The following is a 70,651-nucleotide window of genomic DNA, read 5'->3' as shown; positions in this document are numbered from 1 at the left end:
TCAGTTTAACAATTCAGGTAGGGGTGGGCATAATCCGGTCCGGACCGAAATCTAGTGGACCGGAACCGGAATTAAAAATTTCGGACCGGTCTCCGGTCCACCATTTTCCAAGATTCCGGTTTCCTGTCCGGACCGGTTTGGACCCGAATGCCCAAAATTATTGTTATTTGCATTTTTTTTCTTAAAATTGTTTTTTTATTCTGGTCCAACTGTCCGAACCGGTCCAATGGACCTGAATTTTTGGACCGGAATTTTAAAAAGTGGGTAATTATGGTCCAACTGGTCCGGTCCGGTCTTCGACCGGAACTTTTCCGGTCCAGTCCCGGTCCGAATTTTTTGTAATCCGGTCCATGAATTTCGTCGATTCCGGTTCCGGTCCGGTTCGATTTTGGACCAGTGCCCACCTCTAAATTTAGGTTATCTCTTGACAAATTAACTTTTATTTCAGTTCATTTAGCTCCATTAAATTTAATTCAGTTTTTCAGTAGAAAAGAACAAGGCCTTATTATCAAGTTATTCAGGTATTTGATCATTTTTGGGTTTGTGTCAATTTGGGTTCGCAAATTCTCATTTGTGATGGGCATATCCGTCACAAGCTTGCGACGGGTAAAGTACTATCCATGTGGGGTAGATAAGATAAAAGCAAATTGCATAGCGAGTAGCAAACTGTTTTGTCATATCTAACCACGTGGGTAGTAATTGACCCGTCACAAGTTTGTGACGGATATGTCCGTCACAGGGAAGACTTGCTGATTTGGGTTACAGCCTTACAGGTCAAGCTCGAGTCCGTAGTTCAATTATGGATCGGGTACCAGTTGGATTATTTGGGTCGGGTTAACTTGGTTAGGTTTAATTGAGAGTTAGACTATATAAAATGAATTAAATTTATTTGAATTGATAAAAGAGTCTTACTGAGTTGAACTAAATTTTAACTTCCTTATATAATCAAGTGATTAGTAAAAATAATGAAATGAAAAAAAATGAATTGAACTGAATTTATAAGAACATGACTAAGGCTCTGTTCTTTTGGACTGAAACTTATTTGATCTGAACTGAACTGAACTGAACTTATAGGATCTGAACTGAACTTATTGGATCTCGAACAGAATCGAACTTATAGGATCTCGAATCGAACTTATAGGATCTGAATCGAATCGAACTTAACTTATAGGATCTGAAGTTAACTTAAATTAAGTGAGGTATAGGATCTCGAATCGAACTTATAGGATCTGAATCGAATCAACTTATTGGATCTGAACTGAACTGAACTTATTGGATCTGAACTGAACTTATAGGATCTGAACTGAACTGAACTTATAGGATCTGAAGTGAACTTAAATTAAGTGACTTGAAGTCCAAAAGAACAGGGCCTAAAGTGTAACCTCTTAAGCTTTAATAATACAATGATTGTTAAGAGTAAATGATAAAGATTAAAACTCGTAATAGGCGAATCACGATAAATTTATTGTAATTTTTATTATGTTTATCGATAACTTGACAAAGGAGAGCTTAATTTGCACAGTCATATAAGCACTCGTGACTAAGAAAATATAAATGTCATTATTTTTTATTACATAATTCAGACCCAAATATGACATTTTATTATTCTAAAGTTGTTAGTTAGGCATATTTTACGGAGTATAAATTTCTTAATTGAGTGTGTAGTCAAATCTACTAAAGCACATAAAACAAATCAATTGGTTTTGTTGTAGACGGACCATTTTGGTATGAAACAATAAAATGAGATTTTGTCGACCATTATTGAAAAATAAGTTATCCTAAGCTATAATATTGATTGTACCATTGTGGTTATATTTAACTATAAAATGATCACATATATATTCGTCTGAACCTTTAGACGAAAAGTGATCGTCTAAAATAAAAATTTGCGATAACAAATTAACAATATACTATTATTTCTATAGTCTTTGTTGAATACTTGAATGTCAACCATGGACTTGGTCACTTAACCATAGTGAATATTTTAGGTTGAAGTTTTTGACGTGTATTTTGACTCCAATACGTCCTAAATCTATATTTGACCCAAACAAATCTTAAGATGGATACTAATTACTACTTCTACTCTTGAAAAATAAAGTAAAAAATGTAGTTAGAGATGATAGAGTTGTCTCCTTTACGTATTAGAAGTATGGAAAATTAAGTTGAACTTGACCAATTAAAGAAAGTCTAGGAAATTTGGCAAATTACTTTGCTTCCTATATTTTGCAATAACGATTTCATAACTTATACGATTGTTATTCTACTCTATTATTTATCGCCTTGTTTGATAATCAGTGTACTACTTTCAGAAAAAATAGTTTATAAAAGTAGATTGTAAATGATAAACTTTATTAGAAGGTTTAAGTGTTTAACCAACGTATTTAAATCAGGGAAAGCAGCATATTATGCATGTTGTAAAACAACATATTGAGTCTAAATATGTTGTTTAAACACCAAAATTACTAAATTAGTATATTGATTAGTCAAACATACTAAAAGATTTAAATATGAAAAAATCTTTCTAACATATGTTTACCAAAGACCAAAGTGTAATTTTTGTATTTTTTGGTTCGATTTTTATTCTCTTGTATAGGGTTTCAGTTTAGCTAGATTGTTCCATTTAGATTCTATCTGGTCAATTGTTTTCGGTGTTTCTACTTGATTTTAGTTAAGTGTTACCCTTTAATTTAATGCTGCTATCTATTTATAACTTTGTTATACGTTTTATTTTAATTTTAATACCAAAATCTCAAAATTCAGACAATATTAGTATGATTGGCGTCGCTTTAACTTTCGGATCATCTTCAATTTTGGTAATTTTAACTTAAGTATACTTTAATTTGCAATGATTCAACTATTCAAGCATTTACCAGTAAGAATCTTCTGTCCCACTTTTGTGTCACATTCCGTGTCACACTTCATACATATTCTGACATATCACTTGTTCTCACCTCAACCAAAACCTTAAGGTGATGGTTGAAGCCCAACTATTATAAATATTCCTATTACGCTCCCTCACTCAAATGCCCGTCGGGCTTGGAGAGTGGTTAGTAGTGCATCGGCTCCCCCGTACCGTGTGCCGAGTTTCCACTTCGAGTTTTTAAGGGGTTTTGAGGTTGCCAGGATTCGAACCCGTGACCTTCGGTCACACTAGCTCTGATACCATGATAGATGAACCATCTCAACCAAAACCTTAAGGTGATGGTTGAAGCCAACTATTATAAATATTCCTATTATAAGGTGATGGTTGAAGCCCAACTATTATAAATATTCCTATTAATAACTTCTAAAACTAAAAGTAAATAACACTCCTAAATCCTGATACTATCGTCTTAACTTATCGTATCGAAATTATTTTATTACCCTCAAATAAGCTTACCCGCAAAATCTTGTTTCAGACGGCAACTTTTCGTCTGAAACTTCAGACGGACAATATGTGACCATTTTATTGTTAAATGTAACCACAATGGTATTGTCAGTATTCCAACTTGTGGTAACTTGTTTTTCAATACAATTGGTCTCCCTTGTGACGGGTTACCATTTGTGACGGATATTTTGTGAGATAAAATGGTAACAAAATGGGTTAGTGGAGAAAGGGGACCACATGAATAGTGTTGCAGAGAGAGAAAAAGTGGGTACTTTATGAGGTAAAATGGTACCCGTCTCTTGTTTGTGACGGATAGTGGCCGTCACAAACAAGAATTTGTCTTTTCAATAATGATCACATTTGGCTATAAAATGGTTACAAAATACCGTCTTATTAATTTAGACCAAAATGATCCCTCTGAAGCAAGACCGACTGAAGTTTACCAACTTAAAAAGGCTTGGCTATCACTTTTAGTGACTAGTGGCCCTAGATTAATTCCACAGCCAAGAATAATTTTCTCCTTTTGACTAAAAAAAATTCCAAAACCACTAAATATAATATTATAATTTTAATTAACACATTCTTAATGAGACAAATTCTCGATCATATTTTCGTGTTTTATATTAGGTCTCCAAACATACAACACCTTCACCTTCCGAGTTATCATCCACTGAATATAATTCTAACAATATTCCTTTATTACATACAAATACAAAAACACGAAAATAAAACATAGAATCTATATCAGCTCAAAATATATTCTCAAAACCACACCCAAAATCGAAGACATTTATACCTAACCATGTTTTTTTTCAACATAAATACCACCTCTTTCTCTAACAAAAATAAATCAACCCCATTTAATTTTCATCAATCAATTATACTAATAATAAATACTTGTACTATAGATTAATAATAAGGTAGATATACTCCATTAAATAATAATAATAATAATAATGTACCACACCTATCAACAATTATTCAACATAAGATTTTTTTTCTCACTTTCCAAATCTTATTGCACGCTAATGTCCAATTTTTTTCCAAATTTGACAATGAGTATAAATACATACAAACTTCCACTTCCACTTCCACCAATACCACAACTTACAACATAAACAATAAAAAAAAAAAATTTGTAAAACGGTTTTACACAAATTTATCTTAAACCATTTTTACTTCCTACTCCTAATAGGGTTGTGCACTTGTGCTTGTCTGCTTGAATCCGTTTATACTATTGTAAAATCGTCTTACATAAAATATTCTCATATAAAACCTCTAGTTTTTTAAGTTTTAATAAATTAATTAATTTCTCTTTCCTTTTTATTTTCTTCTTCAGTTTCTCTCTCTTCCCTTTTTCTCTATATTAATCTCACATTCATCGGAAAGTTGTCCAATTCCTTGTTGGGTTTTGTTAATTTAAAGTGGGTTTGTCTTATTTTTATCTCATAATTTAAAAAAAATTAAAATTTCCCTTTTTTTTTGTTGATCATCATTCATCAACAATGCCTGATAATCTCCAAAATCACAGCAATTCTGATGTTGATAACATCAAAGGTTTGTTCTTTCTAATCATATATTTAATGTTAACATACGATCTGTGGCGTAATCAGGATTTACAGTTAGGAGACGAACAAGTAATGTACTCCGTAATAAAGTGATCCGATAATTTTAACTAAAAATTTCGAAACTTTTATTGTTTGTTGGGCGAGTGTTCCTGCTAACTCCCTTAATTCCGCTACTGGTTATGAATTATGATCTTTATCGTATCGTATATTATAATAATTAATTGTTTTACTAGTATGATCTATGTTTTGTTGTGTGACAGTTACTTTTATTTTACTCCACTATGGTTTATTTTTTTACTGTACGGTATATTGTAAAACCCGTAAATTTCTTGTGATTTGGATCCGTTCTACACTATCTTTGTGTAAAACCGTCTCTAAAACCGTCTCACACAGGACTAGCAGATTAATAACAACGTGCAGCTTATTAAAGATGATTAATTATAGTTAAGTGGGTTTGTGTTAGTTTAATAAAGTAATGATTTTTTTTAATTGTAACAATGTGGGATTTGTTTAACTGTTTTTAATGGTTAATTTATTAATTATGCATAAATTCTTAAGAGAGACGGTCTGTTAATTATGTTCAATGTTTGAACAGAAGGAATTTCGAAGATGAAAATAACGAAAGAAGAATTTGATGAATCAATAGAATATCCGTATCGTCCTGGTGAACCGGATTGTTTGTTTTATTTAAAGAATGGTGGTTGTGGTTATGGTGCTAGATGCCATTTTAATCACCCTCCCCGTTTTTCTCAGGTATTTTTTATTTTTTATAATTTCTTCAAATATTTTCATTATCATGTTCTTCCCCTTTCCTTTTTGTTGATTTTAATGCAACGAAAAATTATCGTGTAAGACTGTTGTAATAGTAATAGTAATAGTAATAAAATCAGTTGGGCTTGCTTAAGACTGTCTGAAATGAAGACTTGTACAACTAGTTTACAATGGTCTTACAGAGTTACAGGACCGTCTAATAGCAAGTTCAAAGTTCCGAGGCCCTAAACTTTTTAATGACTAGTTTGTTAGTTAAATGTCTACCTTCATGTATACCATCTACTACAAAAAGTAAGTTTTTTTCTATTATACGGGGCTTTAAAACGGTTTTTTGGAACCGCGACTCTCAAATTTATTTGACGGCCTGTAATATATGTATGTGTTTTTGCAGAGTGATCAGCTGCCTCAAAGAGAAGGAAAACCTGATTGTGGGGTATATATTTGTTTTCCTTTATCTTCTTTCTCTCATTCATACTTTTTTATGTGTTTGGATGCATTTTTGTTTATTATAAACATGTCAATTTTGTTGGAGGTGGAGCCCTTTTTCTTTTTACTATGTTGAAACTAGTTTTTGAGTGAAATGGTCTCTGGGACCAGGGCAGAATCGGATAGTTTTGATGTCGACACGTATGAAACTCCGTCATGACTCGTGAGTATCACTGCTAAATGACTTTACGACATTTGCTTGTTTAACCTAATGTGATGTAGATGTAGGAGGGACTTGGAAGTTGGCATCCACTTTCTTCTGTTTTCTGAAGTTCATTGAACTTGTTATATGTTGTCCGTCGATTTTCTTTTGACATTGAAAAGTAACTAAAAAGAGTTCCTTGTGGAGTTTGATTAAGGGTTCGCTTTTGAAAGTAGAAATGCTTACTTGGTAATTTTGGGAATTTCTAATGCCATATTCCAAACACATTGGCTTTTTCTTTATGTTTGTACTATCACAGTATCACTCACTGAGATTTCTGTTTGTCGTAAACTCGTAATTGTCGCTTGTGTATTTGAGATAATTTGGGTTTGATCACGACATATACCATTTACTGCTATTTTGAGTTGGATCGGGTATGGCGTGAATTTCAGTATAAAACCATGCAGTTCACCTCAGAAAAATGCAACCTCTTTGTTTTTCTTGTCAATAATTTACTTCCTTTTTTTCATCTGTCCATCCGTCTGTCCTGTAGTCGATGGATTGAACTTTGAAGAACTACCTCAATCTTACATTACTTGCTCTGCACTTATTAACTCGATATTGTACCCCAAACAAACCCTAGAACTGATTGGTTGAATTTGACAGTTTTTCATGAAGACTGGTTCATGCAATTTTGGCTCATACTGCAAGTATAATCACCCGCCATGGAGGCGTCGCGCTGAAGAGGTTCCACTTAATAGTTTGGGTCTACCTCTCCGCAAGGTTTGTATCTCTTTAATTTCGTAGAATTCCGCTCTCTCCATTCCCATTTACATTTTCATTATTTGATTGATTAGAAGTTACATAAACCATTGCCATCATGTTACTTAACTAGGGATAGTATGAGTTTGCTTCTTTATTTTACTAGGGTACTCCATAGACGGAAACGGGGACTCTATATATGGAATGGAGGGAGTTAACTAGGAATTAATTTTGTAACATTAAATTCAATGAAATTGGTTGAATTACATTTAGGAGGAGCAGGCTTGCGCTTTTTACATGAAAAACCGGAAGTGCAAGTTTGGAGCAGCATGCAAGTTCAATCACCCTGAACCCACTTCAGTCGAGACTGCTTTACCTGCTGTATCAGTACCTGCAGTATCAGGAGCTACTACTGCTGTAGGAACGGGCGCATATTTGGCTTCACCTGTCATGCCTTATGCTGGGTCACTGCCAGCATTGCCATGGACTAGTTCTTCTTACTTTCCTGGTCAACCGTCTTATATGCCATATTTCATCCCTGCTGTACAAGGTGCTGTTGCTACACCTCACTGGAACGGTTATCTGGTAAGTCTAGTTCTTTTTGTTCGCAAATTTTCATATGAGACTGTCTCATACTCTCATGATTAAACTCATGGCAACTTTATTTAGATGGGCTGGCCTCACACACATAATTTTAATGTGAGACCGCCTCTCGGCAGACTAACTCTAATATTTCTAGGTTTCTGATCTTTCTTCAAAGATCCTCTCCAGGGTTTGTTTCTTTGTTATGGCGTTATATTGTGTTTACAAAAGTAAATTATTGATCGGGATACACGGAGTATTGTTTAATGTACCCTACATTTATATTTAAGCAGGGAAATAGCTCTGCCATAGGAATGAATCTTGTTTATACATCGAAGAATCCAGGTGAGATGGTTACTGGTGGACAGGCTGATTGGTCAATCATGGCTAACCTTCCTCAGAGAACTGATCAGCCAGAGGTGTGCCGATTTTTTATGAGCAATGAGGGTTGCAAATATGGTTCAAAATGCAAGTTCTATCATCCAAAAGAAAAGATTGCTTACAGTTTAGGCCCTCATGGCTTCCCACTGAGACCAGTAATTTCTTGCTCTTTCTTTCCTGTTGCCTAAGTTTTAGGTCGTGTATATGCTAGCCTGGCAGTGGCGCGATTTTAGAGGGGAAAAAAATAGAAAGTTACTGCATCCATCTGATTTTATCGTCCCGTTTTACTTATAATATTTTAATGATGTCTTTAAAAACATGAAATTTGGTTCATTCAGCCGGGGACCTAAATTAACAGGTCTTGGACCGGACCGGAGCGAAGACCGAAACTTGAAAAAATGAGGACCGAGGACCAGACCAAAATAATTCGGTCCGAGTTTGGTCCAGGCCAAATGATCCGATCTGATCTGGAACTAAATTTGCTCACCCCTAACTCATACTATGCACCACACACGAGTTTATAACTCTCTAGCTTTTCTGGAACGCGATCTACAGATAAATGATTGGCAACAACAGCCCACTGTAGGGTGGCAAACTCGGGGTTGTTTTGATTTTCCTGCTGAATTTCGGGTTGTTTATTGAACAACTTATTATTGGTTTTGCAGGGGGAAAACATATGTGCTCATTTCAGCTCATATGGTATCTGCAGAAACGGTCCGACTTGCAAATATAACCACCCAGTTGCTGGATATATCTCAGGCTACTACTTGGGGATGCCCTTTGTACAAGGACTAAACCAACCATATTTTGCCAGTCGGAGGAACATGACCATTTGCAACTCAACCGAAACCTCTCGCTCAACATCAGTAAAGATCACTGACTGGATACAGAAACCTGAAACACGTCACGGCTGTGGGCCAAAGCATGTAGAAGATTCCCCTGAAGATGATCAGCCGAATGCTGCAACTGCTGAAATTCCTCAGGACCAGTCTGATTGAAGTAAACCCGACTTTTTCCACCCTCAATTGTCGAGAAAAACACACTGCGGAATTTTCTTTTTTGCCCTTTTGTTTTGATCTGGTTCATTCAGGCGCTGTTCATGTCGAAGAAAATGCATCTTTTTTGTGCATGGCTTCATTGTCATCCCTTTATCTTGATGTCATACCGTCTTTTCACCTGCATTTGGAGTGTATAGCCAGGCAGGAATGAGATGATTTTTTGCAGAGAATAAAATGCAGGTGAAAGAATTGTAAGAACTAAATGTTAGTCGGTACACGAATTTGCTGGAAAACATCTGGGATTATATACTGTGTACTTGTTTAACTTTATACTTGGCCTTTGCCCTTTGTTTGTCGAAAAATGTTGCTTGAATGCAATTTCCTTTATGTCAAAGATCTTATCTGCGCGGTTGGCGTAAGAATGTCCAAGCCCTTACTATGCTATATCCATCGTTTTTATGGTATGACATTCGACCAAGGAGATTTGAAGCGAAATTAAGCAACTATTCATCCATGGAGCTCATGGACAGTAGCAGACTAGTACTCGGCAAATAGATGAATACTATTGTGTGTTACTCCGTATTTTTTTTATTTTATTTTTAAATTATTCGTTTTCAAAGGGACTCGAAAATTCGATATTTACAAAAATAAATTCCAAACCACAATTGTATACTTTACCATTTGAATTAGCTGACATCTGTAGGCTCTCCCCGGTTCACACACTTGCATCCGAATCCGTGATATAAGAAGCATGTTGCCACTTGGGGGATTCTTTAGGGAGAACAAAATAGGTCCACCATCTCAAATTGTTCTCAATGATGGACAAAACTGTCCTATACTCATATGGTTTTATGTATCACATGTTGCATTTTTCTTTGGCTTTTATACCCTCTCGTCCCAGTCAATTCTTTACGTTTTTCTTATTTACATTTTCATTTAGATATATAAAGGTTACTTTTTCTTCTTATGTGCATGTTCATTGCTTAAAGCATACTTTTTTTTTTTTTTTTTTAATCTTTGTGCTAAAAGTAAACGTAAAGAATTGATCGGAACGGAGAGTATATCTTTCTTACTGAACTATTGTTTTCATTTATTAATCAATATGACTAAAAATTTGAGCTTGTTAATACTATTACCATTTTTATTTTGTCAACAAACAGTTAATGTAATTACAGCAGCTTCTAATGATGGGATTTGTAGATTGATGGTGCAGTCAAAGGGCTACTTCTGTGAAGAACATACAGTTATTTAATTCCCATCTATACTTTCTCGTCGCAATTTTCATCCTGGGTCATTCATAAATGGCCTCTTTGTGTTGCTAACACTAAGATAAGGCTGTGTGCATCTGACCCCCTTACCCTGCAATTTGCGGGAACCCTTGAGGGGCTGGGGTAATGTTGTTGTATTATTATAGTGATCATCAAACATTACTGACATAAATAGTTTTTCTGTGAGAATTACAGGTAATCACCAAAGATGGGTACATTCTCAGCTTGCAGAGAATTCCCAGAGGATTATCAGATGATGCAATTAGGGATAGGCCTCCAGTTCTTCTGCAGCATGGTGTTCTAATGGTCAGTTCCTATGTTACTCCGACTCTTCTTATTCCAACACATTTCCCAAAATATGCGGAATTCATAAAAATAACCGAGTCTGACTCTTGGACACTTACCCGTGTCAGATAATTATGAAGTAATCTGAGTAACATAGCTGGTAATGTCTTTGGAGTTGAATCGATGGCTAGGGTTGGAAACCCGTCTGGATAAACACTGCTAGATTCAGAAAATTTTCTTTACGAGATCATTTTATGCATTCTGACAGTTACATAATTTTCATTATGTTAACTGAATGGTGTGTTTTAATCTGTGGGAAACAGGATGGAGTTACGTGGGTTCTAAACCCGCCAAACCAAGCACTGGCATTCGTATTAGCAGATAATGGTTTTGATGTTTGGATTTCAAATTCTCGAGGAACAAATTACAGCAGTGAACATACTACTCTCAGCACAGATGACCCAGTTAACTACTTCTGATCCTATCTGATCCTACTGATATTAGTATGGATACAAGTTTCTTAGGTAACCTTTACGCGACATTTTTGTTATGTAGGCCTATTGGGATTGGTCGTGGGACGAGTTGGTGGCGTATGATCTTCCTGCAGTTGTTGAGTATGTGTTTGATCAGTCTGGGCAGAAACTCCACTATGTTGGCCATTCACAGGTGAGTAGGCGATAGAAGGGCAGTTTTGACAATGACGGGTTTCAAACTCACGTCATGAGTACCATCACTCAAATAATACTCGTCTAAGGTAGCCGACATCTGATGCAGGGAACCCTGATAGCATTGGCTGCCTTTTCCCAGCAAAAGCTCCTGGACAAGGTGAGATCAGCCGGATTGCTCAGTCCAGTAGCGTACCTCAGTCGAATGACTTCTCCACTCGCAAGAAAGGCAGTCGAGAATTTTGTCAGCGAAGTAAGAAACTGCGCTTTTGTCAGCAGGATTGAATGTAATTGTTTTAACAACTTATTTATCTTCTACTCCTCTTCACAGCTGCTGTATTTGTCAGGAATCCATGAGTTTGTACCTCGTGGGTGAGAATACTCTCTTGTGCCGATTAAATGTCTATGACCGTGAGTCTTGTGTGAGACGGTTGTATGCACCAACTGATTATCAAATGAGGCATACAAGATTACATTTCGTACTTGTATGCATACAACTGTCTCATATAAAAAAGTTCAGCGATAAAAAACTACTCCGATTGTTTGTAAACATTCAACACGGCTTCATCCTGTTTTCATTGCAGAGAAGCTGTAATGAAGATGCTGAATGATATTTGTACAAGGCAGGGCATTGACTGCACTAATTTACTGACAGCATTCACAGGTAAATCAACAGTTAGTATATGACTGTCAAATTTAATTTACAGAATTACAGCTAAGTGAGTTTATGATTAATGCAGGTGAAAACTGTTGCCTGAGCACATCAACTGTGCCTTCATTTCTGCAGTATGAACCTCAACCAACCGCCACCAAAAACATGGTACATTTGGCTCAAAGTATGTATTTCATGAAATAAATAGCGGGAGACTGTCTCTCAGGAAACTTTCTGATACCTTTTAGGTACTAAAATCGAGAATGATTGTTGTGCAGTGGCAAGGGACGGAACAATAGGAATGTATGACTATATTGACATAGGCAAGAACATGGAGCAGTACGGGCAAGCTGTCCCTCCGTTGTATGACTTGGTAAACATTCCGAATGATCTCCCGTTGTTCATCTCCCATGGAGGTCGGGATGAGCTGGCGGATGTTGACGATGTCAAGTTTCTCCTCGACAATCTCAAAGATCATGATAGTGAAAAGCTTTTCCTGCAGTTCATTGAGGATTATGCTCATGCTGATTATGTTATGGCCATTAATGCTAAGGAAGTTGTTTATGATTTTCTCATTTCTTTCTTCAAGAATCAAACATGATTTGTAACATGGGAAATTCATTTTACATTAATCACATCTAATTTTGCGAAAATAATATGACGAGAAATTATTAGATTATGTCTCATACAGCAATGTTCCGCTGTATTACCATTTCGATTCATTGCAGATGTAAGCTAGCTTAGTTGGTAAAGACTTAAAAGTCGTGAGGGCTGATGCTCATCATGACCTGGGTTCAAACCCCGTCAGCATCATATTCGTCCTTGTGCCTCACTTTACACCCAAAAAAAAATATGCAATTCATGACATGAGATTGTCGGAACTGTCATTGACTTTTCATCAGAACCCGATCAATTGTCATCTCTACGCATGGCCAAGCGAAAATGTGCAACAAGATGTAAAGAAAAGAGGAAAGCAAAGAGTATGTTTTGAAACTTACAGTGGATAATGGTATTTGGGGAAAGATGGTTGATCTATGGTTTCAGACTTTCAGTAGACATCAGTTGCATTGACAATAATTTTCGGACGAAATGTTACAATTGCATCATGGCTGATTAGATATCAATGATAATTGACAACATTTTGATAATGTACAATTTACATGACTGTACAGATTACAGATTACATATGGTACAGGTATAATCAGAATGCTGGTTTTAGAAACAATATCTGCTCTACTCGGGAAGAAGGGGTAAGCGAGAGGTTTTAGTGCTTGAAGAACCATGGCCAGAGTTGTTGGCCGAAACCTTCTTTTTCGATTTGGGTTTAGATGGAAGAATTTGCAACCTTGGGCTGAGTTCGGTACCAGAGTTCTCAGCAGCCAACTGGTAACTTTCCACCAGCTCGAGCTGCCTGGCAATAATTTCGGAACGTCGAGGAAGAAGTTCCACCGCTTCTCCACCCGGGATCACTATATACTCAATCGCCATTCTGACTTCCTGTCGGGAGGGAAAGAAGTAAAGAACAGCTATTAAACAAGGCTAGAAGAGAGAGTGGTTCAATTAATGAGCTCTAGAACTCAACACTGCCACATCAAAACCCTAATACCTCACAGGGATCTTGCTGTTTCAAATGACGAACAAAACTACAATAACATAACGCCAGTGACACAACCGCTCCCTCCGCTAGGAAGGTGTGAGGGTCAAATGCACACGACCTTAACCCTTAATAACAGAGAGGTTGGACCTGGCCGACTCAAACTGAAAGTTCCATTCAAAATTGCATTGAATGATTAATAGTTCACAATGAACAGTAAACATGAGGAAACAGCAATTCAGTAAAAGGGCAGCCCGGTGCACGATGGCGTCCCCCGCCAGGTGAGGGTCCGGGGAAGGGTCCCACCACAAGGGTGTAATTGGGGCAAGCCTTCTCTTGCCATTTTGGCAAGAGGCCGCTCCAAGGACTTGAACCCGTGACCTCACGGTCACAAAGCAACACCTTAACCAGTGCGCCAAGGCTCCCCTTCAAAACAGCAATTCAGTACTCCACTTAAATTGTTGCTGTATTTAAACATCAACCATCATCATTCATCAGCACAAGATTTAGAATTGAATTTGAAAGGAAGGGATTACCTCCAAAGCATCGAGCTCTTCCAACGAGGGTTTCCTTTTCAGAGCATCATCTTCAATTTCAATGTCAAGTACATCTTTTACAGGAAGCTTTACCAATGGGCCAAAAGATTCTATTCCAAGAATCACACGGATTGCTTTAACCATTTGCGCCATAGTATTTGACTACAATACCCGATATGCAAATAATGTGAGTCTTTATAAGAGAACGAGTCCACATCTGGTCATTTTCCTTTAGATAAAAGTAAATTAAGTACCTTGATAACAAAAATCGGAACTTGGTGAAATTTAGCCACCCCACGAATCCAAGGGTTCAGCTTCATCTCAGAACTAGGTGCCAGGATAGCATCTGCTGTTCCAATGTCATCCGTCACATCTATTACCTCTTCAAGCCCCATCACCTCTGCTACTTGTAGTAAATCCGCTTCCATTATCTGAATCACAAAATTCTGGTGTAAATAGGGTATACTTGTATATAACACCTCAGGATGTAGAAGGGCGATTCTGGGTAGCTCCGTTTACAATAAAAACAGTGAGTGAATCCATCAAAAGTCCCATCAACAAATGATACGATATGTCACTATATTTTACTTCACAACAGCAACGGTTCTCATACAACTATACGAATTTAATATAATACTAATAGTCTTTGTAAGCATCACCAGCAACATCATCACCTTGGTGTCTCAAAGGCTCACGCCGGTGATCGTTTAGGTGGTTGGATGTACAAATCTTATTCCTATTTTGAGAACGCAAAGAGACGGTTTCTATACATCATAATAGTCACCAGCAAGCAATGCAGAAAAATTCTGAATTTCCAAATGACCTCACCTTATATGTATAAACATACACAGGTAAGCTCCTCTTGCTTGGTGCTCTGATGGTCTTCGTCAAGTTATGATGAGGAACCGCTTCTTCATCATGAGACTCTGTTTCAGTGCCTTTGTTTGTATCCTCAATGAACTCCGGTTCTTCTGGTTGCGTCTTCTCAGCTGTCTCAATTAAATTATTTGAACTCTTGGCATCAGGATCCATCTGACGGATCTCAAATAAAGGTGTTTTTCCTGTTTGCCCACCAAAATTATATGTGAACGGCTGCAGAAGCATCTAATTTCATATAATGCAGCTCTACAGAAATTTTGGGCACCTGTGAGTATCGCATCAACAGTAGCATCTAATCTGTGATGGACGCGACATTCTGTCCTAGATATCATTTCAACAGCGCATGTAAATGTCGGAGGGCCTTTCCTCTCAAGAACGGTCTTTTGCACTTTTCTTCGCCTTGCTTCTTCATCGCCCAAGGTAACGCTCTTCATACCATTACAGAATTTAGAGACATCAGGATATCAGGTCTTAACAATTCAGTAATAATGATGACCATGAAGAGAAAAATGAAAGGCAAAAAAATCGGCATCAGACCTCTATGCCACCAACAAGCAGCTGCAAAGAAGGATTCTTTATGATGTTCTCTATTGTAATACCATGCGCGGTGCCAACAAGTTGAACACCCCTTTGTGCAATAGTACTGGCAGCTAAAGCTTCCAACTCTGTTCCAATCTCATCAATGATGATTGTCTGAGGCATATGGTTCTCGACAGCTTCGATCATCACCTACAGAATTCAAGGGCCAATGAAAATTCAGAGAATAACTTAGACATACAAACTATGTTACATGGATGGGTGTCGGACACACCATACACATCAAAGTGGTGGACTTGCCATTACTCAGTTTCAGACACGGAACCCTATGCGCATATGAGGATACAGGCACTTGGACACGTCTTGAAAACATAAATTCAGTTACATTTTTGAAATATTGGAACTCACATTATGCTGCATGTTGACATTGGGAACTTGCATCCTCCTTGCACGTCCTATACCAGAATGCGGAACATCACCATCACCCCCAATCTCATTGGATGTGTCCACAATGACCACGCGCTTATTGCGTTCATCTGCCAGCATTCTGGCGATCTCTCTGTAACAACCAAAAAATCATATTTTCAGATCAGCAAAGTGAATGCCATCAGACAGCAAGATAACCTCAACAAATAATTTTTGAAAACATAGTGAACATAAGGCGGCCAATTTATGATAAAAATCACAGTCACATTTGAGTTTTGACATATTACGGTGAACATTTGAAAAGGACTACCTGATCAAGGTTGTCTTGCCAACACCAGGAGGTCCAATAACCAAAATTGATCCTCCGCTTTCGATCAAATCACGAATGATCTCTGCACTACCAGAAACCGCTCTACCCACCCGACAAGTAAGTCCAATTATTTGCATCTTACGATTCCGAATGGCACTTATACGATGCAGTGAACGATCAATACCTGATCGGTTGTCATCTGAAAAGTCCCCAACCTGAACAATGCAGCTACTCTTATAACTTTCATAACAATTTGCACTTATTCCATACCAACATTCAGACAAATTTACGCTCTTACAAAGCGACACCAGTTCATCTGATTTTGCTTTATCTTTTTGACATTTATATGTTTCTATAACTTCCATCATTCAATGTAGTTTCATAAGACTGTCTTATACGAGAATTTGTGCATTTCTATCAGTCTCTTGGGTCAGTCTCAAGATAATATTTGCATTTAATTTTTAACCAATTACTTCAAGTTAAGCTTAATGATCATCTAGCATAAGCAAGTTCATTTGATTCCTAACAAATCATACTAAAAATCAACATTAACAGCTTAAACAAAACCCGAAATCAGAAATGCAATTTCTAACAACAACATCAACTGACTAAACTACCTTAGAAATAGCATGCTGCAAATCATCCCTCTTAACAGGCTCCTGTGAAATAACCCAATCACCAGACGGAAACCGCGCAAGCGGCTTCCGTCCAAAATCCAACACAACCTCAATCAAATCCCCAATTTCCTCATGACAAGCTAAAGCATTCCTCATCCTCACAGGAACCAACTCAAGAAACACCTCAAGCCCGGACCCCGACCCAGACCCATCAAAACCCGTAATCATCGAAACAGAAGTCTCCGGGTTCAAAAGAAACGAACTTGAACCCGACCCATTTCCAAAAACAACCCTATCAGCTGGTCGCCGGATCTCCGGCGACCAAGTTGATCTAGGAACACATATTCCCTTACGCACACCAAGTGTTCGACGAAATGCCGCAGAGACGGGTGAAATTAAATGGGTCCCACTAAAATAAGCAAAGGTTGAAACTTTTGTATGGTAGATTGATTGCCATGAATTTTGAACATCAAGGAGCTCAAACCCACAATTTAAAGCTCTCATTTTGTTGGTTTTTTTAATGGGTTGTTAAAAAAAGTGTTGTTTTTTTAGTGTTATTTTTAATGGTAATATATACAAGATGATGATGATGAACAAGAATTGAAGAAAGGTATAGAAAATTGGGAAGAAAGAAGATGCTTGGAGAATAGAGAATCTCCATTGGGATTGGAGGGAAATGGGGTCCACTATTGTACATGTGAACAAATTAGTTATCAGTTCGTTGGACACGTGGTGGCTTCCCTCCACACACATTTCTATACCCAGCTGAAAACGGGAGAACCGTCCTCTTTATACCTAAAGGCAATCCACCAAATGGAAGACACAAGAATTTTTCATACTCAGCTATGAGTCGTTAATTACATCAGGGAATTAACCGAGTTGAGCTGATATCGAGCTTGGTTAAGCTCGGAATCAGCTCATATTTTGTCAAACTTGATTCGGACTCAGTTAAATGGAGCACAAGTTAAGATTTTACCAAATTAATTATGGGTGTGTTCAAGGTTAGTTTTAACGGGATTAATTTCAAGAGCTTGTTAAGCGGATATAGTCACTCGGCTTATTTACGCTCCTTGGTAGTAGGTACGCTCCTAATTCCTTTCCGATAACCTTGCACTTCAAAGAACGTCTCTAGATTTTGTGTCCACAATCTCTCCATATTCTACTTCTCCCAGAGAGTAAAATTTAATTTCGGCACAAAAATGGAACCTCAATAGTAGTAGAATAGGCAGATTCTTAAAAGTAGGGAAAACAGGAAAATCTGACAAAATTAAGGGATATCATGGGAAATTTCCGAAATGGCTGCTTTTCCTTTTTTTGTGCTACGAGTATTTTTCTATCGTACGTCGAAAATGGAAATATAGTAGTAACTAACCACCACTTTTCTAGACTTGTTCGATGTTTCAAACCACAAATAAGTTCAACCTTGGGAGTACCTACTATTCTACTAACCAAATACTTGTTCTTCAACAGTCAATGACAGAAGAGTATACGCAAGTACTAATATGTAGTGCCACTTATCACGCAACTCCCTGATCCATCTTGTTTACCGACCCAGACATGATCCGAACTAACCGGAAAATGGCACGAATTCAGACGATATTCATTCAATACAAATTATCGACTTATGACTGCATTTCCGATAATAAGTTTGATGATCAACTTTAAAATAACAAAATTCCTGCTTTTGTTACACAATAATCTGAAATAAAGTACGCTATGATGATTACACGGGAATGGAATGATCGAGTAGGTTCTATTGTCACTCACGCGGTTGAGAATAGCCATACAAAATCGCGGGGATAAAACAGTAAATAAGGAGCTCATCACTCTCTCCACATATCAGTAAACTCGTCACGCTCCATTGGGTTTGAAAGCTCGTGCATTTTCCTCCTTGTCTTGGCTTTAACTTTCTTCACGTACTTCCCAGCCTTCTTTTTCTTCTGCAGTGCTCGTATCTGGAAACCAAAATAGTTAGTCTCGCTACGTAAGGCTGTCTCACAGAGTTAGTGGGTGAGCGGAATGGTCTCATTAACTATATAATGTGTCTGACCATCTCGTTTGAGAATTTTGTGATACCAATATTAGAGAGGGTGACGAGAATCTACGAAGACAATCATTTTCAGTGAAACTGAACTTTAGACGAAGTACACGATAATGAGACCGACCAAACCATTTCAGTTTCTTTGTGTTGGTGGAATAAATGGGCGGGTTTTTTTAGTTAAATGAGTCGGTCTCACCCTAAAATAGCATTAGACCATCCTCCAGAGACTACAGATTGGCTGTTTATTCATTTAATTGCTGCAACGCTAACTCCAACTATTCTAGTAGCGCACACCATCAGATATAACAACATCAGAGCCTTAATCCCAAAATGATTTGGGGTCGGCTGACATGAATCATCCTTTAGAACCGTCCATGGGTGAACACACATCTCAAAATGCGAAAAAAAAGAGCGAATCATAATACAAAGTTAAGGTAAACTTATAGGTTTTAAAATCGAATTCCGGATTTCTTTTATAAAAACTTAAAATTTAAATCGAGAATAAAGATTAAAATGATTTTGTAAACCGAAGTAGAATTTAAGGATCCGGAATACCTTAAAAGTAAACCGTAAATATATAAAAAAGTGGTTGGTAAAAAAGGTGTGAGAAAGGAGAGAAGAACAAATAATTTTTTAAAAAAAATAAATAAATAATAACACTAAATCTGTCAAATAACATCAAATACTAAAAATCCACATGTATCATCACATATACGAGTATTAAATAGCATACGTATTCCCACTAATGCAAAAGTCGGAGAGGGAATGTGACGTTCTAAAACTAAAAAGGTACTGTAAAAAAAAAACCACGAACTAAAAGAAAAACATAGCATCCAAATAGTCTCACGGACTCACCTGATTTGGTGAAACATAATAGGGGTTCTCGTACAAAGTTGGGCCGCCAAAACTTCCACCAAATATTTTGATTGGGTTTAAACAGAACCTGGGACCAACCTATCAATTAAAAGAACCAAATTAATACACATAACTTTTCACAAGAAAACCACATTATATAACACAGAATAATTCAACCATTCAAACCTCAGTGAGAGTCATTTTGTCCAAGCCACCTCTGTCCATTTTAGTTGATTCATTGTGCGGAACAGTAATCTGTCAAGAAAGAGATGAATTAGACGGTTTACTTTCTTCGAAATAGTTGGACTGCTAGATCAGCAACATCAAAATCACAAGTATTGCTCAGGAAGGTAGCTAATTGGCCATATAGGGATTCAAGACTAAATTGTAGCCGAGCCTCTTTTCCATTTCCAATGAAGCCAAAAAATCAATATTCTTTAGCTATGAAATATGATGGCCTACATACGAACCCCTTGCTATGCCAAACACAGGACCGCAGAGCCTTCGAGACACGGAGTCAACAGTGGTGTTTTTGACACACATTTAACTTGTGACCATAATGTACCACAAACAATCCTAGCTAACATTCGAGAAAGATATACATATGCAGTACCAACCTGATAGTTGCGAAACCAGATATGGTCATCTAGGATAGAGAAAGCAAAGACATGATCGAAAAAAGGCTTTGATTTTCTGTGATCCTTCGGAGTTTGGAATATCTGGAAATAAGAAAGAAATCAAAGAAATTAAAGATAAGAGAAGCCATTATAAAGAGAAAGCTGAAGACTGCTCCAAAGTGCAATAATTAAAATAAGTAATCCTGAAGGCTGACAATTGTATAAACAACTAGCAACAACGTCAGATATGTTGATGCAAATTACGACAGAAAGCAGAAATAAAAACAACCGAGAGACCAGGGCAGTAGATGAGAGAAATCAAATGGCTCAGTACGCAAATGAACACAAATAAGCTGAATTTTTTTATTATGCATACGGAGAAGAAGCTTCAGTTACTAAGGAAATCAATTTTAAAGAACTCCATTTGTAGGTCGACTATCGACTCTCTAAAGCACCACACCTCTAAGTGTTAACATCTAGAAGCGGTCTAGAACTATTATCAGATCATATAGACAAGGAGCATAGTGAATTAATAATACTAATAAGATATTACATCAGCGACAGAAACTGAATCAATCAACTTCTTAAAAGTGGAAAATAAAAAAAATACCTGCGTGATCAATTCCTTTAAAAGCTTCCAGTGGGCGTCTTTTTCGAAATTGGCAGTGAATGTCAAAAGAGGTCGTGAACCTTTCAAGTGGTTACCAGTAAGCTTCAACTCTTCCATCGTGTGGACTGAAAAATAAAAAAAAAAGTTGTTTAGTTGTATTGTACACTGTCTACACAGACTACGAGAAGTGCAGCCAATAATGTATCGTCTTGTACAGGATTATATAGAATATATGAATACCTGCATTAACCAAGAATTTGACAGATGGACCATTAGGGGACTTGGCCATCCATAAGTAAAGATCTTTATGCTTCCTGCACTGCAATAGACAGGAGAAACCAAAAGGCACAAAGATTAATTACGAAAAAACATTAAGCTGAGACGGTCTTAGTAGGACATGCACACTGTAGATAAGGTCATGCCAAATCAACTAATTTGGCATCAACTTAAAAACAAGTTTTAAGAGTATCAGGCATCTAAATGTTACTCATATGGAGAAAGTCTGCCACTAGAATTGATGGACTACTGGCTAGGAATGCTAAGTTGCAGTTTGCTTCAATTTAAAGATGTAATCAGTTAGACAAAGCCATTACACAATATACAGTGCGGGAAGTACAATGTCATCCCGACTTCTAAGATGCGCTCGATAAAGTAATCACGTGTTGACAACGTGTGAACAAAGAACCAAATAGAGTATAGAATTATCTATAATAGACAAATTTATGAACCTTGACAGCAAACTTGGATGGAAGGACATGAAGGGAATGGGAGGAAGAGAAGCAAAACCATTCACCTGAACACCTACTCAAGTAGAGAGGGAAGAGAGATGGAGGGATTGATTTTCTTTCCCCTTTCCATCATTCTTAAATCAAATTATTCGAATTTTAGAGGGATTTGTAAGGAAATCTACCACTCCCTTCTCCATCTCAATTTTTCCCTCTTCTTCTCTTACTTTCTCTTCCCTCCCCTCTTTACCGGTTGCCCTTGTCGTCTTGTGAAGTTGTTCTCGTCTTTTCTAGTTTCCACCTTTTCTCTTCCTTTCCCTCCTCCTATCATCTATCTAAAGTATTACCCTACCTTCCCCCTTCCAGCCTTCCGACATAATATTTTTTTACAAACACACCACAAATCAAATTGAACCCAAATCATTCTATCCGTGTCCCACTCCCTCGTCCTCAAGGAGTTTTCATTTAACCACCACTTGAACTTCCCGACTATTTCAGCACAAAATATGAAAATAATGAATTCAATTTAATGCCTCACTGACAAATATCTTGTTATGCACTTCAACATTACATTAGAACAATTACCCCTAAGGCTAAACCGCTTTAACAACTACAGCCCAATTTTGCAGTGTTAATATATAGATGAATAAATGAAGGGAATAGTACCTCAAAGAACAAGCAGGAGGAGCAATTCTTCAGCTCAACAAGCTCATTCAAAGTAGCACCCTTACTCTCCTTTGATTCAACCTTGTTGTCTCTTTTTGAATGCGGCAACAATGACTCCATATTCAACATCAAATGACGGTACCTAATAACAAAAGTATCAACACAAATCAATACCACAAACCACAGCAAGAAGTCACTCAAAACAACATCAAAAAATTTACCTGAGCGTAATCAAAATTAACAACAGTTAGTCTTAAGGCGGTTTTACACAATATTACATACAGTAGCTCTTTTAGTGGATAAAGGAATTATTACAAGAACCTGTTTTAAAATAAATTGAACCTGTTTTAAAATAAATTTGTGTAAACACAAAATCTCATTATAGACGGCACATATCCGTCTATAACTAAAGACGAGCCAAATACAATACCACATTCCTAATTCCTAATAGGACAAGCAACAAGTGGGGGTGGTGGGGGGCAAAAATGTCAACACTTTCAAGCTATTTGACCTGTCTTTAGCTATAGACGGATAACTAGCTGGTGTGTAAAACCGTCTTACTGAGTATTCGTAAATCAACAATATGTTAACAAGGTTGAATCTAATACCATAAATTATAAGCAAGAACACAAATATAATAATCCCATCTATCAAAAATCAGAAACTTCAACAAAAATTCTACAAAGTTTGAAACTTAATCAACTACCAATTCAAAAAAACAAAAACCCAAACAATAAAACAAGACAACAAGCAATAATACCAAAAATAATTAATCAAAAACCAAAATTTCATAAAAGTTGAAAGTAATTTAAGAATAACCTGAAGTTAATTCGACGAGAGCAGGTGATAAGAACTTTCTCCTTGTTACGGAAAACTTGAGGACGAGAAGCATCAACAGTGCCGCCATTGTTAATTTCTTCAACCTCTTGATTAGGGTTCTTGTCCTTCCAACCAAATAAGGTTCTTTGTGGTCTTTCGGGTGCAACGTCTTCGTTTTGAGTTGGAATTTCAGCTTTCTGGGTTTCACTGTGCTTTCTCTTCTTCCCCATTTCTGCGATTGATGGCTGAATTGATTTGGGGATTTTGAGTTTTGTTGTTTCTGCTAAAACCCTAATTTCTGGTTTTAATAACAAGGGTTTTGAGTATATGATAGTGGTGTGCTTGGTGGGTGGGTGGGTTATGGCCATATGGGTTTGGTTAGGCAAGGCTAGAATAATTTGACCCATTATTGACGAGACGGTTTATTGAACGCGGTTTATTTATTCAGTAACTCTCCTATATGACCGTCCTATAGCATATGACTTGTTCAAAAGAAGAGAACCCCAAAGATAATATTTAATACAATATTTATTTTAATTTTATTTTAACAACACGGCATTTTATGATGATAAAAATTAACCTATTAATATACAAGTTATTAATACTGTATAAGATTTTAGTTTATCAAAATAAAATGTTTTTTTACAAGTATAATAACTAATTTTTTGCGATTTTTGGTTATTTTATTGAAAAAGGGACTTATAAGTTAATTGTTTGGACTTTTGGGCTATGGGTTATTCTTATACTATAAGACAGCCTTATAGAACAATTTGCGGTAGAACGGGCAGATAATGACACGACACGAAAACACGATATGAACCCGACACCACTACAAAAATTCAGCTCTCGGGCGACTAGTGTAAGCGACTGATTTGCGCAGTCGCCAAGTTAGCGACAAATAAAAAATTCGGGCGACAGATATCAGTCGCCAACCTAGCGACCGAAACCCAAAAACAATTGCGACGGAATTGACCAAAATAGCGACGAAAATCGGTCGCTAAAATAGCGACTGCACTGTTTTCGGTCGCCAATTTCGGTCGCCCGCCTCTTTTACTCTATTTCCAGCGTCTTCTTCTTCTTCTCTCTTTCATACTTTACCAAAACACAAAAAAAAAAAAAAAAAAAAAAAAAAAAAAGGAGAGACGGACGACACGACCGACAACCACCACCGACGACACCTCCACCGCCATTGTCACCGCCGGCTTCTTTGTTCATCACCATTCTTTTGATTTCATTCTCTTCCGGGTATATATGTTTTAAAATAATTTTCGTAAATGTATTCTAATTAATTAGTGATTTGTGTTTTCTAACGATTTTTTTTATCTAGCAAAACTATCATTGGCCTAAGGAACAAGAGCGTGCCGTTTGGGAGAGATACAATTACATTGGCGCTAAGAGGTTAAGAGATAACATGTATAAGGTTTCTAAAAGAAAGAAACCCCCTCAGTTTATGGAAGGTATTTAGTTACTTTTGATGGTTCTATTTAATTAGTTAAATTATCGTCATTTGTTATCTATTTAATTAAATACTAATATTTGGCAAAAATTTTTTATAGGAACCGCATATAAAGAACTGATGGAGAAAAGAGATACCCCCGAATTTAAGTCGAAGTCGGCTCAAGCAGCGATCAATAAAAGGGGAGGGAAGAAGGATGCCCACATCGATGCTACGCATTACGGAGGTTCTCAATCATTCTATGACCGAGCAATGTCAAGTGTACGTCGTATATTTAATTTTATATATAACTTAGCTTGTGTTTGAGATTATATTATATTAGGAGTTAAAATATTAATAAGTCTTTACAATTTAACCTTTGTTTTTCATTTCCGGAAGGCGGCCAAGAATAAGGGTAAGATGCCTACGGTTCCGGAGCTTTTCTATGACACGCATACCAAAGAAGGAGCTAGGGGAAAAGGGTGTGGAATTCGAAGAAGAACGCCAACTTATATGTAAGTATAATACAATTCCGACAAAAATGTTTTGATTACATCTATATTATTATACATGTATTACCTCTAATCATTAACGTTATAATTTTTTAGGCTAAATTTAGAATTCGAAAGGAGAAGAACCCCGACGTGTCCGATAATGAGCTTTGGCTTGATTTAGTGGAAGGCTTCAATAGGGGGGTGTATGGAACCGGACAGCAAGAGAACTCTTATACGACCGACCTACTTTCCCTGAACCCCGACCTCTCAAAAGCAAACATATGTGCCGAGTATCGTGTCTCAACTTCAAAGTACACTTGAGGCCGAAAGAGAAGAAAGGAAGGCGGAAAGGGAAGCAAGGGAAGCCGCAAGGGATGAAGAATTGAAGAGAATGAAGGAGCAAATGGAGTTGATGACCACTTATTTCTCGTCTTGCAACCCGGGATGGCGTCCACAAAATCAAGACCCTAGAGATCCTTCCGGAAGAGGTGGTAGTGGAGCGGGATCTTCTTTGCCGTGTCATTGACTCAGTTGTTGGTTGTTTATCCTTTTACTTGTCGGATGTTTTAGTTAGATGCCACAAGACTTGTTTATCCTTTTGTTTAGTTAGACTTGGACACGAACCATCTTGTTGCGTTGGTTGTAAACTTCAATTCGGATTTCATTTGTATGAAATGTGACGTTGTTGGCCATCGTGTGCGTTGTGTATGCTGCTGGGTTGTAATTTAAATTGCAGGTTGAAATTGTAGCAATTTGGCTCGAGCTAAACTGAAATTTCAGGTCCAACCTATATGAAAATGGCGACAACGCCCGTCGCTAACCTCCTGATCCCATTTTTTAAATGGCTACGAAATGGCAACAGAAATAGAGCCGTCGCCAAAATGGCGACCAAAAAGCGACCAAAATCAGTCGCCAATCTGGCGACCGACACTGTTCATAGTCGCCATTTTTGCGACTGATTTTGGTCGCTAAATGGCGACTAATCCTTCCGTCGCCATTTTAGCGACTGAAATCCGTTGCCCGAGTGAATTTAGGCGACTAAGAGTTGCGACGGCCCCCTGGCGACGGATTGTAGTCGCCCGAGGACGTTTAGCGTCTGTTTTCGGTAGCGTAAATCAGTCGCCCGAGAGCAGATTTCTTGTAGTGCACAAAACTAACGGGATTGGGTTAAAATTTAGTGACCCATTTATGTAAGTGTGTCGACACGAACAAGACATGATATTTAATTGGGCTGGGTTTGGGTTGAGCTTTCTAAACATGAACCCGACACGAATGATCTATTTACTAAATTAGTTTAAACTAGTTTAGCTCCCGTGCAATGTATGCACGGTATATATAGAGTTTTTACTTTTTTCTAGTGTATACTATTTATGAAAAATCAAAGTCAAGTTCGTATTTCAATAAAAGTTTTTCATATTACTGAGAGATTAATGGTGTTATTTTATAAAATTTTACTGATAATATATTTTTAGCCGCAACTTTTTATCATGAAAGATTAATTAATTTTTTCCGTATGATTCTTTAAACAAAAAAAAAAAGAATTCCTTTTTATATGGTAAAAAGATTGGAGATAATTTTGTGTAGAATGTAAAATAGTAAATGACATAAATATATAAATGTGAAAGATTATGGCCTTGTTTGGTAAACAACATATTAGGTGAAATTAGTAGATTCCGGTTTAAATAGTTGTTTGACCAATCAATCTACTAATTTTACGTGTTTGGTTAATAGCATATTCAGACAGCATATTGGCTGGAATCTACTTTTTTTGAATATGCTGCTGATAGCAGCATATTATAATAGCATATTAAATTTATACATGGAAATGGTAAATTTGTCATATAATCTGCTAGTTACCAAACACGTTTCTAAATTCTGTTAATTTCATATGTTGGTCAAACCTGGTACTAAAACTTATTAACCGTATTCTGCTAACATTAATCTGCTTCTGCCGTTTACCAAACAGGGCCTATGTGTATTACAGCCCACCATACATATAAAATATGCTAAAAATAACTAAACTTTATTTTAGGAAATATGTTTAGGCGGGAAATTTTGGAGTTTCGCCTATTCATTTACTAAAGGGAATTTTTCTTGATCCTCCATCACATAAATATATATAAACTTTTCAAATATGGACACGACACGAAAACACGACATGAACCCGACACGAAATTAACGGGTTAGGATTGAAGCTTGATGAGTCATTTATGTAAGTTGGTCGACAGGAACACGACGCGAGATTTAATTGGGTCGGGTTTGGGTTGGAGAGTTTATGACCTGTTTACATGTGACACGAACCCGATACGACCCGATCTGTTTGTCAGGTCTATATGGAAGATCAGACCATGTTTTAAAATACACTTTTTTTCTATGTATTTTGATAAAATGAATTTAGAGTCGAAATACTAATTTGGAATATTTAACTTGGGATCCCATTGAAGACCATAAAATGAGAAATTGAAATCATGCGAAAAAATAGATTAAACTTAATTTAAAGTAGAATCCAGTATTCTTCATAAACACTCCTTTATTAGTTTTGTAAAGTGTTTTTTAGCCAAAATACACAAATTGGCCAAATACATAACTATTTAAAAATTGAAAAGAGTTTCTTAAAAGCTCAAAAATCATTTTTTTGCCCTTAAAATTAGAAGGTGGTGCTTCTAGTTTTGAAAAACACTTCTTGAAAATTAAGCTTAAGAAACAAAAAAACTCATTTTTAACAATATAGGTCAAACATGCTCTTTAACCAATAATTTTGACTTTTAATAATAGTAAAATAGTTAATTGAGTAAATTTCATTTAGTTGATTACGTATTAGGAGAAACTTACAGGATTAATTTGCTACATTTAAGTTAAATGACTTAATTGCACATAGTATCAAACTTTTGGCGATAATTTGATATATTTCCCTAGAAACAACGAGTAAGCTAAGCATGAAGCATCTCAGCAATAAAATCGAGTGACAAAAAGATGGACTTGAATGAATACTCTAAACTGACCCATCAAATGTACGATGGTTCCAGATTCGCAACATCATCATCATCATCATCATCATCATCAGTTCGTGGTTGATAGATAAGACATCTTAACCAAAACATTAAGATAATGATTGAGGTCCAACAATTATATTCTATTACGCCCCTCGCTCGAAAGTGCCCATTGGGCTCGAAGATCAGTGGTTAATGCACAGACTCCTCCGTACCATCTGTTAAAAGTCCACTTTTATTGGAGGCTACCAGGATTTGAACCCGTGACCTTTAGTCACAAAGGCTTTGATACCATGATAGATGAACCATCCCAACCAAAATCTTAAAGTAATGGTTTAGGTCCAACAATTTATATTTATTTCCTATTAGTGATTGTCGGAGCCGGTTCTGTGCATAGACGAGTGGAGCATGCCGAGCATAACGGCGGTCGAAGATGGATGACCACCACGTCTGGCCCTAGACGTGGACGTGGAACCATCACGTCGACGCCTAAGCCTGGGTAATCCACATCTGACCCAAAACGTGGTGGTCCCACCTCATCATAAACTAAATGTCTAATTCCTTTCTTTCTAGGTTTAGACTTGTCTTCAAGTCGTTTTTGAGTTGTATGCTACTTCGTTACATCTGTTATTACATTCTCATTCGTTCTTGAGCCGTGTGAAAAATAAAGCGTACAACTTGTATGAACCATTCTAATTTGTAAGTCGTTTCGAAGAATTCTTAAAACACTATTAATTTAATATGATAGTATTTGAATTAGTTTTGATGGTAAAATGAAATGTTGACTTAAATAAGTTTGATGATTGACGAATTTATCAATAACTCCATATTACCGATGACACTCTAACATATTTCTGCTTGCATTTATCAATAATCAACAATCTCTAAATTGAGACATCATTCCATGATAAAAGATTAGCCTTTCTGAATTATTTTATTAATAAGAGAAAATAAAGCATGGATATAATTTCTTCTAATCATGACGGCAACAACATTTTGGGTCGCCGTAAGGATCAGTTATATACTGAACACAATCACCGGCAATGAAACCTCTTTTATGGCAATATTTATTACAGTCTGGTACTTCCCTACACGTCTCGTCGCAATCCATTGTATGTGCCGCCACGCCTAAAAAGAAACACACATAATCAGTGACGGATTCGGGATTTAATGTTAGATGGGGCATGAAAACTTCATATTAACTTCATAATTTGTGTTATCAAACAAGGAATTTGTGTTTAATTTAATATTGGGAAATATATTTGTTCATTACAAGTAACTTTCTATTTCTTCAACAGTTTTTCTCGTGCATTTACTAGTTTTATACCCGTACAAAAAATGTACGGGTTTGTTTTTAAAAACTTTGTTATTCGTAAATATGTTCGATTAATTAATGCAAATATAACTCAACATGAAATTAAATGAGAAATATATAATTTATAAATCCGATGAAAATGATTTTGACTCAAAATTGGTTTACTGGTATTGAATTAATTAATTTATTTTTTTCAAAGATTATTATAAACTGAAATTAATTTTAATGTTATTTACCGTAAATGAACAAACTTTATGAAATGATTTTTATTATCAAACCATATAAAACAGAGAAAAGAAATTCAACTGTATAACTTACTCTCTACATGAAAATAAAAACAGCAAGTCTCATTATAGACGGGGAATATCCGTCTATAATGAGAGACGGGTCGGATGCCTCTCACAAAGAGGCAAGTGGGAGGCCAAATGGTAACCCATTTGGTTTTCCACTTGCCTCCCACTTGTCTCTTTGTGAGAGGGATCCGACCCGTCTCTTATTATAGACGGATATGCCCGTCTATAATTAGAATTTGTGAAATAAAAAAGATTGGAAGTTTTTTAGTGGTGGGGTAGGAATAAGAAAAGTCTTTAAATTTAAGGAGCCAATCACATGCTCTTAAAAGCTTTAGCTTTTATAGAAAGATGATTATTTTATTAAGGACTTAAAAATGAGTTTATACTTGAATATCTCATAAGAGTATTTTGCAAATCTTTACACATTGAGTTTATTAATGTGTGCCTTTATAACATACGTTAGAAATACCGTTATTATTGTGGAGCAACAACCCAAAAACATAGGAGAAAATTACCTGAACTGAGTAAGAAAGCTAGTACAAACATTAGTGATAGTATTTGCTTATAAATTGGGGTCATGGTTGGTTGTATTATGAAAATTATACTCCCTCCTATTCCGAATAAGTGTCCCATTTGCCATTTCCGTCTATTCACATAACTGTCCCATTTGCCATATTTGGACATGTTTTTTGACTTTCCTACCCTTAGCTTTTTTCTTTATTTACCACCCCAACCACCCCTAAACCATCATATTCAATACTTTTCATTATTTAACTCCTATATTCTTACCCCTATACAATACTTTTCATTATTTTAACTCCAATCCTTAATTTTCGTGCCATTGTCCAAATGGGACAGTTATTCGGAATAGGAGGGAGTATGTTATTGCTAAAGAGATGTATTGTCTCTACAATGGATGAACACAATAATGAAAGTGTGTCTATTTATAGGCTTTTAGGTGACTTTGTTCATTTAATGACTAATGTTTCACATGAATGGTGTGATTAACAACTTGTTTTTGGGTAGATTTAATAAGCAACATGTTTTAGAAAGCAATAATGTTTTTGGGTAGATTAGAAAGGATTTTTTTTTGGATGAATAAGTAAATTTAAACAATATTTGCATATATTTTGAAACACTATTTTTTTTTCTAAGACCATGTTAATTTAAGATGACTCTCACACCCGACTCTATTTTTGAGGTGTACACGATTTTCGTCTAAGACTAGTTTATCGCTTACTAAGGCCCTGTTCTTTCTGGCTTTTTAGATTTGAATCAATCAATCGAATCGAATGGAGTTGAATCAATCGAATCGAGCCGAATCGAATCGAATGGAGTGAATCAATCAATCGAATCAATGGAGAGCCGAGCTGGATCAATCGAATAATAGAGTGAAATCGAATCGAATGAATCAATAAAGTCAATTGAGTGAATCGAATCGAAATGATCATTAATATTAATATTAATAATAATATTTAATATTATTGTTATTATCAACTATAATAATAATAATAATATTCATAGTATAATACTATTTATACTAAAATTAATATTTTTAAGAAAAAGTTTATAATATTATACTCCCTCTGTCCCGGTAATTTGTTGTCCTATTCCATTTTGGGGTGTCTCATTCAATTATTGTCCTTTGTATTTTAAGAATGAACTTGATGAACAATTTGATCATTCACACTCAATTTGGTCCGCTTGTCATTTTATAATTGGTCACTCCTCTTTCCTTGGTCTTTGTGCCAAAACCAAAGGACAACAATTGACCGGGATAGAGGGAGGAGTATATGAATAATCATAAATTATAATAATGAAAAAATAGTAATTTTTTACTAATAATATTCTTAATAACAATAATAAATAATAATGTCAATATTAATAATGATATTAGTAAAAATAATTGTTTCGAATAAAAACACTCAAGTAAGCGTTGCTTGAATCCGGGTCGGGTCAACGCGCTCCTCTCAGACGATGGCACCTCGAACCTATGCTTGCTCTCTCCGGATGGATCTTTCACGCGTAACAAATAGGGCCTCGGAGGGTTCGCACAGGTCCTTCTCCGATGCCTTACAGATCTTGTTGGATAGTTGGGACCTTGCTTGAAGTTAAGGTTTCCGTGCCCTCTCATAGTAGCTCGAGTAGTCTTACTTCTAGAGAGAGGAAGTTGTTGGTGAGAAGTATTTTACCATTGATGGGTGAATAATGAGGTATTTATAGATTTCTATGTGTACCTCAAATGATGGCTGGCAAGCATAGTTACCATATTCGCTATGAATACGCCTTATTGATTCGCGATTCGCTTATAGAAAATGTGTTATATGTATTTTCAGTAATCAATTGATAGAATTCGCTTTTAACAATTCGTGATTCGTAGAGTATCAAGCGAATCCGTAACCATGTTGGCAAGCGTGTTGACTTGTATGACCCCGTATTGGCTACTGGGTCAAGTCGGTTGGGTGTGCCCCATCAATAATATTACTAATAAATGTTATTAATTTTCATAATAATAATACCAATAATTATAACAACAACAACAACAATACTACTACTAATAATAATAATAATAACAATAATAATAATAAATAATATTATTATTAACATTAATAACATTATTATTCATTTTAACAACAACAACAACAATATTATTCATTTTAATAATAATATTCATAATAATAATAATAATAAATAAATTATTAATAACATTATTATTAACACTATTATTAAATATAATAATAATAATAATAATAAAGAATAATATTAAAAAAAAATAGTATTATTGATAACAAAATTAATAATAACTATTAAATTTAAGATGAGTAAGGCTGAAATGAGCTGAACTTAATGGATTGAATCGAATCGAATCAATGAATGGAGTGAAATGAGCTGAATCGAATCGAATGGAGTCGAATCGAATCAATCAATCTGAATGGAGTGAATCGAATCGAATCGAAATGAATCGAATCAATCGAAATGAATCAATCAAGTAGGTGAAAATAAGCCAGAAAGAACAGGGCCTAACACACTCAAATGTCCTCTGTTTATTCTCAAAATTTGTATGGTTGTTTTATCTCAGCCGAGGAACCATCCGTATGATTTACGGACGTTTTTGTCCCGGGACCCTGAAATCCCGAAAACCGTGTATTATACACTTAAATTTGAGCCGTTTGGGAGGTCGTACCGGGTCATGTTTCTTTTACTCCCAATTTTTGCACCACGTGTCTGGGGTCCCTTATTCAGTTACCGTATTCGATTTCATCCCTACATAACAAGTTATCATCTATTTTTAAGGAGTACCCGATTTTCGTTAAAGACTAGTTTATCGCATACCTGCACACTCAAATCTCTTCTGTTTCTTTCAAAATTTGTGTGGCTACTTTAACTGACCCGAAAAACCGTCTTTATGATTTACGGACGCTTTTGTCCCGGGACTCCGAAATCCCTTTAAACACCGTGTATTATAAACTTAATTTTGAACCGTTTGGGAGCTCGTACCTAGACTTGGCTAATGCGTCAATCGAGTCGGGTCAGTTAAGGTCTCTCATTGATTTTGTGTTAATTCGGGCTGGGTCTGGTCGCTTTGGAGGCCGGGTCTATTTCCGGTTTGTTGGTCGGGTCTTTTTCGGGTTTAGCGGGTTGAGTTGTTTCAGGTCTGGTAATTTTTGGGTCAATGAATAAGAGATAAAAAGCCATTTCATGCCTTTCCGGTTGAATTAGAGTTATATTTTGTCGGGTCATTTTCGGGTTTGGTTTTCAGATCATGTCATTTTTGGGTCGGGTTAATTACGGTCAAGAAATTAGCCCGCATTATGTTCGGGTTGGATCGGGTCAATTTCGGATTTCGGGTCACATTCAGGTGATGTAGTTCGGGTTAATTTCAGGTCTCAGGTCAGCCTTTTCAGGTCTGATCAATTCGGACTGGGTTGTTTTTGGCAGGTCTTAGACATAGTTGAAGTGAAAAGGAATGATCTTTTGTAGTTTCATGCATTTTTATTGTGTTTTGATTTATAACGGGTAGCTCTTGTTTGATCAAATTTTATGGTATTTTATGTTTAATTTGATCATTGTGTTCAATTTTGTTGATTTAATCATTTCGTTAAACATAACTGGAGTGAAAATGAATAATTTTTGTAGATTTATGCATTGATTTTGTGGTGAAGCTATTGTTTTGCATAAATTCTTATTTAATACGAATATATTCTTCTTAAATAATAAAATGTGTTAAGTATACGGATGAGACAAAAAACAAAATGTCTAAGGAATGATAAAGTGTTATCTCTCTACCTATATAGTTTAGTGATTACCCCGAATATGATTGTCTTAAGGAAAACCGAATGGTTGTTTTGTGGAAAGTGATGGTATTGTGTATGATCAATAAACTCATTAACTAATTTATCAATAACTCGGTGTCACCGATGGCACTCCAACATAATTTTGCTTGTATTTATCAATAATTACTAAACTGACATCATTCCATGATATAATATTAGCCTTTGTGAATTATTCTATAGACATAATAAGAGAAAAGAAAAAATCATAAATATAATGTATAAAATACTATTAAAAGGCTAGCCTAAAAATGTCACATAGATAATGCCACATAGGATGAAAAAAAGCCACATACACAATAACAATATGATTTGGCAAACTAATATGACATGCATTATCAATTTATTATTATATTGAATTAATTTAATTCACTTATTTTCTTTAAAAATCCATCCATATTCCATTAGTTTTAAATTTAATTAACTAAAAAAAACTATAATAAAAAAATACGCATTAACTATAAGTTAATAATTTCAAGATATTTCATATGGAGTAGTATTATATGTATTCGAAATAAAAAAACTGAATATATAAGAAATTAAGAACGAAAAGGAATAAATGAAGTTAAAAAAAAATTGTATTGTCACTAATTCACTATTGTTTTTTTTTTTTGAAAGGCATTAATTCACTATTGTTATTACTAGAAAAAAACAATAATATACCATTACTTTGTTGTATATAGAAGATGTTTTACAGAACTAATTAATCAACAAATGAGTATTAAAGATCATATAAAATATTTTCTTAGAAAAATATAAAATATTTGGAAAATAAATATTTATTTAATTTAAGTAATTTACATACAAATTTTGTAAATACTTAACTGAAATTATAGACTAATAATAGAATTTTAAAAGGGTAGTAATACCATGTATTTAGTTCATGAAATTATTTCACGTAAAGTATAAGGTTTTATAAAAAAAAACACAAATTGCATTGTTTAGCAATATATTTAGTAAGTAAACTAAAATAATTATATTTATAATTTTGTGTTCATGGTGAATTTAAACGAGACCTTCTCCATTCCAAATTAATTATTTTTTCGAAATCTATACAATAATATAAAAAGCCTGGATTGAGTAGCTAATAGAAAGACACGTTACGTAATACAAGTTATACAATAACATAAAAATGCTAGATTGAGTAGTTACAATTATATGCTAGATAAAAAATTAATGAAAAAATAAATTAAAAGCAAAATACAAAAAGACAAAGTAGTAATCAATATATTATAATCATTTATCCTAGGTAAACTTTCATCTTCCAAACATTACTCTATTTTATAATTACAATTTATTCCTCTTTAATACCAAACTTTTCATATTCCATAATTATGAAACCATCAACAAATTTTACCTATAAAATAAGATTAGTAGATGAGAATCTAGCTTACCTATTTGTTTTCATTTGATTGAACTTTAAAAAAAAAAACTATATGTCTTTTGTAGTGAAATGAACAAGAAATGAAGAGATAAGAGAAAAATAGAAGAAAAGAGAATGTATAATTAACAAGCATTTATATCGTATTGTTCGTTTTTGGTGTTGTCGAATGTTGATGATGACACTTGAGATTATTGATGATCGATGATCGAATATATATCACCATCCATTGTGGCGAAAGAATGTCCAACTTTGGTGAATGAAACTCTAGCTTGACCAAATTGTACCCTTAACTTTTTTGTCTCACACATTCTTAAGAACAATGTAATGTTTTGGAATTTTTTTTAATGTATTCATTAATTAATAATGTGTAGTTAATTTGTTGGGATTAACAACATATTACATATGTATTGAATAAAATTTATATTTTGCTCGTACTTTGACTATCAAATAGTAACATATTTTTTTATTTTTGAATTTTTGAAGTGAGAATATTGCAGTAATATCGATGTTTTTTTATCTCGATCTATTATATCCATCTCATTTAATTTTTTTTATTTGATTAAATGTTACAACGGTTAAGTGAAAATGAGTGAAGAATAGTTTAATTTTTCAATATAATTATTATTTTCAAACATAAAATATAACTATGGTTGATGTTACTTACTATTTTTATGATATCATCATTTTAATAAAGTTATAAACTAGAAAAAATATCATTTAAATGTCGAGTAAATACAATATCATTTGGCTATAGATAACAAATAAGAATAATATAAACATGATGTAATAACAAATAAACAATAAAGAATGATGTAAGTATCAAGACACTATAAGAAAATAAAAAAAAAATTACGTGAGCAAATAATTATTAATGACGAGCTAGAAAAGTCACGTGATTTTCACGAAAAATCTATACAATATTTTAAAAAGATAAAACTAAGCATTTCACTAAGTAATGTCTCCTATCAAAAGTCATCTTGAATTGTGATGTGTCACATGCATATAATTAGTGAAAATAAAAATAAAATTTATGTTGTACAAAAGAATGTAAATGTCAATAAACTTTTTAGTTTCCTCTCATCTTTATAGCTATTAATAATTAATAATTAATTTACTCTATTAATTTGACATCTAAATCTTTTCTTAGTTGATTTTTTGGCTCCCCCCTCCTTATTTATACTACCTATACACATTGTCATATTTTTGTCTACAATTATCATCACTTGCATTACCACAATGTTTCGACTTCTCTACCTTAAACACTTTTGAGATTTTATTTTGAAGATTTTTAATCTTTAAGCTTCCACACTCAATTCAAAATTATTTGATTCACATAAAATTCTAATTGAATTAATCATTTCAATTTGACTTTATAACAACTTTACGTAGCTACAATATATTTTATATTCTTATTTAATTGTAGCTCATTCTACAGAATTAAATTAATTGTTTCAGTTTACATTTCATTATTATAGTTTGATTGACTTTTTATTTTTTGACAGGTACTCCTTTTATACTATGTAGTATGTATAATTACATATAGTAGTATAAATCTCAATGAAGCCACATAAGACATTACATCGGCCAATTCTTGGAAGATTTTTTTGTCAAAAGTTTGTGAATTCTACCCAGTTTATCTTTGTTGCACTAATGTTGCACGTAACACCTTTTTTTCCTTCATTTTTTTTGTTAAGACTTAAATTAGTCACAAATCAAATAACTCAAAGTGTGTAAAAGATTATACGAGTAAGTCAATAAGCTTAGACATTTTTGCCAATATAGTTTAAGGAGATATTTTTAAGTTGTTGCTAATTATTTTTACAATGTATAAGAATGTTTATTTATTTATATTTTTGGTTGAACAAAGTGGAAGCGCCTATGTGACATATTGTATAGACTAAATATTTGTTATGTGTGTCATTCATAAGATGCATAACTAATTTTGCTCATTTTTACCAATAATTGTTCGAAATTCTAAAGTTATACTCTTTTACTTCACTCTCTTACTATTTTCCATAAATCTATTGTACGCGAAAATAATTTGTGACACAATTTTTTTACTTATTTGGTGTTACAGGGCATTCTACATATTTTTAAAATATGACAGAAATTTTTTAAAAGTATAAAATCCATTGAAATTGAGGGAATATAAAATTGTTGTAATATACAAGTATATCCATTATTAGGTACTGAAAATTTAGTTCGTACTTGCAACACATACACAATAATTTTAAAATGTTACCTTAAGCAACTTTTTTTTATCAAATATGCAATTATTTTCACTATCCATCTATAATTACAGGTGTAAAAACTCTAATTCATTTAATCAATAAAGTGAAATTAAACTAACGCTTAAATATTTGTTGGTTAAGAAAAACATTTATATTGCATAATCTTTAAGCCGATTAAAACAATAAATTATTAACGATCCCGTGATTTTCACGGGCTCCAAAACTAGTTTCTTCTTCTAAAAATTACGGCAGCAACATAACGGTTTGTAAACAGGATCGGTTGAATACCAACGACAACCACCACCAAGAGCATAACCTTTGTCAAGGCAAAGTTTATTACAGTCCGGTACTTCACTGCACGGCTTGCCGCAATCATATGGAACTACCGCCTCGCCTGAATGGAAAAACACATAATCAGCAAGGGCGTCTTAAAACAAATGAAGGCCCGGTGCAGGACAAAAAAGTGAGGCCCGAAATATGAATACACAAGTGTAATATATTTTGAGGTTTGTATTGAATTTTATTAATAAAACTTGTAAATCCGGTGACCAATCTGAACAGTACCACGCCCGGTTCCCGCGCCCGTGGTTGTCCGGGGTCTTAGGCCCTGTTCTTTTGGACTTAAAGTCACTTAATTTAAGATCACTTCAGATCCTATAAGTTGATTCGATTCGAGATCGATCCTATAAGTTGATTCGAGATCCTATAAGTTCAGTTCAGTTCGGATCCTATAAGTTTAGTTCAGATCCTATAAGTTCAGTTCAGTTCAGATCCTATAAGTTCAGATCCTATAAATTCAGTTTAGAAAAGTAATATACAAAGTATTTTTTTTTAAAAAACCGACGCAAAAATATTTGACACTATTAATTATTCGATACATATATACATTATTATTTTCAAAATAAAATTATCATTCTTCTCATTATTTTTTATCGTAATGTAACCGTAGTACAATGTATGAACAAACCAATGTATATAAAGCGGAAAAATGTTATTATTTTACCTTGTGTTTTAGATTATATTTTCTTATCAGTGTTCTCTCTTGGCTACCCACTAATTTCATGTAAAATTTTTGTTTAATCTCACTAAAAGTTTGCGTTTTTTTATAATAATAATAATAATAATAATAAAAGTTATGGTTTAAAAAAAAAACAAAAAATAATAATAAAAATAAAAATAACAACAAGAACAACAACAACAAGAACAACAACAACAACAACAACAACAACAACAATAATAACAATAATAATAATAATTAAGTTAAATTAATTTAAGTTAATTTAAATTCGGATCGTGTAAGTTCAGTTGATATCCTATAAGTTCAGTTCAGATTCAATAAGTTCAGTTCAGTTCAGATCCTATAAGTTCGATTCGATTCGAGATCCTATAAGTTCGATTCGAGATCCAATAAGTTGATTCGATTCGAGATCCTATAAGTTGATTCGATTCAGATCGTATAAGTTGATTCGAGATCCTATAAGTTGATTCGATTCAGTTCATATCCTATAAGTTCGATTCGATTCAGATCGATCCGTTTCAAATTCAAAAAAAAGTGGTCTTAAATGCCCCTATAATCACTGAGAGGGTCAAGATTTCATGTTAGGGGCCTGAAACTCTAACAAGGGTGAACTAATAATATAATAGAGTACAACAACAAGAACATTACCCCAGTGCTTCAATGGCTCCCGCAAATTGCGGAGTAAGGGGAGGTCGGATGTAAACTTGAAAAAAAAATCGGATAATTTCACCTAGTAACGTGACACAATTGCATTGTCCATATTAACTTCATGATTTGTGAAAGGAATTTTTAAGTTAATATATTAAATACATTTTTTTATGGTCTTTCTATCTTTTCAACGTTTTCCTAACGTGTGGGGCATATTCCAAGTCTCAAAGGACCCATATTAATAAGATTGATAAGATGTTATCATTAATTACCTTAAAAATGAGTTTATACTTAAATATCTCATGAGAATATTTTGTGAATTGTTATACATTTAGGTTATTAACTTGTGTCCTTAGGGTTAGAAAAACAGTACAGTTACTTCCTCTTTCCCGATCATTACATTTTCCTTTTTTGGGTATATTTTACTCTTTACTTTATCTTTTAATAATATTGAAAATAATTCTTCTCTATATACCTTGATCTTTTTGTATAAAGCATATGTAAACATTTTATTGTAGGAGTGAGAAAGTGTTATTATTGTGGAGCAACAACCAAAAACAGTGAAGAAAATTACTTGGACTGAATAAGAAAGCGAGTAGAAACATTAGTGATAATAATATTTGCTTATAAATTGGGGCCATAATTGATTGTGTTATGAAAAGTATATGTTGCTTGTTAAAGAGATGTATTGTCTCTATAATGGACGAACACGATAATGAAGGTGATTCTATTTATAGGCTCTTAGGTGACTTTGTTCATCATATTATTTCACATGAATGGTACGATTAACAACTTATTTTTTTGTTAGATTTAGTAAGCATTAATGTTTTTTGTTTTGATAGATTTAGTAAGAAGTAATGTTTTTGAGTGGATATGTAAAGATTTTGCTTGGGTAATTGGGTAAATATGGGATTTAGCAAGTCCCAAAAATTATTAAAATGGGGTTGTGATGAAACTACTTATCAAAAATGGGTTCAACTTCTAAGTCATTTATGAAACTAGGTTTGTATAGAAGTCGCCCCCCGCCCCCCTCAACGACTAGTGACCTTTCGAAATTTCTAGTTTTAGAAAAAGGTAACATAAGAAAAACATATAAGTTGCTCAGCCTCTCCGAGACCTAATCTAAAATGTGAAAAAAATGAAAAAGAAAAAAAAAACATTTGGTATTGTAGCAAAGCGATACCCAATATTTTTTTTTTCCTTAGTTTACTATGTATAATTAACCAAAGTAGCTGAGGGCTGAGCGATTTTGCTCTAAACTATTTTTTTTTACTTTTCTATTTAATTACAAGATACTAAGGTCGCTGCGGTATCCAGCGACTTAACCCCAAGTTGCTTTGTCGCTAGGTGGCTTTAATCCAGGCCATAGGATCACAAAAACCAAGCGTATGTAGACTTATTTTGGGTAATTTGTTTTAAAGTGACCATATTTTGTTAAATTGTTTGTTATTCAACACCATTATAGAAAAAAATTCTAAATATGGTAACTAATTTGTGTGCCTGTTTGGTTGCTAAGAGCATCTACAATGATAAGCAACAACCCAACTAGTTTAACTTTCCACACCACCTTTTTGAGCTATAACAATTTTAAGCTAATAACTCATCCAATGGTTAATCTATAAGAGTTGTTGTTTAAATGAATTTACGTATATTTATTTAATTGGCATATATCACTTTGTTGGTCCATTTGAGCTACTAGCTCCATGGAACTAGTTGCTCAAACTAAGCTAGTTCATGTGATGTTCTTCAATGGTTCAGCAACTAGCTTGAAACTTTAAGAATTTGCAAGCAAGCCATTTTACTCAACCATTGGAGATGCACTAACATATTTCATAGGAGTTCTAAAATTTCTTGCTTTTTGAAGGGTGCTCCTAAACCACCACGTCTGGCCCTAGACATGAAAGTTGGAACCACCACCTCGACACCTAGGGCAATACGTGGGTGATTCACGTTTGGCCCTATACGTGGTGGTTCCACCTCATCATAAACTAAATATGATATTCCTTCCTTTCTTCCGTGTCTTCAAGTCGTTTTTGAGTTGTATTTTTTTTTTTAGGTATAAATGTGGGACAAAGCCCCGAAAAGAAAGTTAATTACAAGCTATTAGATGGGGAATAGCCACCCCAAAAATATCATCTCTAAGGATAGATCGCAACACGCTCGTCGGACTATCCAGCTAGGTAAGAATGGTGCTCGCATACACGCCTTGATTATCAGCCGCCCTATTTGCCTCCCTATAATTAAGTAAACTCTACTTTAACTTGCCAATGATCTTCCCGTATCAAATCTCGGCACCTCTTAGTATGTAATAAACTTTAAGCTATTACTCACGAGCTTATCTTCGTTGACAAGATTAACGCATGGAGAATTATCCATATGGATAGTGAGACGCCTAATACCCATCAATTTTGTCTTTTTGAGTCTCGCAAGAAGAGCAAGAAGCTCAACCTTCATCGAGGTGCAATTCCCACAAGATAAATAATACGCTGTAATAAATTTACCTGTCTCATCCCGAAAGATACCTCCTCCACCAGCTGGACATGGGTTATCCTTAGAGGCACCATCAGTGTTCAATAAAGTTGTTGAGCTCTTACACAAAGCTGTTGAGCTATTTTACGAAATTATTGAGTTTAATAATTATTTTGTTAAGCTCAATAACTTTGTACCATAACTCGATAATTTTGTTTACAAAGCTTGATAACTTTGTAACAAAGTTCAATTACATTGAATAAGTTGTATATACAACCAGTTATATAATACATTAACTGCATCTCATCCCACCGACGAGGGCATTGCATGTATGGCTTACTTTACATCATTCGTGGGCATTGCATGTATGGCTTACTTTTGGTACATTATCAACACGATTTTTTGTTTAAGACGGAATATCCAATTTAATTTTGTCCCTATTACCTTATGTGGTGGTATTTAGATCCGTTTTGATTGTAAAATGAAATGTTTGTCTTAAATAAAGTTAATTAACTAATTTATCAATAACTCGATACACCAATGGTACTCTTAACATAATTCTGATTGCATTTATCAATAATCACTAAATTGACATCATTCCTTGTGACAAAATAAGAGAAAAGAAAGCATGCATATAATTTCTTCTACCAATTACGGCAACAACATCGTGGTTTGCTCCCAGGATCAGTTGAATACCAACGACAATCACCACCAAGAGCGTAACCTTTGTCACGGCAAAGTTTATCACAGTTTGGTACTTCACTACACGGCTTGCCGCAATCAAATGGGAGTACCGCCTCACCTAAAAGGAAATACACATAATCAGTGACAGAGTCAGGATTTCATCGTGACAGAGTCAGGATTTCATCATGTTAGGAGGGGCACAAAACTCTAACAAGAGATTTTTTTTTGATAATTTCAACTATACTAATGTGACATAATTGCATTCTCCATATTAACTTCACAATTTGTGTAAGTAAAAAGGAATTTGTGTTTAATTTAATATTTTAAATATATTTCTTTACATTTTTCTATTTTTTTAATTTAAAATGTGCTCAAATGGCACATATTAATAGACTAAATATGGATTATTTACAAGGTTTGCTAATTAATTACATTAAACATGAGTTTATATTTGAATATCGCATGAGAATATTTTGTAAATCTTTGCATATTCTCGTTAATAGTTATTAACTTGTGACCTCAGGGTACATGTTAGAATTTTATTTTTTTCCATATTTTTAAAAAGTACAGATAAAACTTGAAGAAATAAAGGTGTAGCTAATAAAAAGAATTTAAGATAATTATTTTATCTTGCGTTTGGTTAAAATACGCGAAAGTGGTAATTAGGCCCCTTAACTCTGTTCAATTGTGAAATTAGGCCCCATAAGTTTTATTTGGAGCAATCAAACCCCTTAAGTTTCACCAAAAGTGAAATTCAACCCCATTTTCATAATTTTCACCAAATTCTTATATTAATATCACTTTTAATACAATTTATCAAATATAAAATATATTTTTTATAATTTTAGAACTTTTATATTTATATTAAATATTGAGAATTATTTTATTTTGAATTTTATAATATATAGACAATTTATTATATATGTATGAATGTTATATAAATTATAAATAATTTACTAAATATGTATGTAAAAGTGTTCTTCAATGATTAATAAATGATGTAAAAATTCGTAAAGTTGCAATTAGTAATTTTTAGTTATTTAATAAATTATTTAATACCAATACAAATTGTTTTTAATTAAAATTCTTGTGTAAATTTAAAAAATGGGGTTGAATTTCACTTTTGATGAAACTTAAGGGGCTTGATTGCTCCAAATAAAAGTTATGGGGCCTAATTTCACAATTGATCAGAGTTAAGGGGCCTAATTACCACTTTAATATGAACCCGAAATAAATAAATAAATAATACAAATTTCTTATAAAAAATTGTTTTTTTTCAATAAAAGTTTGGGTAATAATAAAATAAAAAGAATAATAATAAGAAGAAGAATAAAAATAATAGTTTGTTGAAAACATTGGAGAGAATTACCTGAACCGATTAAGAAAGCGAGTACAAACATTAATGATAATATTTGCTTATAAATTGGAGCCATGGTTGGTTATATTATGAAAATAATATGTTGTTTGCTAAAGAGATGTATTGTCTCTATAAGACTATAATGGATGAATACAACAATCAAAGTGACTCTATTTATAGGCTATTAGGTGACTTTGTTCATCGTATTATTTCACATGAATTGTATGATTAACAACTTGTTTTTGAGTATATTTAGTAAGCAATAATGTTTTTGGATATAATTAGTAAGAAATAATGTTTTTGGGTAGATATGCAAGGATTTGTTTTGGGGTAAATATGGTAAGTAATCTTTGTACACATTTGGGAAAATTAGTTTATAGAGCATACATCAAAAGTAGTGCATCTGATTGTGTACTTTCTGAGTTTTATTCTAAAAAATTTCAGTTTTGCCTTGCTTTAAATATTATATGAGTTTTAGTATAAAGTTTTTAAGTACGTTCACTTTAAACATTAAACTAAAAATATACAATATTGCTCAAAAACCCTACATATAAATATGCTCAGAAAAAATACATGTATGCTCAATAACTAAAAGGGCCTGAGGTAATACATCAGATGTGTAATCCTTATTTAGTAATGAAAAAAATTGCATCGAGGTGAGAAATAAATGAAGGGTGTGAGAGGCTTTAAACTTCATATGATCATAAACAAGACTAACCCAAGAATTTTTTTTATTAATAATTTAACAAAATTTCCTATTACCACTAATGTTGGGAGAACGGAAGAATTTCATATTACCATCGGGGTGCATCAAGGTTCCGCACTTAGTCCTTTTCTCTTTGCTATAGTTATGGATGAGTTGACAAGGGATATTCAGGACGACATCCCTTGGTGTATGATGTTTGCTGATGATATTGCGTTGATTGATGAGACAAAAGAGGAGGTGGAGAGAAAGTTGGAATTGTGGAAGCAGACTTTAGAGACTCGTGGGTTCGGGCTGAGCAGGAGTAAGACTGAGTATTTGAGGTGTCAGTTCACTAAGGTGGCGGGGTTGAGATCGACAGAGGCGGGGAGTATTATTTTCGATGGCAATGTTGTTGAGGGTTCGGATTTCTTCAGATATCTAGGATCTATTATTAAAAAAGATGGGGAGTTAGACGGAGATGTGGCTCACATAATTAAAGCAGGATGGTTGAAATGGAAGAGTGTTTCAGGGTTTCTATGCGATAAAGATATGCCCCAAAGATTAAAGGGAAAATTTTATCGCACGACAATTAGGCCTGACCTGCCCTACTTTACGGCTCCGAGTGTTGGGCCGTGAAACATTGTCACATTCAAAAGATGAGTGTGGCGGAGATGCGCATGTTGAGATGGATGTGCGGACATACAAGGAAAGATCGATTAAGGAATGAGGTGATCAGGGAAAAGGTAAAAGTGGCGCCAATAGAGGACAAGATGATGGAAAACCGACTAAGATGGTTTGGCCATGTGAGAAGGAGACCTATGGACGCACCAGTTAGGAGGCTGGAGACTTGGAGAACAAAAAAGGTCCCTAGAGGCAGAGGAAGACCGAGACAGACATGGTTGAGAGTGATAGAGCACGATATGAGAGTTCTGGGGCTTGAGGAGAGTATGGTGACGGAGAGGGCACAATGGAGGGAAAGGATACATGTGGATTTTTAGTATTTGATGTTTTTTTGACAGATTTAGTGTTTCTTTTATTTATTTAATTTAAAGAAATTAATTAATTTATTTTTCTCTCCTTTATTACACACTTTTTCAACAACCACTTTCTTATAGATTTTACCTGGTTCATTCCGGATCCTTAACTCTATTTCGGTTTTTAAAAATCGTTTTAATCTTTTCTCTCGATTTAAATTTTAAGTTTTTATAAAAGAAAGACGGAATTCGATTTTAAAACCCCTAAGTTCACCTTGACTTTCCATTACATTTTCGTTCTCCCTTTTTGTTTTTCATCTTCCCTTTTTTTATTCGCATTTTGAGGCGTGCGTTCACCCATGGACGGTTCGAAAGGATGATTCATGTCAGCCGACCCCAAATCATTTTGGGATTAAGGCTCTGATGTTGTTGTTGTAATAATTTAACAAAATTAATTTGGATTTGTAACGAAACTGTTTTCATTAGACTAAATTTCATATTATTAAGTAATGAAAATATTGTATCGGGGTGAGAAATAAAAAAGGGTGTGAAAGGCTTTAAGCTTCAGACGATCGTAAACATAAGACCACCAACCCAAGAAAAATATATTTTGAAATAATTTAGAGATTTATTCTAAGGGTACTCTTGGAGTGTTTGTAGGAGTATAACTTGTTTTCTCTTGCAATAATTTAGAGATTTACTTTAGAGTACTATTGAAAAAATTTACAAATTCTCATTTAAGGAGGGTCGCCCCATTAAATAGCTAAAATAATACAAAAAAAAAAAGCAGGCCCTTAATATTAACAAAATAATTGTCTTATTTAGGCAAGTGTTATAGTATTTGATCTGTTTTACTTTTAAGACGGATATACCTTGTAATACCCGGATATTGTGGGACCCGGAAAGAAACCTTGGGATGCGTGATATAACCTTAGACTAGACTATAGGTCACTCGGGAGTGAAATATGACTATAAGTGGGCTGAGTATAACCTATACTAGACTTAGTGGAGTTGTTATAATGTCGCCTATAGAAGGGTCGTCTTAAAACTGGCATAACATGAGATCTAGACATGCTATTGATATGATTCCAATTGAAGGTGATAGCTTGTTCTCTTACGATTCCAACGGTAGGTCACACGCCCAAAATGACCAAGAAACGAGTGAGATATGACTGTTTATGAAAACTGGTCATTATTGAGAATTGCGTCGCACTCGACCGAGTGGACTCGCCACTCGACCGAGTGACATTGAATCAGAATACGGGATAAGGAAATCTTATCCCTCTATCGTCAATCATTCTATCTTCTTCCTTCTCACTCCAAATGCTTTCCCTTTTCTCTAAAACCTCCATAAACACTCTTACATGGGGATTTAAGCTTGCTTTCATGGATTGTTCATCCTTTTCCTTCCTTCATGGCCTCAACATTTGTAAGTTAAGATCCACCCTTCTTTAATTAGTTTAAACCCTAACTTTTGGAGGTTTTGTGTTGGGTAATTAATTAGTAATTAGTATATGGAATATGGGTAATTAGTGGGGTAATAATAAAAGGTTTTGTATTATATAATAGTGTAGGACCATGCAATTGCATGAGATCTAAACTAGTACCACATTACTTGGGGATCGACGAACCAAAATTAGAAAACCCAAAACCTCCTCCAGGTTTAACGTAATTTTTTTCAAATAGTATATTCTTGTATGGAGACCTGACAAAACCTCCTAAAGACTAAAGTCCTAATCAAATACCCCAGTCGAAATAACCCCACTTGCACGGCTGCACCCGAACAAAGGACTATTCAAAGCTCGAATTGACCCAATTCAATAGAGTAGGTCTCCTGAGAGACGGTCTCTTAATAAGCTTTATTTAGAGACCATTGTACAATTTTAAGAAAAAATGGTACTAAAAATAATCAAATAGGTATTAATGATAAAATGGGTACATTTATTATGTAAATAGGTACGAAATTACTATGTTACGATCAACAACAAAAGGGGTACGAAATACAAATAAAAGGGCACGAAAGAGAGACTGTCTCTCCCAAGTTTTAGTGAACGCAAAATAACTCCCGACTCGAACCGATCCGACCTAAATACTTACAAACTCGAAATAATCCAACCTAAACTATCAATCAACTCGTACTCAACATAAGTCACATAACTAACCCGCTTATCCGGTCTACTTATGAATGGGACTTGACAAAATTGGGCTTAATTTCACCAATAATAACAAAGTTTTGTATAGAAACATGTAATCAATCCAACGTGGAAAAATATGATTGGTAGATCACACGTATAACTTGTATCCACTTAAACCAAACCAAAGGGTATTTCTATTTCTATTTCTTCTCTCGAGTCTTCGTTTCCAGATCACACAGACCCTCTTCATTCTCTAACACTCTCACTACATTCACCATAGAAATGCAGAGATCAAAGATTTGTATTTTCATTGCATTATTGACAATTTGTGGATTATGGGCACACTGTAATGCTTTATATGGAGCTTCATCTCCTGTTCTTCAGCTCACTCCTACTAATTTCAAATCAAAGGTCTTTTCTTTGTCCAATTTTGTTGATTTTGATGTTGTATTACGTAGAATTATTGTGAAAAGGAATGATCTTTTGTTGATTTATGTGTTTATTTTGTGTTGATTTGTAATGGGTAGTTCTTGTTTGATCAAATTTGATGGTATTTTGTGATTAATTTGATCATTGTGTTCAATTTTGTTGGTTTTTTCATTGCATTAGACATAATTGAAATGAAAAGGAATAACCTTGTGGATTTGTGCATTGATTTTGTGGTGATTTCTACTGGGTAGCTATTGTTTTGCACAAATTCTTGTTTAAGATGAACATATCCGTCTTAAACAATAAAACGGATTAAATATATGGATGAGACAAAAAGAAAAATACCTAGGGAATGACAAAGTTTTGTTCCCTCTACCTGTACCTATATGGTGTAGTATTTGACCCGTTTTGCACTTAAGACGGATATGGCAGATTTAAGGAGACCAACTGGTTGTTTTGTGGAAAGTGATGATGTTTTGTGATTAATTAGCTCATTTTATATCAGTGTTTTTCTGGGTTTGTTATTGGTTTAAGAAGGGTATTGATTGATGGGATTTTATCAGTTTTCTTGATTTAGTTGTTACAGTACACATAAACGAAGCGAAAAGGAATGATCTTTTTGTAGAATTATGCATTGCTTATAAGATGATTTATAATGAGTAGCTCTTTTGTCAAATGTGATGGTATTTTGTGATCAATTAGCTCAGTTTACCTTATTGGTTTGTGGGTTGTTACTATTTTAAGAGGTGTGTTGTTTGGTGGGTATTTACCAAGTTTTGATTTTGGTTCTCTTTGAATATTTTGTTGGTTAATTTATTGCATTTTTCTATTTCGGATTGGATTGGTATGATCTATGATGAGATTTCGATATGTGAAATTTGAACGAGGAAGATTTATGATGTGGTGAGGGTTGATTTGAATTGTAGGTGTTGAATGCAAATGGGGTTGTTTTGGTTGAGTTTTTTGCACCATGGTGTGGTCACTGTCAAGCTCTAACACCCATATGGGAGAAGGCAGCCACCGTCTTGAAAGGCGTGGCAACTGTCGCAGCACTTGATGCTGATGCCCATAAATCTCTCGCTCAGGTTTGTTTTTAGCTCTTTGCATTTTATAATTACGTTCCTGACCTGGTTTTGTACATCATTTGTTTCTGTATTCTGCTCCTACATAGTGAAGGAAATTCATAAACATTGGTGGTTCATTAGTAAATAGTAATTATACTTATATATAGCGTCGTGTGAGGTTTTGAAATCCAAGATAATTTAGCTAGGCATTCTTTATCATCTCTAGGATTTTTCGCTTACACGATACAAATGCACGAAAAGAGCCTTCTTACACGCAAGAATCGAGAGGAGAAGTGTCCTTCATGGGTTACTGATCCTAGTATATGGACACTAGGCATAAAAGACTATTGAGACCGGAAAATCAGACGTTTCCCCACACAATGTGTACAAAATCTTCATAACATAATTTTTTGATTTGCCAGCAATTCGCTTGTGAAGAGTAGAGAAGTATGGATATGGACCATATGGTATCACTTTTATTGTTTAACTAAGTTTTTGAAGTGCCATATTGTTCTTATGCTATCTTGTTTTGCATTGAAGGAATATGGCATTCGTGGTTTCCCAACGATAAAGGTCTTTGTGCCTGGAAAGGCTCCTGTAGATTACATGGGAGCAAGAGAAGCAAAACCCATTGCAGAATTCGCTCTTCAGCAGGTTAGTTGTTTTTCCCACACATGCTTCCTTTGTATATCATGTTAGTGTATATCAAAAGCTAGGATCAATTTCATGCAACAATTAGTATACATTGAATCATGCAAAATTGAGTATAGTAATGAAGTAATGATGTGTATGACACAAAACTATATTGGTCGAGTTTCATACATGCATCATTGCGTGAGATGAATGAACAATTAATTTTGTTAACAAGCCAGTTTGAATGAATGGTAGAATAAGACTTTTACTAAAGTCCGTTGCTTTGTAACATACCTCAAGTAACTTTCATTGACGGTACGAGTAAACACCACATGCACTGATCACTTGATCAGAATTGTGTTCAATGTAGATGTGTTTCTTTTTCAGAGCTGACTTCTTTTTTGAAGATTTAACGATGCCTTTATATACTGCTGTGTATGGTAGTAGCTGTAAGCCTGTAAGGAATCAAGGAATTTTAATGAACTTGAAAGTCTATTAAAAGTTAAAACGGTCATGAAGTAAGGCCTTTTGTGGGGGATGGTGGTGTCATGTAGCAGTTGTTTCTCTTTAATCATTGCCAGAGTTGTCTGATTGCATTCCATATTTCCATAGTAAGGCAACCTAAGTGGCTACAGTGAGCATCAACGCTATGTACCCTGTCTAAAGTGTCCGGCATGTTTGGAAACTAGGAAATGCTAAATGCAAGAGTTGTCTGCAGGTGAAAGCACTTTTGAAGGATCGATTGAACGGAAAGACTGGAGGAGGATCAAGTGAGAAGAAGTCTGAACCCAGTGCATCAGTTGAGCTGAACTCTCGTAACTTCGATGAACAAGTGCTCAAAAGCAAAGATCTCTGGATCGTCGAATTCTTCGCACCTTGGTATGTTTCTGTCGTGACTTTTACTATGCAATTGGTAGTTTGTGTACCTTGAATAGTTCTAGATTTCATCGTTTGACTTTTGATCAAACAAGTGTAGATTGACTGCATTCACTTTTATATTTTAGGTGTGGACACTGTAAAAAACTTGCCCCAGAGTGGAAGAAAGCTGCAAATAACTTGAAGGGGAAAGTAAAGCTAGGTCATGTCAACGCTGATGAAGAAAAGGTACATCCGTCATCTATTATGACGTCTTATACAGTATGTAGATATTTTATAATTTCATTTATTATGTTCGTCGTTCTCTTGTTTCTTAATCTTCAAGCATGCAGATTTTAGAGTCGTCTAAGTCATCTTTCTGACCTGAGTCAAGGTGGAGAAACCTTCGTCGTGGAGAAAAAGAGGGGTTCTGGTGGTCATAAAACCCTCTGGTCTCACTTAGCCCTAATGTATTATCGAAATACCAACTAATGGGCATTGTTTTATGTGATTCTGCAGTACTTGTCAGCATTATTATTTTTTTTCCTTGCGGAATTTGTTAAGTAGTCACATTATTACAGCTGTTTAATGTTAATGTTAAGTTCATTTCCAACTCCAGTAGAGTCGAAAACTCATTATTCGTTGGAGAATGCAAGTTAATTTATTTTTGTCTAAAGGGAGGCAGAAAGGAAGTTTTGATGCTAGCGTAAGATAGTTGACATGTGCTTAAGAACACACAATATTAAGGAACACTAGTAGGATCCACAACAGAGTGGCTCGGACATTTTGGCTTTGATATACTAGCATGTAATGTTACTTATTTCGGCCAAGTCACCCGATATATTGCTATATATAGAGTACTAATGTTGGTCATTATCCAGTCTTTCATGAGCAGGTTCAATGTGCAAGGATTCCCGACCATCTTAGTATTTGGTGCTGACAAAGATACTCCAACCCCATACGAAGGTGCCAGAACGGCTTCTGCAATCGAGTCATTTGCTCTGGAACAGTTGGAAACAAACACAGCTCCTCCTGAGGTTACTGAAGTGACTAGTCCGGTAAGATATAGAGTACCTATCTTAAGACAATATCATTTTCCCTTTTTTTTGTTATCCAAAATGCAAGTCGTCTATAAATCAGTTTCCGCTGAACTAGGCTATTAAAATAATTGTATTTTTATTTTTCCTTTGAGTAGGATGTGATGGAAGAGAAGTGTGGCTCCGCTGCCATCTGCTTTGTTTCATTCTTGCCAGACATCTTGGACACAAAGGCAGAGGGAAGGAACAAATACTTGGAAATGTTGTTGTCAGTCGCAAACAAATTCAAAAGAAGTCCTTACAGGTTAGTACGTGTCTATTGTAACTATTCCGTCTGGCCTTCAGTTCTAATTGCACCAAATGACAGCTATTAAAGGATTACCCTTCGTAATCCCCAAACTAGAAAAAATAGGCAGTTTTTAGCTCCATTGACAAACGAAAATACCTTTGGTTATAGATCTTGTAAATAAGTTTCTATATTTCCTAAGTTTCTGAAATAATTTTTGCTATTTGTGGCATTTTAGAGCTTAGATCTTCAGGGTTTTATAATATTACGCCCATCTATGAAATATTGAAATGATTACGTTTTTGTTGCAGCTTTATCTGGGCCGCTGCTGGTAAGCAGCCGGATCTCGAGAGGCAGGTAGGCGTTGGCGGTTATGGTTATCCAGCTATGGTGGCTCTGAACTCGAAGAAAGGCGCATATGCTCCTCTTAAGAGTGCATTCGAACTAGAACACATTGTGTAAGTTTTCCATGCTTCATACTCATTACTCAGTTCTTTGGGTCTTTATGGAGATGAACCGGTTATTTGAGAGGAACATGAAAGGGAAAATGTCTAAACTCGCAAAAAAATATGCAGGGCATTTGTAAAGGAAGCGGGATTGGGCGGAAAAGGTAATCTTCCAATGAGTGCCTCTCCAAAGATTGAAAATATTGAACCTTGGGACGGTAAAGATGGAGAAGTGATAGAAGAGGAAGAGTTCTCTCTCGATGAACTCATGAAAGACGATACTGAAGCCGAGGATAACAGCAGCAAAGATGAATTGTAATTTATCACGATTCGTATTTAGAGAATAGAGCCAAGTACCTGAGGTTGAGAGAGTTCCTTACATTAGCAGTAGCGACAGTTGTTGGTTGACTTATTGTCGCAATGGATTTGCCAAAATGATCCTTTTTTGAATCTCAATTGTATCTCCAACTCGGTATTATCAGCTTTGCAGTTACGAAAACATATTAAGAAACCGGTTTTTGAGTTTTTCTTTATAATCTAACTTGAGCAAATGCCAAAAATGCATCTGAAATAAAATTCAAGAACCAAGTTGCATTTTGATAATTTGCATCAATGGATGAGCAACCAAAGAGAACACGAAACAAAATAAGAGGTGAAATTTAGGCAAGCAGTATACTGATATATATCAAGTCCAGGCGATTTACGTCCATCATCGACGATTTTACCTCTTTACATCACTCGCTTATCTCGTGTGCAATTGGATGTAAGCAAGCTTACCGTTTAGATAAAATATCGAACTGAACACGATCATTGAAGATAAATATTGCACCAAAAACTGCTTGTGCAATTCATTGTTTCTTAATGATTTGTTCTTAATGATGTAAACCGGTAAACAGAACAAACAGACTTGCGAATCATTTTGGTTCATTTCTTCATATTTCGGTGACAATAAATTGGCTTGAACACCACTTGAAATGGAGATAATTTCCGGAACCAAGTCCTCATTGTATAACATTTTACCATAAATATTTTCAGAAGATCGACTATTTTACAGGAACAGAATCAACAGGCACACTAAGTGAGCATTACAAGTTACATGACCTAGAAAAGGGTGAACAAAAAAACCTAATGTCAAGGGAAAAAAACTGAAATCCCGGACATTTTGCTAACGAAATGAAAAAGAAAATAAGATAGGCACTGTGCACTGTATTCTTCAGTTCTCTGATGAACAAACTCTCAGGAATCTGAAACGAAATTGTTCCCTACTTGTATTCTTCGGGTGCTGTTCAGGAGTAACTCAAACCGACAATTAGAGTGGTCACCTTTGCCATCACCGACGTATATAGAAGCACATATATCCGATAAAATTAAAAGTTAATCCTGTATATTCTTGCCAAGCAATCTTTGCGCAATGGCGAGTCAGTAAATATTGCTTTGATAAAATCTACAACCTGCAAAGCAAGTATGGATTATATTGTAATGCCTCTATACATCTAACACTAAATATTAACCATCCACAAACATAAATAGAGACATAGTGTCACTATCCATGTATAGTATCGAAGCAAATCTATTCAAAATGGTGAACTAGATGTTACCTCTATTAGAATAAATCCACAACCATACAAGTCTCCATATTCCCAAGCTTCGGTGATCGACTTTAGCGGCATATCAAGGAGATCTAGTAAAATTAGATGGAATAATGAGTAGCAGCCCAGAAAAAAGGAGCCAGTTAGTGGGATGTGCTAATATGGGATGGGATTAATGGTGTCAAATGCTATACCTGCCAATTTCCGTATTTTCCCCAAGGATGGTATGTCTGCTTCAAGTGGACGTGAGAAGCATTGATCCGATTTCTTATCCACTTTTAGGGAATTCAGGGAGTTCAGAAGTGGTGCCAAACTCTCTAGCAAGAATTGAATAAGCCTTTGAAGCTGAAGAGTTAAAAACAGATGTTAAAAAACTATTCATATATGACAAAAACACCAAGTAACAAATTTCAAGTTTTACCCACCTGCAGTGTCTCATCTGCAGCTATGTCATCTAGGAGAAGTATGTCTTGTGTAATTCTAGAAAAAACTGATTCTAGAACCAGACAAAAGCTTCTTTTGTAAGTCGCAGGTAGTAAGACAGGCTCCCATAAAAGACGGATTTTTTCAAGAATGAATACGACCTAATGGAAGATAAACCAGTTTGAGATCACCGCCAGAAAGGAGAAATAGTGAATGATAATCAGAACATTAATTGCTTACTTACCTGCTCTAAGCTAAATTTCGAAGACTCGTATTGCGGCATTTCATGAGTGTTTTGAAACCCATCAGCACTATCTACAACCTAGAAAACCAGTAATAAATTGTAAAAGGATGAAGCCAAAAGAAAATAACATACTACGGTGCTGCCTCATCCCAAATTCTAGAGACCATTTGACTTCGGTGGTTCGAAGATGATAATTTTGACCATTAATTTTTCCAAGTATACATCAAAATAAAATGTAGAGTAAATTTTTGTCATGTTTGATATATCAACAACTCTTTTCTTCTTATTATTTTTAAATAGTCGTAACTAATTAATGTATGTTGTGAGAAAATATTGTCAAAGTTGGCATCCTTTGACCACCAAAGTCATATGTGGGAATTATAAATGGGAGGAAGGAGTATCTATATGAGTTCAGCAACCATATAGCAGTACATACCTGCTTCAAGTTAAAATCGGTAGTTTGAATGTGCCGCTGCAGTATTTCTTCTGCTAAAAGTTGTAACCTAGGCCCCAAATCAACAAACATGGCATGTTCTTTCATGAAGCTAGGGAAGTCGGGGCGATACTGAAAAGAAGATGATAGATAATATGCATAAGCCAAAAGAAGCAAGGGAAAAACGACGTCAATGATTTTTAACCAGTATATTCTACTCCCAGTTCTCCACTGATTGCGCAAGGCCCTTGTGGATTCAATATATTGCTAAGATAGGAAGAGCAATAACTCTCATCGATGAAGTATTTTTTTTTATCTTGTTTGCTGCTGCTCTAACTTTCTCCATATTTCCAACGGAGCCAAAGACTCATTACTCTTTGGTTCTGGATTATGATGGAGTAAAGCAAAATGGCTAACTAAAGTGGTTGCGCTTCTTTCTCTTGTGAAGTAGCAGTCCTTCGTTGCAGTTCTCGACGCAATTTTCATCTTGGGTCATTCGGAAACAGCCTCTTTGTGTTTCTAACACAAGGGTAAGGCTGCGTACATCCGACCCCCCCTACCCCGCAATTTGCGGGAGCCATTGAGGCGCTGGGGTAATGTTGTTGTTGTTGTTTGCTGCTCTAACTGTGTTGCGTGGTTTGGTGTTCGATTAGGTCTAGGGAGAGGATTTATAAAGCACTCCTGCTGCAAGACCTACTTTTGTGAACGAACTCAGTTCAAGTACGGATGATTCCGTTTGGAGATCTGCTGACCAAACCCTAACCACACAATGTGGTTGAGCAATTTAAAGTTCTTGCTCACGGAAATGACCCAGAAAGCACATTATAATAATCTCATTTTAGAAAGGGGAAGACAACCCCTCCACACGAGGAGCACTGTTTTTGCAAACAATTTTCAAAATAAAATCTGCACAACTTTACTCATTTTTGGATTCCAAAGAGGGCTAACTTGTAAAAGCGCGGTAGTGGCAAATAAAAGGGAATAATAAAAGAACCAGAAGAAATTAAACTTGGAAAAGTAATAGCGGTGCACCTCACTAGCTAAGCCTTGTAAACGTCACCGAAGCGTTTTGGTTAATATCTCGCAGAGCTTTGGGCTAGCTTTTATAAACTAAGTTGATAACACCAATTTTCTATTATGATGCATCAATTGATGATGTTGGACGAAGATGGTAAGGAAGGTGCTTTAGCATGCTAACACAGATAACAGTCACATGGAAGAAGTTTCCTTTAGCCACTATGAGTATGTAACGATTAGTTGTTGATTGTAAAGTAATACATGATGGCAAACAATTAAAATCAAGAACATTAATGCAAGGAAATCTTCATACCTCAAACGCTAGCCCCAAAACTTCTTGGGAGAGATATAGACAATCATTATGCATAAGAACGGCAGTTTGATTGATGCTGTCAAGTTGTCTCTCTAACTTCACATGAGACACATTATATTAGTGAAGGCAAATAACAGAATGAAATATTCAACAACAGATACATCAGCCAGCACAAACTTGCAGCACTGACATGTAAGCACAGATAAATTGAAAAGCTATTAACAGCCAACGTCTTTGTCAGAGTGACACTTTGTATGAGTGACTCCACTGCTTACAGGCAATACAAAACATACATAAAGTATAATTTCCCCCACCCCCTATTACTGTCTAAAGTTTAATGGCACTACTTTGAAGAATTGAAGATTATATTTTAGTTGTGCGGTTTCCATCTCCAACGAAGTAAAACACTCGATATTTTTTGTTTCTAAATTATGAGGGAATAAAGCAAAAATGCTCAATCAATAACTGTGCTTCTTTTTATTGTCAATAACCAATCATTTGATGCTATATGAATACAATTTTCATGGGAGAAGAGAGAAAATATATGAAGGTAACAGAGGACGAAATGAAATGGGCCCTTCTCGTGTTGATTGCTGTGGTGGGGACAGTGCTTACGGAATGGTCTGGAGATAGATCAGGACGTATTGATGGAAGTTCTGGTGGTGGGTCGGTATTGATGACAGTGGATCTGGTGGCTGTGCTCGGTTGGGTGGATCTGGAGGTGTTAAAACAGGTTTGGAGGGTGGTTTGCCTGGGTATAAATGTATAATTAACTTTGACAACATGACTACTTTAACTAAAACCTCACCCTAAAGTCAATCTGTGGTTCCCTACATCAACCTTATAATAATGTGGATGAAATTTACTCAAGCTTTCTGTAATTCAAGAAATGCATACCTTGATTGGAATTATAGCTTCATATAGTTGTAGAGCATCCCTGGCAGCATAATAAAACTCCAGTGCCACTCGCGGGGATGATACACAAACATCCTATAGAAATTAAATCAAGACTTAGGGAACGTCCAGCTACTCAAAGAACGGTCTAAAACTGTTTCGAGGAGTCATATGGTTCAGTGCTTTGTCAAAGCACTTAGCGGGGTCATTTAGCAATGTAGTTCACATATTTCTTTTGTGTCTTATCGCCAACACAGGAAAATCTAAAATCACAATCATCGAAACGAATATATAATTCCTTCAAACACCAATAAACACTGCCTGAGAAATGCAACTGCATCAACTTTCGTCAAAATATGGGCATAGTGCGCCAAAAATCATGATCAACGAGCAAACGAGCGAAGTCAGCGAGAACATGTATCTCACCTTAAGAGTCTGGTGCACCACTTTCATTAATTTAGAGGCAGCTTCAGAGACTATACACTTCTCCGACGAAAAAAGCAGATCAACAACACGATCACTGTCTTTGCCATTCCTAAAGTTACCACCTCCATATCCTATCCCCTGACAGCAATGTGTTAATACATAGGGCACGCTAATGAGCACAAACATGCAAAGGCTTGTTCAAAACAGCTTACTTGAGGGATGGAAAAATCACAGCGTAGAACAGACTGCCTAGCACTTGCCAAGATTTCCGTCTTTTTTCTAACAGCGAAGTGGACCTCTACATTGTCGGCAAAGTTAGTTAATCTTTCATCATTCTTATCAGAATTGGAAATGAAAGAAAGTTTCTTCAGTACAGACTCGAATTCTGAGCAAGTGTTCATAATTTTCTGAAAATCAGCTAATCTGGAAGCATCATCTGGGACAACCTGGACAAAATGATCAGAGAGTTGCAACTACCGGAAAGAAAAATTTGGAACACAAGAAACCAAACAGCACGGGAGAGGATAGATAAACCAAACAGCAAGAATTCAGTCTTGAGCTACTGAGCAATCAAGCAAAATTACGGGGCCAAAATTTCGCTGACAAAAATGGTATAGCATAATACATCCAACCTCCTTTGTCAAGCTCATACATAATAAGCACTCCTAGTTACTTTGTGTGCGTCATATCTAGAAAAGCTTTGCTCTGAATAATAAAAACTCTCACAGAAAGGCAAGTGTCTTCAAACATACTTTTGAGAGGAAGTTGGAAATAATTAGCTCGGACATCCGTGGCCATGTCAATTTGCCAAAGCATCGCATCCAACGGTCATTTTGAAGGCATATACGCTGGTGGATGAATTCAACTACAAGTGTCATCCTAGAGAACAGCGCCTCGCCGTTCATGGACTCAGCCTGAGAACCAAAAAAGTAAATCATTAGTCACAGTGTATTGTATGAAGCATCATTTCACATAAAGCATATAGGAGTACTACGTTCTATTGTTAACTTCATATCAAACATTCATATATGCTCAATCTTTTAACTCATGTTGCATAATATTGCAGACTGAACAGTTTTTCAGCTAAATAAAGTGCTAGTGACAGCAGAAGTTACTGTTGTTTCAGCTCCTAATATCGCTAAACATATCCACCATTATTACAACATATATGGGAGCAAATAACTAAAGCCTAATGCCTAATGGTCATAAGCATAATCTTACTTTCAAATCTGAAATTATCTTCAAGGAGGCCTCTCTAGACTCTTCAAAATTCCCATTAGATTCTTCTGATAATGAAACAGAAGCCTTTGAATTCACAGCAGGAGCAATGGCGTGCTTTACAAATAAGTCAGCAGTTTTAGCAAGGCCATAATCAAGAATTCCTAGTACCTGAATGATAAATCACTTATTATTCTGACATAGAAATACATATACCAGAAGCGACGTAAAAAATAAATAGAAATTCCCCACTTTCTTCTTCTTGATACTCACTTTTGCGTAAACTATCAGACCTAATTTAAGTGCCCATGGATAGGTAATGACAGTGGAACCCATTTCACTCTCAAGTCACCACAATCTCAAGACAATACGACTAATACCTATTTGTAGAAAACAACGGTACATAGTGATGCGTACACAACGCCTTCCATAAAAGACACAAAGACTACATTTTAGCACCCTAACGGTTGCACACATGGGTTCCAGCACCTTTGAGCATCCATGCTATCAGTCTAACTAAGCAAAAACAGAAAACAATACCAAAACCATCATCAATGCCAAAGAAATGAAGGCTATGAGGTTTGATGTATTGTATTTTGAATTTCTCATCTCAACAAGTTCTCATGAATTATCACATTCTTGTTTGACAAAATTTGCGAGCGTGGAAAGCATTATAAAAAAGCCGAGTTAGCCAATATAAAAACTTACATCCATGGCTTCCAGAACAGTCTGAAGCTCGACTCCATCTGCCTCACCAACACTTGAGCGATCAACAACGCATATACTACTTGTTCCATGCTTGAATTGCACAGCACAGTCCATAAATTTGGCGAGAAGATCTTGCATCTACAAACCCAAACGCAATGCAATTCATCTAAACAATCAACCATCACAACAGCCAGTAAAAAAACCCATCCATCTAAATACAAACCGAACACGAAACCATATAATGTGATAAGTTCCATATTTTACGTTATTTCAACCGTTTCTATTCTAGCTGCCGTGCTTTATTTATGGCATTATCAAACACTATCATAATCCTGCTATGAATAATATATTAAATGCACTAATGATATTGGAAAAACCAATGCTTTTTCATTTCCGTGAAAGTTCATTTTTACTTGGTGAGTCATATCCTCTCTCCTTACCCAAAAGACGCAGGTACGCACACATCCCTAAACAAACAACCTTTTTTTTGCTCAAAATACCTACATTAAAGTATATTCTAGGAGTTCATCCATTTCACTGCTCACATTCTAACAAAACACAAACGTAAGCTGTAAATGTATTACATCACCATCTATACTACACCAGTAACTACCTCCTAAAGAAGCCAATTCACACTGCACAAAATACGCCACTGCCTACACTACAAACTTCTAAGTATACATATTCCAGGTACTTCAGTCAAAGTAATCATATATGACAATGCTAACAATCAAACAAGGGTCAAATGATCCATGAAGTCATGCACTCACTACAGGAGCAATTACCTCATTGCAAAGAGCTTAATACATTAAGATAAACCAAGTGGCAGAGCGAGGTGGACTATCAGGGCTGTCACCCTACGAGCCACAGGATTATCGATTATATATTTTAGCTCCTAACTTCAAATCCTGACTCCACCATTGCGTAAACCTCCTCACCTAGATTTGCCCATGGTCTCTAACAACTCTAAGGCCTTGTTTGGATACCAAATAGGAGAGAAGGGAGGAGAGGGGGAAGGAGGGGAGTGAAAGGGAGGGAGAATGGAGGAGGTGATTTTCCAAAACCAAACGCACCCAAGTAAACAAAACTCCTAGTCATACAATCTTCCATTACATTTACAAATACACATCTAAAATTCCAATCCCAAAACGCTAGTTATTCGCATAAATTAAATGCACCAGCAAAACATACAGCTACACCCTAAGACCTAACTCACCTGAGTATACAAAATTCTCATTTGAGATTGTCTTAAGCTTAAGACAGACTCTTTTCAAGCTATATAGTTCAGTTAACGATAACTGTAATAACTACGTTGTTAGCTTAAGACGGTTTTAAGCAAGACTAGCTCAACTAGGCTACAAACAATCAACACAACAAAACCCCATTGGATCACAATTGGACCAAACCGTCCTATTATGCAAACTGGGTTGATCAATCTACACATTAAACTCATTCTTAAACTCGAAAGGTAAACAAAGACACACCTCAAAATGAACTACATTTGCCCAAAATCACCAAACACCCCTCCTCCTAGTGCTACATTCTTCCATTACAATTACACCACTATAAACTTCAATCTCCAAAAGCCAATTATTCACATTAATTCAATACATCCAAAACACATACTACTAAACGAGGCTACAAACAATCAAACTAGAACATAAAAACACAAAGAACAACATTGTAAACTTAAGACGATTTAACGATAACTATAATAATAATCGCATTACAAACTTAAGACGATTTTAAACAAGACGAGCTCAATTAGTTACACACACAAAAGAACAAAGAACTACCTCCTCGAAACAAAGCCCCCATTGTTTCCTAAGCAAACCATAAACAACAACCTCCTCATTCTCCTTCTCCACCAACTCACCATCCCCAATCCTCAACTCCTCCTTCAGCTCCCTAACCCGCTTCGCCGCCTCGTAAACTTCTCCCCTCCCAATCAACTCCCTGACGCGCCCAATCCCCTCACTCAGCCCCACCACCACACGCATAACCTCCACCTGCCCTCTCTTCTCTCTCAATTCCGCAACCGTAACCCTAATTTCCCTCAACACCTCCGCAATTCTCTCATAACCACCGCTCCCACCGTCAATCAACTCAACCAGCGCCGCCACGTCGGACGACAGCGCCTGGGCACCAGCATATGACGTGGAGGAGAGAGAAAGTAACTCCGTGAAGTGAGATCGGTGCGATTGAATGTAGGATTGTACGCGCGATTTGATGTGGTTTGAGTGTGTGTCGAGGCGTGAGATTAGGAGTCGGAGCTCTGGTGCTGATAATGGCGATGATTTGTCGTCGATTTCGCCGGCGTTTAGGAGGTCTCGGAGGTTGACTGTGTCGATTAGGGTTTCCATGTCGCCGGAGGTTTATAATCGCCGGCCGTGTGCGGTGGTTGTTACGGTGGTGATTTGGGGGTTTTGCAGTTTTGTTTTGTTTGTAAGATTTGATGGGTTTTGAAAGTAAGAGTGTGTCGGGACTCGGGATATTGTTTTTGCGGTGGACCGTGTTGACGTGTCACATGTAAATGGTTCGGTCGAGTCGGATTGGATCGTATTGGGTTTTTATGAGTCGGAGATTTAAAAAACTCTGTAATTTGATTTTGGGTTTATTTGAATTGAGTTATTTCAGTTTTCGAATCAATTTTCGTTGCATGAGAATTTAATTAGTTTTATCTTAGTTATTTGATTTTAACTGTGTTTCTCGATTATTCTTTCATTAATAATTGAGATTTAAGAAATTTGAACCCTCTTAAAGTTCGGGTTAAATCGATTATAATACTTCGTAAGTTATTCTAACAAGTCACTTTCATTTTTAGCATATTTTTGGTTTGAGTTTGGTTAGTCGGAGCAAGATGATTGGAATATATCTCAAGCCTGGAAAAGCATAGTAATTCAAGCGTTTTAAATAGGTTCGTCTCGTTCATTGTGTTGGGGTTATTTTTCGGTTTGATAGGTTTGGTTTGCGTTATGAGTTGAGCTAAATCGCATACCTTGAGTACAGTATATAATAAAATATCATTTTAAAAGTTTTCAATTTGGTTTACGTGATGATTCTCCCTTATCAAGTCGACCTTCAAGATCAAACTTTTTTTTGGCGAATACCTTTAGGATCAAACATAAAACCGCGAAAGTGGTAAACAACCCCCTTAAGTTTACTTCTACGTGAGATTAAGCCCCTTAAGTTTGATTTGGAGTAAATAACCCCCTTAACTTTGCTATAAAGTGAAATCAAACCCTTTCTATTTTTCAGGTCAAAATCTCACCGGATTTTTCAAATTCTCACCAATTTCTCATATCGGTGTACATATTAGGTATAAATTTCTCTCGGATACGTTTACTTTTTCATTTGTGTGCTCCTGTCATCGAGTAAGGGCGGTGATGATGATCCTCAAAAATTGTCGAGTTGTTTACCAGGTAGTCTAAGATCAAATCCATGGTTTGCCAAATTGGTCTTCCCCTCCAAAATTACAAATTAAATTGTTCAAGATGCAGCTATTATTCTTAGCATCGTCATTCAATAAGGGTGTTGGTAGGAAAAAATATGTTGTACGACTATTGAGTGTGCGGAATTACTGGAATCCATAATTATTCTTCATCACGCATTTTAGTCGGCATTTTGATTGTTAATATCAAGAGTATGATCATGTGTTTTTTAAGACGCTATAAATATTGCGGTACATCTACATGTATAAAGTATTAAGGAGTGAAATTTATACCTAATATGTACACCGATATGAGAAATTGGTGAGAAATTGAAAAATCCGGTGAGATTTTGGCCGGAAAAATAAAAGTGGCTTGATAGTTAAGGGGTTGTTTACTCCAAAGCAAACTTAAGGGGCTTAATCTCACGTAGAAGTAAACTTAAGGGGTTGTTTACCACTTTCGCGAACATCAAACTATTAAACCCATTTACCCAATTCAAATTATACTTTTGGAAAGTAAGAAGGCCGTCTTTTATTTCATCCCCTATAAATAATTCTTGATATAAAAACACATACACAAAGGAAATAGATATCAACTATTACGCTCTGACTTTATATATTAGATTGAGTATGAGTCGAGTTATGCATCGGTCTAACTTGAAAATGCTAGTGAAAACAAATTAAACTTTTAAGAGCTGTAATTTCTACTTTCTAGTTAACTAACGCTTTTTAATTCGCATTAAGTCACGCACACTATGTAATTCAATTGATGCAATAGCAAAACTATATGGATAGTAAGACTTAGAGAAATGAAAATTTCGAAAATTCCGTTAAACTTTTGTTGTTTTTCTTCATTTCAATATACCTTATTACATTAAGTTTACTCCTTATCTAATTTATAAATTTTGGTTCAGTCACTTAACAAATTATTATATCCCAATAAACATAGTTTTACAAATTCTCATTTACAAATGAGAACAAGTTACAACACGAGTGTAATAGCATCCATCCAAACAAACACTGCTTATTAAGTATGATTTATGAGGGTGATGATGCATTACTTATTCGTGGTAAGTTGTAAAACGGTTGTAAGCAAGATTTACTGAAGAGAAAACTGAAATAATATGGAATAGCGAGGAATTTATAAATAGATTAATGAAGTGAGTGTATAATTACATATGATATCTACCAATAATGCATCAAAAGTGTACATCAATGGACGAATTTGTACAACAAAGTTTTAAATAAATGTTCAGAAATAATTTGGTTAGCCTTCTCAGTAGGATGAAAAGAATCCCAAAACATATATTTATCAGCATCAGGGCAACTTAACGAGCTATCTATTCCGCATAGATAGCTCATCTCGAATAATCCGGTTCCACAACACGCCTCATCTGTTACTTCGATTCCTGTCGAATTAATAAAATGTTAATGTTTCAATATCCAAATCGACAAATAATCGAAATTTTTGATTTATTGTCTTTCGTATGGTTGTGCAATTGAAGTCAAGGTTTACGAGTATATGATACAATATGTCACATGCAAACTTACTAAAATTCATCTTTTTCAAAACTATGCCGGATTTATAAACCCTAATGCAAAAAAAATAATACCCAAAATTTAAGAAAACATTTATATCTTTCACTTGATAGAAAATTTGCATCTAAATGTATGATTAAGATTCTAATATTTTATACACCGTTTTCAAATTCGCATATTCTTGTATAATATGGGCAAAGCCGCTTTAAAGTTAAAAAGGATCAAGTAGGATAGATGACACAAAATCAGAATGTTTTAGCTCAAAGCAGCTTGCTTGTCCCATCTATCCAAATGGTATACAAAGTACTCCCTCCGTCCCGGTCATTTGTTATTCTTTGGTTTTGGCACAAAAACCAAAGAAAGAGGAGAGAGCCAATTACTAAATGACAAGTGGAACAAATTGAGTGTGAATGATCAAATTACTCATCAAGTTCATTCTTAAAATAGAAAAGACAACAAATGACTGAGACACCCCAAAATGGAAAAGGACAACAAATGACCGGGACAGAGGGAGTACTATTTATCCCGTTTTAATTTTGAAACGGAAATACCCGTCTTAAGAGATATACTAGCTAGTCAAAAATCAAAATTAAGTAGTTAGGAACTTGGGGTAGCCTGCCCAATCTAATGTCCTAATCACATAGAGGTGACTTGTCTAGGGAGGAATATTAATATCTAATGATCTCTATCATGAAATTAAACAAAACTATCTACCATTCTCCATGGCATGCTATTAGATGTGACTTATTCTTATTGTTCCAATTAATATGGTGCTTTAAATTTGTTAAACCTACCTTTAAAATGTGGACCGTACCTTTCTATATCATACTTATCTACCTTAATTATTTCTTGTATGTATGTAGACATTTAGCAAAGAAAATGATCATATCCAATGATTATATTTGCATCTAACAAAACTCTACCGACACTTCAAGCACCAAATTATAGAAAGCAAAATCAATACTATATATTAATTCCAGAAACCAAGGGACTTAAATGTAATTAAAGAAAGTTATACAAATTATTTATACAATTATACTATATAGTTTTAAATCACTAGCACCATGTGATGGACCCGATTAAGGGATCTCAATGCAAATATTATATAGTTTGGGTTAAAATTAAATTATATGGAAGTTTGGTAATTTTCCTAAACATTTGTAAGAAACTAAAACATGGTCAATTTCTTTAAAATAAAATAATTAATTAACATGGTCAATTTCCTTAAAATAAAATAATTAATTAAGATGGACAATTTCTAAAAGAAAGAAGATGCTTGGTAATTTTCCTAAATATTTATAGAAGACTAGAAGGTGGTCAATTTCCTTAAAATAAAATAATTATTTAGTATAAACATTCACACTTATGGTATTAATTATTATAATCATAAAATTATATATTAAGTTTAAAATTTATGCAATTTTATTAAACTTTATAGTTTATTAGATGTATAGAAATGTTAATTATTTAACATACACAAATATAATATAAGTAGGTTATAAATAATTTAAGTTAGATTCCATAATATATAATATTGCATAATTCTTTCGATTTGATTTAATGCATATATAAAATATATTTATATAAATATATAATCCTGTTAAAATTGCATGCCTAGGTAGTAAAAGTAAATTCATCAATAAAGAAAAGAAGATATATTAAGATGGTCAATTTCCAGAAACCAAGGGACTTCAATGTAATTAAAGAAAGTTATACAAATTAATTATACTATATCGTTTTAAATCACTAGCACCGTGTGATGGACCCGATTAAGGGATCTCAATGCAAATATTATAAAGTTTGGGTTAAAATTAAACTTTATAGAAACTTATAATTTCCTTAAAAGAAAATAATTAATTAAGATGGTCAATTTCCTTAAAATAAAATAATTAATTAAGATGGTCAATTTCAAGGATACTAAAAGAAAGAAGATGCTTGGTAATTTTCCTAAATATTTATAGAAGACTAGAAGATGGTCAATTTTCTTAAAATTAATTAGTATAAACATGCATACTTATGGTATTAATTATTAATCATCATAAAATTAGATATTAAATTTAAAATCTATTCAATTTTATTAAACTTTATAGTTTATTAGATGTTTAGAGATGTTAATTATTTAACATTTACGGCGGGAGTAGTGAATGTAACAATGATTACCGGTAAGTAGTGAAATGTTATTAATATTGTTTTATTAGTAAGAATAAAATATTAATAGCGGGAGTAGTGAATTTGTCTCAAAATTTATTTCATCGTAATTTTAGGATATGTTACAGAAAAATATATTAATGATAAATTTATTGGTTATGTAAATTTAAGTAATTTTATTTAATGAAAAAAAATTTTAATGGTAAGTAGAGGTAGCCCGGGCGAAGCCGGGCACCAATACTAGTATATACTCTATTCCATAATTACTTTCTTAATAACTACTCCGAATTATCTAATTATCGAGTATATATAATAATTTGCATAAAAACGTGTATAAATTACCATTTACTAAAAATGTTTCAATCTTATGTCGATTACTTTGTACATGTTCATTTGGTAAATATTTATCATAGAAAGTGAAAATGAAACGATGTAGAATAAAAAAAAAAAAAAAAAAAAAAACGAGTGCAGTAAACATTAAGAAGGATGAGCGTGCCATATATATAAGTAAGGATACCAAATCATTTTGTTGGTAATGTCAAATATAATAATTAATTTGCATAATACATGTATAATTTCAATTTTTACGTTGATTACCTAATACGTGTTCATTTGGTAAATATTTATCTCAAAAAGTGAAAATGTTACGAGACAAATTATAAAAAACGAATGTAGTAAACAGTAAGAAGGATGAACGTACCATATAAGGAAGGATGTCGAATCATTTTCTTGATAATATAATAAGGATTAGACAAAACAACCCTTAGGCCAAGAAACTCCCCATTAAGTTGTTTCACCAACTTCTCCATTTTTCCATTAAACTCAAGTGCAACATTGTTATACTCTTCATTACATTCTTGCATTGCCATGAAATTAATTGTCCTTTCCAAAGGCAAACATCCCATAGGTAAAATCCCGGATAACGAGATTTTACGAGCTCCAAGAGTATACATTGTCTCGACAAATTCACGAGCGGCTTGTACGAGATGATCTTGGAACTGTTGTACTGTGAATTTTGTCCTAGTTGTCGGTAGGAGATAATAGTTCTCTAGGAAGTCGTTGGTGCCTATGCTTACCAAGTAGACGGATTTCGTTATAATCTCGTTTGCCTTTTGTTCTCCTACGTATGCTTGTAATCTTTGTTGATATTCTTTGTATAGTTCCACTTCTTTCCAAAATGGCATTACATTCTATGAACAAATGACGACGATTTTAGTTAAAGACATTTCAACATTAATTAAACGGATTTTAAAAAATTAATTGTATGAAAAAATCGAGAATTTTAAATTTATGATTATTGTTCGAGGAATGTAATGTTTTTTTTTTAAATAAGAATACGACGAAACTAAATAATCGATGGTACTCACTACTCAAATCACCAAAAAGGGATCGTACGATATTATAATATATAGTCGTGCAAAAACTACTTATAAAGCTCAAAAGGTATACCCAATTGACCCCCCCAAAAAAAAGAAATTAAATTAAAATTTTTACTTCGGAGGTTTTATTAAGGAAAATAAATTTCTACACATGTATTCAATGCCGAGAATCCAGAGATTAATTATACGTGAAAAATATAAAATTTGAGAGTTTTATGAAATTTTAAATTGTTTAAGAAAACGGGAAAACTAAATCAATCAATATAGTACTCAAATCACCAGAAATTAAAAGGACGATATAATAATATCGGTTTTGATACATACAGCCCATAATGGGCTGTATATATAAGCATTAAATTTTCCTGGTAATTAAAGCTAATTTAAACTTTCAAGAGAATCTAACTTAACACTTATTATACTAATTAAATGCTAATTTAAACTTTCAAGAGAATATAGTCGTACAAAAACTAATTCGAAAGTTATAATGGTACACCCAATCCAAAAATGGAACATCTTGTAGGAGTACGTCCTTCAATGAGTTCAAGTATTTGATGATACGTAACAACCTCAGATAATATAAATTTATGAAGCCTACTAAGTAGGTGAACAACATAGCATTTATTATTTCACGATTACATTTTACTTTGTTTTACTTAATTTTTAGGTAAAAAGTTTAAATGAGTAGGTATATTATAGTCCAATGCATGCATGAGTTCTTTACCAAACGTACATCTATTTGATGACCGAGGTTACAGTCAGTCTTACTTAAGATGGATATATCGTGTAAAGCGGGAGAAATATTACATGCCGTATTTGTCATTCCCAAATTGGTGAACAACGTAGCATTTATTTCACAGTTACATATTGCTTTGTTTTTCTTACTTTCTTTTTAGTTAAGACTTTAAATGAGTAGGTACACAATAGTCCAATGCATGAATGCATGATGAGTTCTATACTAAACGTACATCTATTTGATGATTGAGAATTTGATATCCCTTAATAAGATATATCCGTCTTAGTATAAAACGGATCAAATACTATCGTTTTTGGATGGGTGGGATCCCTGCACATTTTGCTTTTTGGGTTGTTTAAAAAGTTATCTTATATTTTAACGTATTAGAAATTCTTTAAATTTAGAGGAGATATAATCCGTACAATTTTATAATTGCCCTTATTATTATTAATTTATTATTATTATTATTATTATTATTATTATTATTATTATTATATTATACCTCTCGTTTATCCGACTATATCATCAATCTTACAATAATAAATTATTTGTCACAAGTTGTTATTTTTCAAATTAATAAAGGTAAAATAAACATGTTAGAATCGACAAACATATACAGCCGATGAATATACGAAAATACATATTGGCATGCACGTCGCCAGTCGTTGTTTGGACCCTTTGAAGTCGAAACACGTCAATACATTATTAGTAACAAAATTTATTTAGGAATTGAATTACCAACAACTCATAATATCTATACATAGTACTCGTAAGACTTATAATAAGACATGTCGTCGGTATACAATATATTATGTCGCATTTATATTATGAAATACTTATTTCTCTTTTTAATATTTTCTCATATATAATCTGCTAGTGAATATTATATCATATACTCGTATATTAAGTTTTACGAGTATAATTCCTCAAAAAGATTGAAAACACCTTAAAATTTTAAAATGACACATTAATATATTTATTTATTTGATAATTTAATAAATGGTATCCAAAAAAAATAAAAAAAATGGAAGTACAAGAAACGAGGTACGTTCAATTATTTCAATTTCAATAATTTTGACCTCCTCCGTTGACTATAATTAACCTCACACCTATAACAAAAAAAAAGGTGAAAAACAACGGTAAAAACAAGAAAAAATTAAACTTACAAGAACAGCAGCAGTAGTATTATCATAACCAGTACCAGCAGAAGCAAAAACAACACCCGTAGCAAAATCCGAAATCCCATAATTCGGATCCAAATAAGCCGGAACCGTTTTCTTCAGCCCAAAATACTCCGAAATAAAGTCGGACGGGACACGACCGTTACAAAACCGTCCCGTAGGACGTCCACCTTCAAAATCCCTTCCATAAGGAGCAAAATCACTCTTAAGTAATGTTTTAATACCGTTGTTGTTTCCAGTATCGACTGATGAGTCCCCGAAGACTATTACTGCGGGGACCTTAGCCGATACCGGAAACAACAATGTAGTGGTGCACACTAATAAGAAAGTGTGACAAAGTATAAGTTTGTACGTTTTAGACATTGTTGTTAATTTATGGGTTTTTGGGGAAAATGGGATTTGTTGGTGATTATATATAAATACTAATATTTATATATAAATAATATATGGAGTTAGTTGATGAGTAGTTTGTTGGATGGTATTAATTAGGGTTAGGTTTTTTTAACATACTTTTTGGATTGAGTGGTAGTTATATTAATTTATTTAAAGTATGCTAAAAATGTTTAAAGTACAAATTGATAGGTTTGTATGGGAGCAAGATGACCAAAATTGCAGACTTTTATC

At 34.7% G+C, this 70,651-nt stretch overlaps 7 protein-coding genes across 8 annotated transcripts; 3 read left to right on the top strand and 4 right to left on the bottom strand.

The window, feature by feature from the left end:
• The first annotated feature begins 4,346 nt into the window (after nt 1-4,346).
• On the top strand, nt 4,347-9,451 carry LOC141610780 (zinc finger CCCH domain-containing protein 67-like). The gene is made up of 7 exons (XM_074429040.1): nt 4,347-4,924; nt 5,531-5,688; nt 6,098-6,139; nt 7,001-7,117; nt 7,370-7,681; nt 7,972-8,214; nt 8,725-9,451. The coding sequence occupies exons 1-7, from the start codon at nt 4,873-4,875 to the stop codon at nt 9,055-9,057; spliced, it is 1,257 nt and encodes a 418-aa protein (XP_074285141.1). The 5' UTR covers nt 4,347-4,872; the 3' UTR covers nt 9,058-9,451.
• Nucleotides 9,452-10,034: 583 nt separating this feature from the next.
• On the top strand, nt 10,035-12,580 carry LOC141610779 (triacylglycerol lipase 2). Of its 2 annotated transcripts, none has more exons than XM_074429039.1 (9): nt 10,035-10,300; nt 10,521-10,631; nt 10,934-11,074; nt 11,166-11,276; nt 11,385-11,528; nt 11,607-11,647; nt 11,860-11,939; nt 12,016-12,111; nt 12,206-12,580. In XM_074429039.1, exons 1-9 carry the CDS (start codon nt 10,160-10,162, stop codon nt 12,526-12,528), a joined length of 1,188 nt encoding a protein of 395 aa, XP_074285140.1. In that variant the 5' UTR covers nt 10,035-10,159; the 3' UTR covers nt 12,529-12,580. The 2 variants fall into 2 exon arrangements, with proteins under 2 accessions (XP_074285140.1, XP_074285139.1); XM_074429038.1 differs by having other exon boundaries at nt 10,036-10,300; nt 12,016-12,095; nt 12,206-12,351.
• Nucleotides 12,581-13,004: 424 nt separating this feature from the next.
• Nucleotides 13,005-17,553, bottom strand: LOC141610778 (protein SEEDLING PLASTID DEVELOPMENT 1). The gene is made up of 9 exons (XM_074429037.1): nt 16,827-17,553; nt 16,210-16,424; nt 15,882-16,032; nt 15,474-15,665; nt 15,202-15,364; nt 14,886-15,118; nt 14,312-14,488; nt 14,058-14,219; nt 13,005-13,424 (listed from the first exon to the last, which is right to left on the bottom strand). Exons 1-9 carry the CDS (start codon nt 17,328-17,330, stop codon nt 13,161-13,163), a joined length of 2,061 nt encoding a protein of 686 aa, XP_074285138.1. The 5' UTR covers nt 17,331-17,553; the 3' UTR covers nt 13,005-13,160.
• Nucleotides 17,554-18,459: 906 nt separating this feature from the next.
• LOC141610777 (ribosome biogenesis protein BRX1 homolog 1-like) lies at nt 18,460-23,496 on the bottom strand. Its single transcript, XM_074429036.1, has 8 exons — nt 23,160-23,496; nt 22,341-22,482; nt 21,190-21,268; nt 20,950-21,074; nt 20,340-20,441; nt 19,909-19,977; nt 19,723-19,821; nt 18,460-18,781 (listed from the first exon to the last, which is right to left on the bottom strand). Exons 1-8 carry the CDS (start codon nt 23,387-23,389, stop codon nt 18,650-18,652), a joined length of 978 nt encoding a protein of 325 aa, XP_074285137.1. The 5' UTR covers nt 23,390-23,496; the 3' UTR covers nt 18,460-18,649.
• Nucleotides 23,497-47,789: 24,293 nt separating this feature from the next.
• Nucleotides 47,790-52,876, top strand: LOC141610776 (protein disulfide isomerase-like 2-3). The gene is made up of 9 exons (XM_074429035.1): nt 47,790-48,013; nt 48,958-49,116; nt 49,636-49,749; nt 50,447-50,607; nt 50,733-50,832; nt 51,465-51,641; nt 51,779-51,924; nt 52,218-52,364; nt 52,482-52,876. The coding sequence occupies exons 1-9, from the start codon at nt 47,885-47,887 to the stop codon at nt 52,669-52,671; spliced, it is 1,323 nt and encodes a 440-aa protein (XP_074285136.1). The 5' UTR covers nt 47,790-47,884; the 3' UTR covers nt 52,672-52,876.
• Nucleotides 52,877-53,305: 429 nt separating this feature from the next.
• Nucleotides 53,306-62,210, bottom strand: LOC141610775 (centromere/kinetochore protein zw10 homolog). The gene is made up of 14 exons (XM_074429034.1): nt 61,414-62,210; nt 59,618-59,755; nt 58,913-59,080; nt 58,444-58,605; nt 57,904-58,137; nt 57,692-57,829; nt 57,269-57,361; nt 56,372-56,467; nt 55,045-55,173; nt 54,609-54,686; nt 54,367-54,525; nt 54,136-54,286; nt 53,951-54,033; nt 53,306-53,803 (listed from the first exon to the last, which is right to left on the bottom strand). The coding sequence occupies exons 1-14, from the start codon at nt 61,978-61,980 to the stop codon at nt 53,720-53,722; spliced, it is 2,280 nt and encodes a 759-aa protein (XP_074285135.1). The 5' UTR covers nt 61,981-62,210; the 3' UTR covers nt 53,306-53,719.
• A 1,957-nt stretch (nt 62,211-64,167) lies between these two features.
• Nucleotides 64,168-70,449, bottom strand: LOC141610773 (GDSL esterase/lipase At2g42990-like). Its single transcript, XM_074429033.1, has 3 exons — nt 70,013-70,449; nt 67,435-67,924; nt 64,168-64,456 (listed from the first exon to the last, which is right to left on the bottom strand). Exons 1-3 carry the CDS (start codon nt 70,388-70,390, stop codon nt 64,260-64,262), a joined length of 1,065 nt encoding a protein of 354 aa, XP_074285134.1. The 5' UTR covers nt 70,391-70,449; the 3' UTR covers nt 64,168-64,259.
• Nucleotides 70,450-70,651: the final 202 nt, after the last annotated feature.

Source organism: Silene latifolia, chromosome 11 (assembly GCF_048544455.1).
Source record: "Silene latifolia isolate original U9 population chromosome 11, ASM4854445v1, whole genome shotgun sequence".
In the NCBI taxonomy this organism is placed as follows: Eukaryota; Viridiplantae; Streptophyta; class Magnoliopsida; order Caryophyllales; family Caryophyllaceae; genus Silene; species Silene latifolia.
Note: the sequence above shows the minus strand (reverse complement) of the source record. Positions and strands in the feature narration are given on the sequence as shown.

What these genes read in the sequence shown, in the direction of transcription:
- LOC141610780 (XM_074429040.1), top strand. Translation starts at nt 4,873, where the DNA reads ATGCCTGATAATCTCCAAAATCACAGCAATTCTGATGTTGATAACATC. An exon ending in TGATGTTGATAACATCAAAG is followed by an intron (nt 4,925 to 5,530) that starts GTTTGTTCTTTC and finishes ATGTTTGAACAG; the next exon opens with AAGGAATTTCGAAGATGAAA. An exon ending in ACCCTCCCCGTTTTTCTCAG is followed by an intron (nt 5,689 to 6,097) that starts GTATTTTTTATT and finishes GTGTTTTTGCAG; the next exon opens with AGTGATCAGCTGCCTCAAAG.
- LOC141610779 (XM_074429039.1), top strand. Translation starts at nt 10,160, where the DNA reads ATGACTAAAAATTTGAGCTTGTTAATACTATTACCATTTTTATTTTGT. An exon ending in TCGAGAATTTTGTCAGCGAA is followed by an intron (nt 11,529 to 11,606) that starts GTAAGAAACTGC and finishes TCCTCTTCACAG; the next exon opens with CTGCTGTATTTGTCAGGAAT. An exon ending in CATGAGTTTGTACCTCGTGG is followed by an intron (nt 11,648 to 11,859) that starts GTGAGAATACTC and finishes TTTTCATTGCAG; the next exon opens with AGAAGCTGTAATGAAGATGC.
- LOC141610778 (XM_074429037.1), bottom strand. Translation starts at nt 17,330, where the DNA reads ATGAGAGCTTTAAATTGTGGGTTTGAGCTCCTTGATGTTCAAAATTCA. An exon ending in TGCTTGTTGGTGGCATAGAG is followed by an intron (nt 15,365 to 15,473) that starts GTCTGATGCCGA and finishes AATGGTATGAAG; the next exon opens with AGCGTTACCTTGGGCGATGA. An exon ending in TGTTGATGCGATACTCACAG is followed by an intron (nt 15,119 to 15,201) that starts GTGCCCAAAATT and finishes GTGGGCAAACAG; the next exon opens with GAAAAACACCTTTATTTGAG.
- LOC141610777 (XM_074429036.1), bottom strand. Translation starts at nt 23,389, where the DNA reads ATGGGGAAGAAGAGAAAGCACAGTGAAACCCAGAAAGCTGAAATTCCA. An exon ending in CAAATTCTTGGTTAATGCAG is followed by an intron (nt 21,075 to 21,189) that starts GTATTCATATAT and finishes TTTATTTTTCAG; the next exon opens with TCCACACGATGGAAGAGTTG. An exon ending in TAAAGGAATTGATCACGCAG is followed by an intron (nt 20,442 to 20,949) that starts GTATTTTTTTTA and finishes TCTTATTTCCAG; the next exon opens with ATATTCCAAACTCCGAAGGA.
- LOC141610776 (XM_074429035.1), top strand. Translation starts at nt 47,885, where the DNA reads ATGCAGAGATCAAAGATTTGTATTTTCATTGCATTATTGACAATTTGT. An exon ending in TTCAAAAGAAGTCCTTACAG is followed by an intron (nt 51,925 to 52,217) that starts GTTAGTACGTGT and finishes TTTTTGTTGCAG; the next exon opens with CTTTATCTGGGCCGCTGCTG. An exon ending in TTCGAACTAGAACACATTGT is followed by an intron (nt 52,365 to 52,481) that starts GTAAGTTTTCCA and finishes AAAAATATGCAG; the next exon opens with GGCATTTGTAAAGGAAGCGG.
- LOC141610775 (XM_074429034.1), bottom strand. Translation starts at nt 61,980, where the DNA reads ATGGAAACCCTAATCGACACAGTCAACCTCCGAGACCTCCTAAACGCC. An exon ending in TTTTGGGGCTAGCGTTTGAG is followed by an intron (nt 55,174 to 56,371) that starts GTATGAAGATTT and finishes TCTTCTTTTCAG; the next exon opens with TATCGCCCCGACTTCCCTAG. An exon ending in GAAAATACGGAAATTGGCAG is followed by an intron (nt 54,034 to 54,135) that starts GTATAGCATTTG and finishes TAATTTTACTAG; the next exon opens with ATCTCCTTGATATGCCGCTA.
- LOC141610773 (XM_074429033.1), bottom strand. Translation starts at nt 70,390, where the DNA reads ATGTCTAAAACGTACAAACTTATACTTTGTCACACTTTCTTATTAGTG. An exon ending in ATACTACTGCTGCTGTTCTT is followed by an intron (nt 67,925 to 70,012) that starts GTAAGTTTAATT and finishes ATTTGTTCATAG; the next exon opens with AATGTAATGCCATTTTGGAA. An exon ending in TCGACATCCTTCCTTATATG is followed by an intron (nt 64,457 to 67,434) that starts GTACGTTCATCC and finishes TTAATTCGACAG; the next exon opens with GAATCGAAGTAACAGATGAG.